A 63,724-nucleotide genomic window follows, 5' to 3' on the forward strand; every position below is an offset into this window, starting at 1 on the left:
CTTACCATCTGTATGGTAGTTGACCTTGATGCTGTGTTCATCTTCATTGAAAGCATTTGACAACATGGCTGAAAACATCATGCTAAAAAGCATGGGAGCAAGCACAGAGCCTTGTTTCACTCCATTGGTGACTGGAAAGGCACAATGGAGTCACGCTGATTAGAGATAAAGACATGATCCTAGAGAGATGGGCTGACCATTTTCATAGTGTTCTCAACAGACCATCATCAATCAATGCTGAGGCCATTGACCGTTTACCTCAGGTTGAAGTCAGTCTCTGCTTAGCTGAACTTCCAGCTGAAGAAGAGGTTTTGAGGGCCATTAGACTCCTTTTATGTGGCAAAGTACCTGGTGCTGATTCTATTCCAACTGAGATTTACAAAGTAAGGGGAGCATTGCTCATACAAAAGCTGACAGAAATTTTCTAGGTTATATGGCAAGAGGAGGTTATCCCCCAGGAGTTTAACAAAAATCACATAATAACAATGCAGAGGGCAATACCATCCCCAAGCCTACCCCCTGCTAGGCTTCCCACAAACCATCTCCCTTAAACAAAATCACAAACAAGCCCTCTCACTCATGCTAGCCAGCTGCCTGCTTGCCTGCATCTTTCCTAACTCTGACTGCTCTCCATACCAAATGTCCTCTCAGCTCTGCTCTAGCTCTGCCTCTTCCTGTTCCACCTTTCCTGTTCCACCCATTCAGCAAACTCCTCCCACCACAGTCTCCATGTGACTCAAATGTCAATGTAACCCAAGCAGGTCACATGGGCCTGTTAATGGATGGGAAAGATCTTCCCATTTAAATTACCATTACACTATGTGATCTTAGACAAGTCACTTAATCCCAATTGCCTCTGGGAAAGAAGAAAAAAGGAAGTAACAATGATGAGAGGAGGCATCAAGTGAAGAAAAATGTTGTTGAAAAGGTCAAGGACTTAAAGAATGAGAGAAAACATTATATTCTCAGGCCCTGAAAACTGGAAACTGGAGGACTCAATGTCAGTGATAAAAAAGTAAGAGGGGGGGCAGAGATTTGGTCCCTTTCCCCAACATTTGCTATAATCACAGAAAATAATAAAGTACTGATATGTTTTTAAAATGCAAAGGCAAATTAACACCCTGTAATCTCTTTGGAAATGTTAAGAAGTTTTCCTTGATTAAACTGGAAAGGGAGCCTGGCCCTTGGCTAGGTAAAGATTATATTGAAGACCCTTAAAAGATCTGAGCTCATCAGCTCTGTAGTTAATTCAGAAAAAAGCCATCAGGCAAACAAGAATTCAATCTCTGAGAAAGCATCACACCACCTTTTAGGAGGTTGGGGGAGAAGAAAAAGAATCCTTTCTTCCCTCCCTATCCTCCACCTCCAGGCACCCATGGTGCTAACTTAAGGAGCTAACTGACCAGTAGAAGATGCTTCATTCAATAATGAGCAGAGGCACACACTAGAAATAGAAAGGCAATCACTTGAGGGACGAAGCAGCTTCAAGGATCAGGATTTCTGACAGCAAAGAAAAGAATCCACTATATATTCAAGAGAAAATGAAACCTAGCAAATTAAGAGATGAGCTGTTAGAAAGAACAAGCCCTGGGAATCTAGCTGAGCATCCCACTCAGCAGAGATAGTGGGACAGAAAAGGTGGAGGGTGGGGAGCAGCATGAAGAGAGGACGTTTAAGTCCTATAATACCAGAGGTATGGGTTTCCCTGCAACATGTGTTCCATGAATGTGTGCCTCATTAACTTTGTTTTGGAAGCATGCACTCAGTCTTGCCATAGACAATGTATGTGTGTGTGTGTGTGTGTGTGTGTATGCATGTATGTATGTATGTGTGTGTATGCAAGAGAATACACCTCAGGTTTCTGAAGGGAATGTTTTGTACCTATTGTTCTTACTGTGTCATCTTAGTAAATATCACTGCTTTGAACTAATTGTGTCTTGTTGCCTTACTGCCAGAGATAAATTAGTGGGCAATCATGAACTATAATTTGGGAGGTGTGGAGCCCAGGCTATCCTTTGAACCTGTGAGAGTCCCAGTTGGGATTCAAGCTACAAACCTGTCTGTGCCACATCTGGGAGATTTCTCAGAGGGGGACAATTTTATCTCTCCATATTCCAACTGGCTGTCATGCCACTTGGGCAGAAGTTCCATCAGCCCAGCCCTTATGTATGATCCTGCTCTATAATAAACAATAATATAGCTACCATTAAAAAAAAGACATAAGTCTCTGCCAGGGACAAAGCATGTTTGGAAAAAGCATCAGCCATAAGAGCCTCAGCCTTTATCCAATCTCAAGTCCATGACCTGTGCTCAAGGATGAGGGGCTGACTCTCAAGTCCAGATTAGCCAAGATTTCACTTAATTACTGGCACTACTACAAAGTATGAGTCCAATATCATCTGGGAACTGGGTTTCACTGTCTCTAGTCTTTTCCCTTACTTTCTCACAGGAACAACTAAGGAAAGTAAACAAACCAAAAAAAGTGACTTTCAAAGAATTCCTGGATTCAAATTGAACTGGTTTACGGGCAGGGGAAGGGTGTTGCCTGGACCTAGAAGAAGCTACAGGTCTATAGCTTTGTGGCATATATATACAGACAGACATATATGTATACACAAACATATGTGTATGTATATGCATACATGTATACAGACATATACCTATACATAAACATATACAGATTTACATCTGTATTCATATATACTCATGCATATACACATACACATATATTTCTTGTCAAATACATGTTTCATTTCATATATATAAAACAAAACTTTCATTTATTCATATGTACATATACATCTATAGAACTGAAACAAATGAAAATTTCACTTCCCATACACATATGAAATGAAATAGAAATGAAATACTTATGTATATAATTATGGGACATGTGTATGTATACATGTTAATAATATATACATATATTATGTGTGTGTATATGTATACATATACATATATATATATATATATATATATATATATACACATGTTATTTTGTCAAGAATAAGGTACTATTTACAGATGGCAAGTCCTATCTCTTCCTAAATGGAAGGCCTCCATTATGCCACAATAGTATGACTTGGGTTCAGTAAAATACATAACAAGTCCAAAGAAGAGGTCAAGTTTTGCCAGTAGGATGGGAGTTTGAGAGCTATTTTAATTTAGTAAATCTACATTAATCACATTTCCTATTCTGGTGAGTTGGCAAGGACACCCAGAAAGAGACTACAAAAAGTTGAATACTTCTGCCCTGAACAATGAAGTGCCATAACAGCTATGAGACTTACTCAGACTCTGATCATTCCTGTTGAATAGGAACAGGTTATAGGGAGCAGCAGCACCTACCAGTTAGCCACCTATTTGCTTAAATATTAGAGGAATGTATGAGTGGAAGACGGGCTGGTTAGGAAGCAAGAATGAAAGTTAATCCCCTTCACAGCTCATTGCACAGACCTCTTGAGAATTTATGGGACACGTAAGATGGGCCAGCACAGACAGCTCTCATCAGTGTATCCTTGGAGAAGGAACACAAACTGATGAGATCAAAGGTCAGTTGAAGTATTTTTTTCATAGCAATGTTAACATCCTTAGGATCACAGATCGTAAATTTAGAGCTGGAAGGGATAATGGTAGAGACTCAAAATCCAACATTCTTTCTTTTCACCAGGCTACAAAGGGATGTCCAGGTTTACCAGTCTAATTCCAGAGGAAAAGTCACAAACCTTCCAAGGTGTCCAGACTGGTTGTTGCTCTATTTTTCAGATATAAATATTGCAGTCAAATATCTTTCACTAGGAGCACAGCACTGATAACTTTCCCCTCAGATGCTTTGGGGAATGAGATTTATGCTGAGATATTTGCTGGCAGTTTTGAAAATTAATCTTTTTTGGAGTAGGGAGAATCCCTTCAAAGTGCATATGGTCATGAACCGAGCAGGCCAATGCAAAGTTCTGCTTTAGCCAGTCATTTCTTTACACTTTAATGTCACCAAGTGGATGTTGTTTTTTTTTTTTATTTTGGAATCCCTTAATGGCTTGTACCTGATTAACCCTCAACTAACCTTTGTGGGATATTTTAAGACTCACACTTGAATACATGCGTTTCTCTTCTCTACTAGATGACTCCAAGTGCCTCTGGGAGAGAGACAGAGACACAAGAAGAGACAGAACGAGAAAAGAGTCGGAGAGAATGAGAACAGAGACAGGCAGAAAAAGACAGAAGGACTGAGAGATAGAGAGAGAAGGGGAGGGAGAGGGGGGAGGAGGGAGAGAGAGAAAGAGAGAGACAGAGAAGGAGAGAGAGGAGAGAGAGGAGGAGAGAGAGAGGGAGGGGGAGAGAGAGACAGAAAGAGAAAGACAGAGAGAGGAGAAAGAGGAGAGAGAGACAGAGAGGGAAGGAGAGAGAGGGAGAGGGAGGGAGAGAGAGAGACAGAGACAGAGAAGGAGAGTGAGGAGAGAGAGAGGGAGGGAGAGGGAGGGAGGGAGGGAGGGAGAGAGAGAGAGAGAGAGAGAGAGAGAGAGAGGAGAGAGAGAGAGAGAGAGAGAGAGAGAGAGAGAGAGAGAGAGAGAGAGAGAGAGAGAGAGAGAGAGAGAGAGAGAGAGAGAGAGAGAGAGAGAGAGAGAGAGAGAGAGAGAGAGTTAGTAGCTCGGTATTTCGTCCCCTTCTCTTCTCCTTTTCCCTCCCCTTCCTCATCATCCTTTCCCCCAGAATTCACCGAGCGAGGAGGGAGGGAGGGGGGAAGGGCCCGACTGCAGCCCGGGGCCTCCTCCCGGATCTGGAAGGCGGAAGCAGGAAGCTCCAGATCAACCAACAGGCCTCGGGGCGGGGGTGGAAGGAAGGGGCGGAGCCAGAAGGGGGAAGAGCTAGAGAAGCGGTGCCGCGGTTACCGTGGTAACACAGGGGCGGGGCGGGGCGGGGCTGCGGTGAAACGTCACCCTTGACCCGTGGGTGGATCCACGTCATCAGCGGCTCCGGCCCCAGCGGCTGCTGGAGGCGGAAGTGAAGGCAGTGCTGCGGCGGCGGCGGCACCGACCGGCTAGTGCGGGCCGAGGGGGGGTTGTGCTTGTATGTGGGGGTGTGTGATGCCGGCGTGGACATGGAGGTAACCCGCTTCCCGGGCTGTAGGGCTGGGGAGAAACGGGGGTGCCTGCGGCGTAGACGTCCCTCCCCTATCCCCCCACCTTCCCGAAGTATTCCTGGCGTCGAAGGCCTCCTCGGCTGACTCTGGACTCCCCTCCGGGCCCGTGGCCTTCCTGCCCCCAGCCCTGAAGCAGGAAGTTGCCGGGGAGTGCCCCCCCTCCCTTTTTAAGCATCCCTCATCCCTGCCTGAAGCGTCTCCTTCCTGTTCCACCTTCTGCTCCCCCGCATGCCCTGCCCATTGTCGGTGAAGGAGGCCGGGTGTCCCCAAAGTCTTAGTGCACCTTGACAGCGTTAAAGCTTCAGACCTTAGGACCGCCTGTATTGTGCTCACCGGGTTCCCGGAGAGAGGGGGGTGCGGGCGTGTGTGTGTGTGTGTGTGTGTGTCTGTGTGTGTCTGTGTGTGTGTGTGTGTGTGTGTGTGTCTGTGTGTCTGTGTGTGTCTGTGTGTGTGTCTGTGTGTGTCTGTGTGTGTGTCTGTGTCTGTGTGTGTACACGTGTGGGTGTGGGTGTGTACGCTCAGTTCTGACGACTCACTCACAGGTTTGAGTCTGCCTCTCTTGCAGGATCCCGGGCAAGATGTGGTGGCCTCACCAGCCACCCCTGGGGCTGGCAAATCCAAGGTATTTACTCTTTAGAGCTGCTGTGTGCAGGAGAACTTAACACATCCTGTGAAGGATTCCTCACCCGTCCTTCTCAGAATCAGTCCATAGCTTCCTTTCCGGCTTAACTCCAGCCCTGTTGGAAGCCTTCCCTTATCTGTGACTGTGACTGGGCCCTCCCTTCCCCAGCTTACTTGGCTCTTATTCCCGTGTGTATTTGTTTTTCTTCTTACCTGCAGTTTTCCCTCCAGTAAATTCCTTGAGAAACTTTTTTTTGTCCTTGTATTTCCTGGAGGTAACACAGTATCAGGAATGTAGTAAATGCTCGTTGGATATCTGAAATTTTAATAGAACCCTAAAACTGAGAACTGAAAAGGAACTTGAGGCCAGTTCCCATTATTTTATGACTTCAGAATATTCAGAGAGCCCTTTAGAGGATTCTTAGGATCACCTTAATTTTCTGATAAATTTAACAGATGCTTTTTATTTCCTAACTGTTATAACTACTGAAAGAACCTGCAGTCCAAAAAGTTAAGTACTTTGTGCGTAGTTCTGTAGTGAAATTTAAAAACTGGTAAGCTAAGTAAGAGTCAAAAGACTTGGGATAGTCAGAGTCGTTCTTCTTGTGGTATGATCCTTAGTTATGACTTGTACTTCAGAGGTCTCAGTTTCTTCTTCTGTAAATTAGGGTGTTGGATCACATGATATTTAAAGTGTATATGTGTATGTATATATGTGTGTGTATATATATCCAATAATTTTTCCACAGAAATCTTTATGAAAACATTGTTGGTAGAATACTCAGCCTAACTTGTCTCTTCTTTTTCTTTTAGCAGCAGTTCTTGAATTTTCATGTGGTCAGACTTCTAGTTTCTTAAGAAGCCCATGAAAATGGCCTTTTAAAAAAATGCTTAAGGTTCTTTTTGTAATTGATTGCTTCAGAAGTAAACATGGAGTTCGATGTAGTTTTTGCTCAACTGAGTTAAAAGTTTTAAGAAAGGCAAAGATTTAAACATCAACATAGGACTGCTTTTAGCAAAACATTGAAGTACTTTCTTTGTGCTACAGTAGAAACATAAGTTATAACTAGTTTAATAACATCTGTACACATTTTAGTTGGAAACATTACCCAAGGAAGATCTCATCAAGTTTGCCAAGAAGCAGATGATGTTGATGCAGAAAGTTAAATCAAGATGCACAGGTAATTGGATTGATAGAGTGTTCACTTTAACTGCCCAAGTCTTCATTTCATTTTTAGAGAAATTATGCAATTGCTAATATTACGCTGACTTGGCTTTGGTCCTTGATAATACCGTGCAAAACATGTAATTCTTCCCGAGCGATCTTATGGAGCCTAACACTGTTTAAGATTCCACCCACTCTAGCTTGTGATGTGTTCATTGTCTCACCACACTGAAGAGTGGTTGTCTTTTTCTAATGGAGCTGAAAGGAATATTAGAAGGACGGAACAAAGCTTGTTTGCGATGAAGCTCCTAATGACATAATTTAAAACTATCCATTTTTAGAACTGTTTTATCAAAGAAATTAGAGAGTAAGGATCAAATGAGATGATAGTGAAGCAGTTAGCACAGTGCCTGGACGTAGTAATCTCTATGTAAATGTTAGTATTATTGTTACTGTTATTCACTGATATTGATTGAATGAATGCCACCTTCAATTTATCTTTTCCTCTTAAAAAGAAGACTCTGTTATCTTTCTTTTATGTATAACCTGTGAATTTCCTGAATTCTTAATGATTTAAAAATATCACCCAGAGACTTACTAGAAAATTACCAGTTTTGGTTTCAGTAATATTTTTATCAAGTAGAAAAGAGGTGATATTTTAGTTAAAAAGATGTCCTGCTCCAGAAGAAGACATATGTCCTTATGTTTAGGTCTATACATAGCCTGTTGTGTGTTGATCTTAGAGCATAAAGTCAGTTTTACCTTGGTACTTAATATGTTGGGGGGAGGGGAGTGTTGCATTGCTACTTTTTAAATCAAAGGTATAACTATTGTGTGTTTTACAAAATGCTTTTATAGAATCTTTCTGAGTTGTTCAAAGTGTAATGAAAATTTTTTTTAAAACTTTTTTTTAGAATTAGAGAAGGAGATTGAAGAATTCAGATCAAAACCTGATGCTGGGGGAACTAATGATGTAATTCAGGTAATAGCATGTTTCTGAATAGTGTTAGTGGGGTTGGTTGTTTTTATACACACTTTCATAGGAAATATGTCATGTCTCCTTGCAGGTTGGCAGCCTAGTGCATTGGAAAAAAACACTACTATAAATCAGGAGACTTGAGTTCTAATCTTGGCTCTTTTATCTCTCTGACCTAGGAAAAGTCACTTAGACTTTTAACACCTTAATTGCCTCATCTGTAAAATGAGGAGAGTGGACTGGACTCTAAGATCAGGAATTCTTAACCTTTTTTGTATCTTGAATCCCTTTGGCAGTCTGGTAAAACCAATGGATCCCTTCTTAGAATAATGTTTTTAAGTGCATAAAATAAAACATATAGAATTATAAAGGAAAGCAAAGGTTAGGAAAAGAAAGATGTAATTTTTTTTTTTATCCAATTTCACAGACTTCCTGAAACCTATTTACAGACCCTAGGTTAAGAACCTCCAGACAAGATGGTCTTTAAGATAATTTGTAGCTCTAAAAATTGCTTTGTGATGCTTTGACTTTCTCTCACCCCTTAATTTTGGTGGTAATCCTGTTCCTCTACTCCTTTCTATCTATATTCCCTTTGAGACCTAAACTGCTTTTATATAGGTATCAGCTTAAAAATCTTATGCTTTTAGCTAATAAGCTCATATAAATTTGGTCTTGCGTCTTCATTTGAATGTTTGTTTTGTCTTCATATTTTTTTTTAATATCACTACCGCTACTCACTGACTCCTCACCTTCTACTGATTCCATGTAAATAAAATCAAGCAAAGCAAATAATCCATGGCCAGTTCTTAAAGCATAGGCCTCTTTCTGCACTTACACCTCTGCCAAGAAGAGGGGGTTATGCTTTGCCTTCAGTCTTTTGAAATCATCATTTATCACTTAATTCGTCAGGGTTCCAAAGTCTTTCAGTATTATTTTCCTTTGCATTATGTTGACCATTTTATAAATTATTGTCTTTCTGTTACCTCAGACTCGTCAAGATGAAATCCAAATATTCTTTCCTCTTTCCCCTCAACTCTGCCTTTTCCCAAATCAGCTTCCTTTTCCAACTACCTTAGCCTTCTCAAAGCTATCACTGTTCTTTTAGCCTTTATGGGAGTAAATCAAATTAAAAGTAATTCTTTTGAAATATTAGGTGTTCCACCATTGGATTATCCTGAATTATATTATACCATTTCTAGATAGCAGGCCAGAGAATTCCTAAAAATAAGTGTCTGGTCTTTGTGATGGGTTTCCCTACCAAAAAGCAGAAAATGTTTCAAAACTATATTAATGTACTGTGGTTGAACTATCACCTGTTTTTTGATTAGTACTTTACAAACACATTGTCTTGTTCAAAAATAGGCTCTCACAGAACGACTGGACACTATTCTTCTGGAGAAAGCAGAGGTTGAGCAACAGTGTTTAGCTCTGAAGAAAGAAAATGTTAAAATGAAGCAAGAAACTGAAGTATGGAAGCATACCTTTTTCTTATACTTGTTTTTTGTATATTCTAAGTTAGTATCTCTAGCTTTATTGTTGCATTGTTTAATCAGTATTGAGAAAAATCATTTTGGAGAGAAAAAAGTATTTTTTTTTCATTTATTATGTTTTACTTATATAATTCTAAAGTAATTCTTTTTCACACATACACATATTCTGATATTTTAAAACTAAGTAAGTATTACTTCATTATGATGCTGTTCTGGAGTAAAGCAAGATGTAGTCTAGGATGATAGCATGGAGGAGAAGGGTAAGGAGTCAGTGAAAATTAAAAATAGATACTGGATTTCCCAGTATGAGTCAAAGTATAGAGATAGGGGAAAAATGGGTTGAGGGTCAAGGAAAGGGACAGAAGAAAGATCAGCTTAGCTGCCTATTTTTCCTTCTAACCTAAACCACCAACCTTTACCAGTCAAAGTAATTTTCCTTGACTAATCTCAATGATTTATGATTTCAAGGCCCAAGAAGGGAGTTCCCTTGCCCCACAAATTCTCTGCCATAATTTACCTGATTAAACTACCTTTCATTTGACATTTATGGACAAAATTTAAACATACAAGTAGCCAAAATAGTTAATACTATTGTAAATAAGCTTTAGCCAAAGTTTTTATTGTGTTGAGGAAAGTTTTAGAAAGCCAGTAACTAACAGGGGAGGAGAATCAGAGGAAGGGAAAGGAAAGAATACCATTAAGGGAAAAAACAAAGCCAGTAACTAACAGGGGAGGAGAATCAGAGGAAGGGAAAGGAAAGAATACCATTAAGGGAAAAAACAAACAGAAGATGGAGGCTAAATCCTCTATGGAAAGTTTTCTTCCCAGGTTAGTCACAGACAGGCAATTTTTATCTTTAACTGTAATCAGATAATAACAGTTGGACAGTGGTAAAATGATTTATAAATGCTGCTTCTCCAAGGTTAATAGGAAGTGTGGGAGTTCAAATGGTTTATTTTTTTTTTTCCTTGGGTTGGCTACAGCATATGAAATGTAGACATCTGTAATATAGCCTAAATACCCAAAGTGAAGATGTAGGTGCAGGATGAGATGAGACTAAGTAATGTTTATTATATAAAGAATTGGCATAACATTACTTAAATTTTATAATTAACTATTTAAATATAGTTAATAGGAGCATAGATTTTTAGCTGGAAGTACTCTCATCAAGTTCATCCCATAATGATAGATCAGTTTTCTTCATGTTTCTTTCTGTACATAAGCAGAACAAACTATAACCTCCCCTCATTTACCATTATAAGTGTTGTAATGCATCTGATGACCGTAAATACCCCTGGTCTTAAAAAGTACAATGCTTATGCTATCTGTCATTTATTTCTGCCATAATTGTGACTATAAAATTCTTTTTTTCTTTTAAACAAAGTCCAATTATATTTTACCATATTTGATTAAGAGAAAGTTTACTTTTTAAAGTTAAAAATAATTTTTAGAAGCTTTTTAAAGGAAAGTAAGATTCAGAGACTTTATTTGCTTTTTGTCCAAACATTGGCTGTAGTATTTTTGGTATCTTTTACAGTAGTGTTCATTAAATGTTAACTGTGGTCATACTGTTTAAAACATCTTTATCTTGCATTTTCATTCAGGCTGATTGAGCCTTATGGGAGAGGTAAAAAGCTTTTTTTTTTGGTCCTTGTTCCCATTGAGATGGGGCAGGAATTAAGCAAAGTTCTTGAGCCTGCCTAGGATAATTATTCTCTATCATCTGTGCTTGGTTCCTCTTCTGTCTGGTTAGACAGCAGCTAAAAGGATGCAAAGAAAACTGAAAGTTAAGGTTAATTATGTAATGATTGATGTATATTTATTTTTTTTCACCAGCATTCCATAACTAAGATGGAAGATCTACAGAAAGAGTTTGAACACTCAAGTAGAAGTTACTTGAAGGAAATTGAAAATTGGAAAACTGAATTGACTCAAGTACAGTCAAAGTACAGTGAAGATAGAGCTGCCTTGGAGAAGGAGTTGGAGGAAGCAGTGAAAAAGCAAATAGAACTTTCAGAACAACTTAAATTTAATAGTGAGTCCCAAGATGATGTCAAAAAGTTGCAAGAAGAGATTCAAAGAATTAAGCCAGCTTATGAAGAACAAATTTTATATCTGAAAAAGCAATTGGAAGCTGTTGCTGAGGAAAAGAACCAAGAAATTAATGATCTCCAAAACATTGTCAAGGCTAATTCTCAGCATTACCAAAGTGAAATTAATAGCTTGCAGGAGGAGCTTCTGCAACTGAAGACTACGCACAAAGAAGAAATGGCAACATTGATGCATCAGCTTGAAGCTTCTGGTAAAGAACATGAAGGAGAAAGAAACAAATTTGTACAACTAATGGAGAGTATTGCAAATGAAGAAAACATTCAAGAAAAGTCCAAACATGAATTTGAAAACCTTAAAGAAGCACTGAATCCAGTTAAAGAAAATCTGGTATATGACAGGGAGATCCAAGAAGATATAGCTACAAAAGAAATAGTGAATGAAAAAGTCAAACACTTGGAAGATTCCTTGAAAGAACTGGAGTCACAGCATAGTATGTTAAAAGACGAAGTAACCTATATGAATAATCTTAAGTTAAAACTCGAAATGGATGCCCAGCATATAAAGGATGAGTTTTTTCATGAACGGGAAGATTTAGAGTTTAAAGTTAATGAACTGCTACTTGTTAAAGAAGATCACTGTTGTATAATTGAAAAATTAAAGTCTGAACTCGAAGTTTCAAGAAATCAGTTTAGTAATACTGTGAAACAACATAACATAGAAGTACAGAGTCTTAAAGAGGAGTACCAAAAAGAAATATCGGAACTAAAGCAAACTTTATTGTCAAGTTCAGAAAAAGAAAAATTAGCCATAATGTTTGAAATGCAAGATCTTAGGGAACAGTATGAAAACTTACAGCAAGAAAAGCAAGAAGCAGTTTTAAATTATGACAGTTTGCGAGAAACAATGGAAATTTTACAGAGAGAATTGGGTGAGTCAGCTGGAAAGATCAGCCAGGAGTTTGAATCCATGAAACAACAGCAAGCTTCTGATGTTCATGAATTGCAGCAAAAACTCAGAGCTGCTTTTAATGAAAAGGATAGTCTAATTGAAACTGTAAATCGTCTCAGAGGAGAAAAGGAAGTATTATTATCTAAGCAAGATGAGGCACAGAAATATGAAAATGTAGTTAGGGGCCTTCAAGAGAAAAATGAAGAAATATTGATTAGTCTTAATCAGAAAGATATCACAATACAAGAGCTACAAGCAAAGATATGTATTCTTAGTGATGAAAAAGATCAGTTCTTAAGTAAAATACAAAATGCTCAGGAGGAGCTAGACAACCTCCACGAAAAATGTAAAAGGAAAGAAGAAGAGATTGTAGAACTTAAGAATAAAGTAGACCAAATTACTCAATACAGTGGTGAACTAGAACAGAAGGTGAAAGAATTAACAGAAGCTTGGGAAGAGACTTTAAAAGAAAAAAAACGTAACCACCAAAATGTGGAAGAACTTGAGGTTCGAGTTAAAGTTCTATCAGAAGAACAGGAAATGTTGTCATCTCAAATGAAGACCCTTCAGGAAGAAAATGAAAGACTAAGTAAGGAAAAGGACCAAATGAGTAAAGATTTGAACACTTTCATATCTGAAAAAAAAGAAGACTTTAGCTTTAAAGAACAAGCTGCAGAACTGGAAAATAAACTTCAGTTGGCAGTTGAAGAAAAAGATAATTTAGATAAGTTATTTGTAAAGGAGCAAACACAAAATTCAATTATTAGGTCTCAGCTGTATAATTTTCTGAAAGAAATGGGATCTAGAGTTTCAGAAATAAATGAGAAAGAAGAAGATATCATGATTATCCTACAAGCTGTAAGTGACTCTTTAGAAAGAATCAAGGAAGAAAAACAGAATTTGGTTTTTCAGAATAATGAAACAGTGTTGCAATTGCAGAAAGAAAATGAACATATTAAAGAAGAGAATTTGGCTCATTGTGAAGAACTTAGATCTTTACTTGAAGACTATGAAAAAGAGAGGCTTCTTCTAAAGGAAGAATTGGAAGGGTGTTTGTCAGAAAAAGCAGCATTGCAACTCGACCTGCAAGAGATGAACAATGTAAATGAAAAGACTAGGCTTGAAAACCAAAATCTCTTAGCTCAGATAAGAGAACTTTCTGAGAACCTTTTATGTAGCAAAGATGAAATTCAGGATCAAGGAGAATCATCTGTAGAAAAGCAAGAAAATTTAAGACAGTTGCTAGAACAAAAAGAAGCTGAACTACATGATGTGAAAGCAGAATTGACATCTTTAAAGGTTGAAAATTATTTTATTAATATAATTAATCCTTGATTATAGAGCATGTGCATTCAAAACACTGATTTTTAGTCAAAAAACCCTGGGGAGAATAAACTTAGGTGTATTCAAAAGAAAATTCAGCATTTTTTAGTTCTGTTTCTAAATGGTAAGCTTTCTCTAAAGTGTTGAAGATGTAGCACTAAACAAATATTTTTTAGATTTTAATTATCTTGATCTTGCTTATGAAAAGGAATAGTGGGATTAAATGACTTGTTCACTTTTATATAGCAGGTCACTGAGGTCCAGCAAATCTTGCCTACAAACTTGTTCCTAAGTAAGGAGCAGTTTTAAAACAAAAATAGGACTGTATAGCTACTTCCCTTTAATTAAAATGTGGGATTCTGCCACCAGAAAATTATTTAATAGTAGTGTGGTAAGCTGGAAGAACTATTTGATTATATCTGTATTTAATTATGAGGACTCCCATGTTTCAGATTTTGTACCTTCTTCATACATGCTACACTTTTCTACATTAAACTTTGTATTATTGATTTATCTTCACAGAAATTTTGATAATACTACTATGAGTTCAATATTAGTTACATTGTTGGTCAGGGAAAAGCTACTCCAAAAAATGCTTTTATGTAAATCATTTGTGAATTTAGCTTTCTTTTTTTCTTTTTTACAAAAAAAAAAAAACCAAAAACTGGTCTAATTACATTGCTTTGCTTTTTTTGCCTTTGTTTAAAATGTAGGTTTCCTTAGAGAACTCACAGTCTATAAAAAGTGATCAGCATTCAGTAATGGAACTAGAAGATAAAATTGGTAACTATTTTTGTTTAACCTATCTTTTTAAAGACAATTGTTTTCATGTCACTTTATTGTGGTAGAATAAGAATTCATGCAGCTATTGGATTTTTATAGCAAATATTTCCGCAATACCCCTATATTCAGTTATGTCTTCTTTTTTCCAAGTATTTGTCTTTAGGAAAGACATTTGTCTGAAAGAGTTTAGATTCAGAAGGAGATTCAACCCTTGATTTCTACAAACTTAATGTTTTCTGGTATTTTCTGTATTGCATTATTAATTTGACTAGTCCTATAGTTGTTTTTTAAGTATCATGACATTATTTAGGTAATTATGTATTTTACAGTGCATGACTTCACTAGCAAATCATCTCCCAAAACATTTTTAGATTACCAACTAATAATTATCATGTAATATTAAAATTGCCACAAGGTTATTATTTCTCAATTACTTACTAGTCACCTAAGTTGCTGCTAATCTTTAATTGAAAAACATGAATAATGCTATAGAAATTGGAGTTGATTGTAATAAAAATAAAATCATCCTTAAGACATCTTTAGCATGTATCTTTCTAAATTAAAACATACCACATTCAGTAAAAAATGGGCACCTAAATATACAGTATTCAATCCTGAAGGAGTCAATATAGGGGATATAAGATCTATAGAAATAATATGGAAATAAACATAAAATAGTTACAAAGTCATGAAAATTCTCAAGAGGAAGAAATTGCTTTCTAACTAGGAAGGACAGGGAAACTTCAAGAAGATGTTGCATTTCAGCTAAGTCTTAAAGAATGATTAGGATTTCAGCAGGTATAAATGAGGAGAGAAATAGAAATTCCAGGCATAGAAAAATGGAATAAGGCAAGAAACTGTGATGTCTGTTTATGACACAGTGAATAGTCCAGTTTGACTTGAGTGCCCATTATGTGAACATGAATATTACATTGAGAAGTCTGCAAAAGGTTAATTGGTGCTGGACTATAAAGGATCTTGAATGCTAGTTTGGGCCTTTATTTGTAAATAGTAAGGAGACATAAAAGTTTTTGAGTGGTAAAGTTTCATAGTTGGACCTTAAATTAAAAAGATTTCTTTGAAAGTATTGTGAGGATTTATTGGGAGGAAAGCTGTCAGCAGGGAGATTGCTTAGGAAGCCACTGCTATAATCTAAACAATCATAAAGACTTGGGCCAGGGTGATGGCAATGGGAGTGTAAAGGAGCAGACATTGTAGTGAACAGAATTAGTAGAGGTATACTAGGGACACAGTCAACAGGATTAGCCAACTGGTTTGGATGTTGGAAGTAAAGAAATATGGAATAGTAACAGATGACTTCAAAGTTTTGAACGTCGGTGACTAAGCAAATAACAAGGCAATATAGAGTTTGTTAAAGATTAAAATCTTAATCTAATGGCAGAGGTATTTTGACAAGTTGTTTTGTTTTTAAAAGAGTGCATTTTTTCAGACATGACATTTTTAAGTTGGTACAATATGAAAGATGGATTACTTTAAGGAGAAAACAGTGAAAGATTTAGAGTTTAAAGTTAGTGAATCACTGCTTGTTAATCACTGTTACGTAAGTGAAAAATTAAAATCCAAACTATAAGTTTCAAGAAGTCAATTTGGCAATACTGTGAAGTAGCATAGCATGGAAGTACAGAATCCTAAAAAGGATCATGTGTTAGAGTTGAAAGAGTATTAGGTTTAGAGTCAGAGAACTTGATTTTAAATCTTCACTCAGCCACTTGACAAAATAGTCATCATTTCTGGGCCTCAGTTTGTTCATTTGTAAAATGAGGGGATTATATTAGATAACCTCTAAGGTCCTTTCTACCTCTAAATCTGTGATCCTATGAACTCTTAGTAGGAGTCTTTATAGCTATGCAAATAGCCACCCATGCAGCCTGCTCTGATTATAGTGGTTTCCTGATTGTAGGAAAGGTTAGTAATCAGGGCAGATAAGTTTCTATATTATTTTGCATAATGAGTTGTCATGAAAACTAAGCAGTGTTATGTCCAGTCACCAAGTTTGTATGTCCAGATGAGATGAAACTCCAAAGGATCAGATTGGTAACCATGTAGCAGTAAGTTCCAAAATAGTGATAACTTAAAGGTACCTTAGATTTCCACTTAGGAACCTAACTGGTACTTAACTAGTAATTGCTTTTCACCACTCATTTAGCCAGTCTTTTAGTACTTCCTAAAAGAAAAAGCCCATCTTTATTTTATCTTCTGCCACCTTTACATGCTCATTTGGCAGTTTCCCTGGTCTCTAAATGTAGTCAACCTTACTGAAGCATTAGCACCATCTACTAGTGAAAAAAATCTAGCTGTAACCTATATAAACCAGTGTTTCTGTGGATAAATGTACTAATCACTTTTTCTTTCACTTCATTTCAAAAAATTGATTAAGTACTTGTTCTATATGAGGCTTTGTGTTGGGCTCCTAGGATATACACTGATTTTGAGATACCAAAAAAGCAGAAACTGTGTATGTAATTGTTTGTGGTCAGTCATTTTCAGTTATGTCCTACTCTTTGTGACCTCAGTTGGGGTTTTCTTGGCAAAGATGCCTGAGTGGTTTGCCATTGCTTTTTCAGGCTCATTTTACAGATGAGGCAGCTGTGCAAATAGTTAAGTAACTTGCCCAGAGTCATGCAGCTAGTAAGGGTCTGAGGCCGGATTTGAAATCAAGAAGAGGGGTGTTTGAGATTCCAGACGTGGCACTCTATCCCCTGTGCCATCTAGCTTCCTAAGTACTGTGATTGAATGAGATCTGGGGAGAAACCCTAAGAGAATTGTAAGGGAAGGAGGATCTAGAAACTTCATGCGGTATTTGATTTTGAACAATATGTATTTTATCCTTGGTGATTTGAAGTAGTCAACTCTCTCTGAACATTATCTTTCTGAATAGAAAGTTAAAGCCATCTGGAAAGAAAATCTGGTTAAACAAATTTAAATAAGATGGTTTTAAAGTATGCCAAGATCAAAATTATTTACTGACTTTTATGGCTACATATAAATAATTTAGAAGAAACTTATTTTTACATTAATTGCTCCTTATCTCAATTTTTTTAAATGATCAGGACAAATCCATATTGTAAGATTAGTGTCTTGAAAAAATTTGTAGAAAATAATTGTCATATAACAAAATAATGTAGCACTTAAAAAGAGTGATGTGGTAAGTTTTATTTAGCATTTTGTTATTATTTGATCTTCCAGTAACTACTCAGCTAAAGTAAGGTTTGGTTTTTTTCCCAGTGCTAGTTTTGTCTATTTTCCTTTTTGTGTACCTCCTCTTTGATGAGCTCTGATAACATGTAAAAAAAATCCCTTCAATGAGAATGTGCTTATATTTAACAGTGGCCTATCCAGTTAATTAATAAAAAGAAGCAATTTCTTTAATTAAAAATATCTTCTGTAATAGAAAACATTTGGAAATTTCTCATTTGAAAAAACACAGAAATCCCCTCTTAATATTATGTTTACCAAACTTGAAGCAAAAAAATAAAATCCGCTCTTCAGTCCTGCTATTTAAATTTTAGAGATTTCCAATCAGAGCATCAATCCAGTTGACATTTTAATTTATAAATGCAAGATTCATGATCAAGAAATGTCTCAAATAATAGGTCAGTGTTCTCATAGTAGTCTTTTCCCTATTTATCACCATTATTTTTCTTCTCATCACCATCCTCATCAATATTTTCTCTAAAATATTCTGCCCAGAACCAAAACACTTATTAAACTTCAGCATACTAAGTTTGTATTATAATAATACCAGTTTAGTTCATTTTTTTGTCCTACTTCTGTCATGCCGTATTCCTCCTAGATTCAGATCTTCCATGGGTCTAATCAACATGCCCTCTCTGACTTCATTCAAGTCATTGATAAAAATATTGAATAAGACTGTGAACAGATCCCAAGAGCATTTTATTAAAGAGCTCCTTGTAGGTTCAATTTACTTCAGTAAACAATTCTTTTCATCCTTGTTTTCAGTAAATTTAGAAAAAGAATCCAAAGAAAAAGAAGAGAAATTAAGTAAGATAAAAGTTGTTGCCTTGAAAGCAAGGAAAGAACTTGATTTCAGCAGAAAAGAGGTAAGATACCTTCTAAACAGACTCTGGAGTTTTATAGTTTAAGCAAATCTTCATTTTTCTGTACTAAATAATATTGATATGTATGTAAAATAGGCACAGTCTCTGAGAGAGGAACTTGAATTGGTACGATCTGAAAGAGATAATTTGTCTACTTCAATGAAAGACCTCATTCAAGGAGCAGAAGGATATAAGGTAAAAATAGTTATTGTCTTTATAATCTTTTTTAAAATTTTACTTACAGCTTCAAAGTGAACGCAGCTATTTCTTGAAATACATTTTTGCCTATGGTAGGATAATACTCTAAATTTCAAACTGATTTTTTTTTTACCGTATACATACTTATATACATATATATTCTGTCCTCAATTCAGCAATCATTTATTAAGCACCTACTATATATAAGGCATTGTGCTAGGTGATAGGGCTATAAAGATGAAAAAAAGATTTCCTTCAAGAAACTTAATTTCTATTGAATATAACAGATTGAACACGTATAAATAAATACAAATTGTTTACAGAATAATTTGAGGAAGAGGGAGGAGAGTTGTAATATAAGACCTCATGAAGGAAGTAGCATCTGAGCAGTCTCAAAGACATTTAGGAATTCTAAGAAGCAAAGTTGAGGAAGGAGAGCATTCCACTCATGAGAGACATCTTATGCAAAAGCCTAGAAGTGAGAGATAATATGTGTGAGGGATATCAAGTATGGTACAGTTTAGCTGATCTGGTTAAGAAGTTTTGAGTAGTGGCATCTAATAGAAAAAGTAGGAGATTAATAGAGGGTTTAGGCCATTTCTTTTGCATATTAGATACCAGTTTTTAAAATTTATATTTAAATCTGCTGAGAAATATCTGCAAAATTTTCATTGAATTTCTCTCAATCCAACAGAAACTTAAGTACCATAATTTTTGAAGACACTTTCATAGGCAATGCAAGTTATATACACAGGCAAATAAATTTTATTTTTACTTTACAAGAGTTTGTATAATTCCTAAAACAAGGCATATGGTTTTAATTTGTCCTAGTTTTTTACTTGCAATACCAGTTTATTAATGTGTATTTTCTGTTATTGTAAGTTTTTAGAGATGGATCAATTAGAAACCAGAATCTCACAATATGCTGTTTACAAGAGACACACCTGTAACAGAAAGATGTACACAAAATTAAATTAAGGGGCTGAAGCAGAATCTATTATGCTTCAGCTGAAATTTAAAAAAAAAAGGCAGGGGTAGCATTTATAAACTCAAGGCAAAAGCAAAAATCTAACTAAAAGAGATAATCAGAGAAATTACATTTTGGTAAAAAGACAATGAAATAATATCAATACTGAACATAAATGTACCAACTGTTATAGCATCCAAATTCTTGAAGGAAAAGGTAAGTGAGTTACAAAAGGAAAAGGACAATTATAGTAATGAATGACCTCAGTATCCCTCTCAGACTTAGATAATCAAGAAATAAGCATTAGCAATAAGAAGATGAATAGCATTTTAGAGAAGTTAGCTATGCTAGGTCTCTGGAGAATATTGAATGGGAATAGGAAGAAGTATGTATTTTTTCTCAACTATAAATGGCACCTTCACGGAAAATGACTATGTATTTGGACATAAAAACCTCCCAAACAAATGCAGAGATGTTAAATGCACCCCTTTGGACTAGAAGGCAATAAAAATTATTTTTAATAAAAGGTCTTTAAATTATAGGTTAAAAATCAATTGGAAATTAAATAACCTATTCCTGAAGAAAGGGTGGGTCAAAGGACAAATCATAGAAACAATGAATAGTTTCATTAAAGATAATGACAACATGAGATAACATACTGTAATTTGTGGGATGTAGCCAAAACAGTGCTTAGAAGGGACAATTTCTATTTCTAAAAGCTTATATCAGTAAAAGAGAAAAAGAGCAGATGAATGAATTGGGCATGCAACTAAAAAAAAAATTTAAAAGAACAAATTAAAAATCCTCAGTTAAACACCAAAATAGGAGTCCTGAAAATCACAGGAGAGATAATTAAAATTTAAAGTTAAAAAACAATTAATAAAGCTTCAGGCTAGTTTTATGGTCAAATAAAGTAGATAAACCGTTGGTTGGTTTGATTTTTAAAAAGAGGAGAAGAAAAACAAAATGCAGGTTTAAAAATGAAAAGAGTAAATGAATAAACAATGAAAATGAACTTAAAGAAATTAAGAACAATTTTGCTCAGTTATATGGCACAATTGATGATCTAAATGAAATGGATGAATGTTTACAAAATTAAAAGTGCCCAAATTAATAAAAGAAGAAATGGAGTACTTCAGTAGCTTCATCTTAGAAAAAGAAATTGAATGTTATAAATGAATTCCCTAAGGAAAAAAAAAAGGCCAGATGGATTTACAAACGAAAATGTGTTACTATGAATGTATTGGTATATGTATGTATATCTGTCTTGTATCTCTATAACATTTCTGTTTTTTACTTTCTTGGTCTATTTGCCTAAAAGTGGGACTATCATGGTCAAAGTGTTTTAACAGTTTAGTCACTTCTCCCTGCGCCGTAACTCCAAATTATTTTCAGTTTTGTAGATCAATTTTACTGCTCCACCAGTAATGTATTTAGTTTCTGACATATTTTTATGCATAAAAAGGTCATAAATATTGGCAGTGAAATATTAATATATTAGAACAGTCAAGTGCAAGCCATGTCATCATTTCTCTGATGGCATGGTCTTCTTCAGCAATGAAGAATGAACACAGCGACAACAACGAAACATTTAAAAACCAATTAATTCCCTTCCTATGTCCTACCAAATTTCTCCTATGACACAAATATGGTTTTGATACCTAAACCAGAGAGAGAGCAAAAACAAAGAACTATAGAACAATTTCCTTAATGAATATTGATGCAAAAATTTTAAATAAAATACTAGCAAGGAGATTACAGTAACATACCACAAAGAGCACTATGACCAGGTTAGATTTTTACTGGAAATGTACATCTGGTTCAATATTAAGAAAACTATAGGCATTTTAAAAATTATGTTTATGTCAGCAGATGCAGAAAAGGCTTTTAACAAAATATGACATCCATTCCCATTAAAAACACTGCAAAGCATAAAAATCAATGGAGCTTATATTAAAATGATAAGTAATGTATACATCTAAACCAAGGCCAGCATTATCTGTAATGGGGATAAACTAGAAGCCTTCCCAGTACAATTAGGGGTGCAGCAAGGATATCTGTTATCGTTGTTATTATTTAACTAGAAATGCTAGCTATGACAGTAAGACGAAAAAAAATTTAAGGGATAAAGAATAGGGTATAAGGGGCACTTTTTGCAGATGATGTGGTGGTAAACTTAGAGAATCAACTAAACACCAGTCAAAACCATTAACAACTTTGGCAAAATTCTAAGATTTAAAGTAAACTCACATAAATCATCTGCATTTCTACATATTACCAACAAAACCTGGCAGGAAGAATTAGAGAAATTCTATTTAAAAACAGCAAACAGTATAAAATATTTGGGAATTTACCTGCGAAGCCACACTCAGGAACTATATGAACGCAATTACAAAATACTTGGTTAAATAGATCTAAATAATTGGAGAAATATTAATTGCTCATGAGTAGACCAAGCCAGCATAATAAAAATGACAATATTGCCTAAATTAATTTACTCATTAAATGTCACAACAGTTAAAGAATTATAAAGCTAAAAAAAAATTCATCTGAGGAAAAAGGGTTAAAAATGGCAAGGGAATCTGGAAAAAAAAGTGAAGGAAGGCAGCATAGCTGTATCAGATCTCAGACTGTATTACAAAGAGGTAATCAAAGCAATCAGATACTGGCTGATTGGTCAGTGGAATAGATTAGGTAAACAATACACAAAAACAAATGACCATAGTGGCCTTGTATTTGATGAGCTCAAAGTTTACCCTTAATTATTATTAGTAGTAATAATAAGATTAAAATGGGTACATGATTTAGATGTAAAGGTTGATATGATATAAACAGATTAGAGGACCACGGAAAAAATTATCTTTTGAATCTATGGATAAGGGAAATTTTGTGATTAAACCAGAAATAGAGATGATCACAGGAAATATAATGCATAATTTTTGATTACATGAAATTAGAAAGGAGTTGCACAAACAAAATCAATGCAGCCACAGTTAGACTGGGAAACTGAGAAAAGAATTTACAGCAAGTTTCTCTGATAAAGGTCTCACTTCTCAAATATATAGGGAATTGAGCCAAATTTATAAAGATTCGAGCCATTTTCCAATTGATAAATAGCCAAAGGGTATGAACAAAAAGTTTTCAGAATGAGAAATCAAAGCTATCAATAGTTATATGAAAAAATGTGTGTGTAAGAATAATGACCATCAGGTCTCCTGACTTTTCAGGCAGGAGTGGACTTAAAGTTAATGCACAGGATCAAGAACATGATAGTAACCTGAAAAAAAAAATAATTATCCCCATGGACCACTTAGGGTCCAATTAAGACCTGGTTGTGACTTATTAAATGAATATTTATGTTTATAGGCTCTAGGTTGCCAATCCCTACCTTGAAATTAGTGTGAGAATTTATATTGTAAGTCCAAGTAGGGTTTGTAGTAGTGATACCTTTAGTCTGTTATGCTTAAAAGTATTTGGAATGACATACATAACAAATCTTTTCATCACTTTTTAGAAAATTTTTAAAACTAAAAAATTTATCTTCCTTCAATCATTTTAGCTATCTTCCATATTAATGGCAAAAATTATTTAACTGTAGCAAAGGTGTTTTTCATAGCCTAGTTTTTATGCACACTAAGTATTCCAATAAAATAATATATTCTGATAAAAAGAATTAGCATCCAGTGGTTATTTATAAATACTAAATAGAATAATATTACCATAATGATTCAGCATGTGATATTCTGATGTGTTTTACTTATGGTATTGTTTTGTCTCTTCTTAAAGAATCTTTTTTTAGAATATGATAAACAAGCAGAGCAATTGGACATGGAAAAGGAGCGTGCAAATAATTTTGAGCATCAGATAGAAGACCTTACAAGACAATTAAAGAATTCAGGTTCTCAGGTAATTGAAATTGATTACTTGTGGATGTGCTAGTTAACACATGCTCATTGATCTTAATAAAGAAGATATATATTACCAAAAATATTAATGTATAACTTTTTTAAAATTCTGAATTTTTTCCTAAGAAGGAGAAAGTTTAAAACACAGCAATAATTATTAATGGGATTATCAGTTAAATTTTCCAAATGTCAGCAACTCTTATTCACAGGATAGATTTATAGATTTCTTTGCAATTGTCTGGGTCTTTTTTTTTTTTTTTTTAACATACCATACTTAGAAACAGTTGTTCATGGAGTAAAATTCATTTTTTATTTTTCCTTTTCTTCCAACAGAAATCAGCTATATAAGGAAAAGCACTATGCTTTCAGTTTGATTGACAAGTAACCAAAAGCAATGAATGTATTATCATGGGTTTTGCATGTCTTTAGTTTTTATCTCTTCTGTTTGTTACATCTTAAAGATGAGATAATTTTTCTTTAATAATTTCTTTTTCTAATTGAGGGCAGTGGGTAGGAAACATAGCAACAGTTAGTACATATTTTTAAACAAAGCCTTCCAGATGTGAACAGCTGCATAGGTGAGAGATAAGTTCACTTTAGAGAATTGAATAAATAGTTTTATAGTTGACTGAATAAGATTTCTTCTATAAAAGCTATAATTATTGTCCACTGACTTAGCCACCAGTTAGGTTGGATTTCATTTAATATATATACTATTACAGTTATAGGTTACTTGTCATTTCACCATGTTGAATGCTGAGTTACCAGTACTTAATCCTGCAAAATATATTCAGTTCTTTCTTTAAGAAAATGTCTTCCATCAGATACAGATCAGATTAAATGCCAGTAGAATATAAAAATTTCAGTTACTAATCAGTAAAGTTTTTTTTATTTCCTGCTGTGTGCAAGCACTATGCTAACAAGAAAACGAATCTAGTAGGTGGAATACAAAGAAGTGTAAGACAGAATCCATGCCTTTAAGGAGTTTATAATCTAGTTGAAAATAATACTTGGACATGTAACTATGACTTCATCATTACTAAATTAGAATAGAGATGAGAAGAAGATAGGGAATATAATTAAGGTAACTCTGTTCTGACCTATTTTTTAAATTGATGATGCTGAAAAATAGGAAATGCATTAGAGAATAGACACAGCCTATGATAGTTTTGTAAGTTTCACATTATAACTCAGTAGCCACAAAGGGGAAACACAAAGACCATAGAAATCATCTCAGTCAACAAGCACTTTGTCTCTGTTCCAAAGCAAGGAGTGATGCCAGCCAAGGGCAACAATGGTTTGGAAAAATATAAATTTATTTGTAAAATCTCATAGAAGAAGATGATAAAAGATTCTTAGCAAAATAATTAAACAAGTTGAGTCATCCCAAAGACATTTCTGGAGAGATGGCAAACAAACAACAGAAAAGGTCTGTAAAGAGTTTTGTAACAATCTTCAGAGTGACAATACAGCTACTGTATTTAGATTCTACATGATAAAGTATAAATGACACTAAAGATGAGACTAGCAGCTATACTAAACCAAATATGAAGAGTTGGTCCATGTTGGGAGGCAATGCAGTTTTTGAGATTAATTCTCAGTATGAGAGAGAGAAGAGATAGCAAGTAGTTGGGGGAAAAAATCAGACCCTAAAGGTGACCAAGAAAAAAAATATTAGCTATTAATTTAGATGCCATTTTTCCATCACTTCAAAATCTTTATGGAAATTAAGACTTTACATATGCATCAAAAATATCCTTGATTTAGGTTTGACAAGGGAACAGATAGGTTTTCACAAACAGTATTCTACATTTTTATAGTCAAATTAGATAAAAGGTGGAGAAAACACAAAGTCCCACTGTGTTTCTTTGTTGACTACAAAAGCATTGAATTAGAGCACAGTTCCTCTTTAGATACTGTCAACAAAATCTCTCCTATGCATGTGTCAGAATCATACAAGTTTCCTTAAAATGAATAATAGAAAATTTTTCTGATCCTCTAATTGTTTATATCAAACAAGGCATAAAATAGGAAGACTTAGGCTTACCCAAAGATTTTCATATCTAGCACAGAAACTAAAAGATGTCTTCCACTTGACAATATTTGTAAATAATACTATGCTGGTTGTATGTAGTCCAAAACCTTCTAACATAGATACATGCTCAAGAGTTATTAACCTCTGGTTAGGTGCATCAAACTTTGTTGTCTTCTTGAGTAGGTAACCTATAGACAGAAGTGGTCCACCACTACAGATGTCTAAGAAAGACACATCAGATATACCATGACTTGGCCCCATAATTGAACAAGAGAAAGACTGTGCTGAATTTGTTTGGAAAATTATAACATGCTTTTAGTGACCTCAAAACTTCTCACTGAAACAAAGGCCCAGCTTTTTTTCATGGATATTCTTCCAGTGACATTGCGTGACTACAAGTCAGAACGTTGTAGTCTCTGAAGGATTAAAGGTGTTGATCATCTTGAGGGCATGTAAGTGCATGGTGGGCATAAGTAGGTGACAACACTTAACTAACGTAGGTGCTACAAGAAAAACTGCCTAAAGAATGTCATCAAAGAGATGTAAGACTGTAAATGGAAAAAGGCTGATCATGCACCAGGATCAAGCTGTTGGGCAGCCTATTGGCTCTACTGGAATGAGATCAGAAGTTTCCAGGATGTTGGGTGGACATCCCCTTGGATTATTTATGGTAGGACAGGGACAGAGGTCACATAGGAAAAGAAGGTAAGAGTTGGTTTGTCTGCTGAAAAGAGGGCCCAAATGCTTAAGGTCACAGGTGCATCAGAATATCAAAGTTGGTGACATGGAAAGAGCCTAGGATTTAGAATACAGACACCTGGGCTCAAAGTCAGCAGTAGATGCCTGCCAGCTGTGTGTGATCCTAGACAAGGCATTTAACTTGCCAGAACTTCAGGGTTTCTTTGTGTGTTTAAAAAAGAGGAGAGGGAAATGTTACTAAACTACTCAACTACAAGGGATTGTTGTGAAGAAAGTTCTTTACAAACTTTAAAGCACTATGCAAGTGAGTCATTTTCTGAATTAATAATTACAGTTTACAAAGTACTTCTACATGTTTTCCTCATGACAACCCTGTGAGGTATAGGGTAAGTACATATTACGGATGAAGAAAAAGGCTCAGAAGTAAACAGCATGAACAAGGCAGTAAATTGCAAGGCTTGGGTTCAGTTAAAAATGAGGGGTTTTTTTCCTTTTTTTATTGCCAGAAGACTGATAGAACTAAAACAGTTCTATATGAACCATTATTTTTACTCTAAATTTCTTAATTCCTTTCTTTATACCTTTTAGGAGGCACCAAACTGGCACAGTTAGATATTACTCTGGGCCTAGATTCAGAAAGACCTGAGTTCAGATATGATCTGAAATACTTAGTGGCTGTGGGACCCTGGGCAAGTCACTTACCTTCTGCCGGCTTCAGTTTCCTCTGCTGTAAAATGGGGATAATTATAGCACCTCCCTCTCAGGGGTGCTGTGAGGATCAAATGAGGTAATATTTGTAGAGCACTTAGCACAATGCCTGGCACATAGTAGGTTATAATGATAATGTTGATTTCCTTCTTTTATCTTGTTGTTATTTCTTGTTTTTTCATAGAATCATAGATTAAGACTGGAAGGAAATGTGAAAAATCATCTAATTCTCCCCCTCATTTTGCAGATGAGGAAACTGAGGCCCAGAGAGATTAAATAACTTACTTTCCCAAGGTCAGGCAGGTAGTGACAGAAGTCAGATTTGATCCTAGTTCTTCCTCTAACTCCAGATCCAGTTTTCGTTGTACCATGCTAATTCTTCTGGCATATTTGGTCACTTGTAGGATTTATGGTAACCCCCATTCTCTGTTCGTGATATATGGTTAAAAAAAATTTATGTCAGTAACAGCAGTGACATTTTTATGATTATGCTTTATTATATTTTATACTTGAGAATTGGTTATGAAATTTTGGCCTTAAAGTGGAGTGATTTTACTTTTCAAGCTTCTAATCATTTCTCTCCCCTTCCTGTTTCCAGTGTCACTTTTTTGGGGGGAAGGAAAGTAGGGACTAGGTCTTCCAAGCTTGTTCAAACTTGAAGTGCAACAGTCATTCACAAGCCTGGTCCTGCTGCTGTTCAGCAAAGAAGCTTTGACCTGCTCCATGTACAGCTTGGGCCACTTTGTCTTTCCTTAGGCAACATCATATTTTAAAGAAATACTTCTTTATTCAGAGTACCAAATAATTTGTCATTTTAGTGTGACAAGCTGAGCTCTGATAACGAAGATCTCCTAGCTCGTATTGAAACTCTACAGTCTAATGCCAAGTTGTTAGAAACCCAGATTCTGGAAATCCAAAAAGCCAAGGTCATGGTGGACAAAGAATTGGAAACTGAAAAACTTCAGAAAGAGCAAAAGATGAAGGTAATTGTCCATTTATATTTTGTTATTCTCATTTTACATTGGTAAATTAAGGGAATTCCATAGACACAGTAGCCTTGGATTTCAGTAAGATATTTGACAGTCTCTTAGGTCCCTTTCAATTCAATAAACACTTAGCAATTATGATGTTCAGTTAATCAACAAGCATTTATTAATCACCTACTGTATGCCAAGTACTGAGGATACAAAGACAATAATTAAATGGATCTTATTCTCACAGAGCTTATATAAGTGCTAAAGATCTTATTTTTACTGAGGAAGATATATGTGTGTGAATAAGGATATACAAGAATAGATTTAAGGTGACTTAGGACCATGGAAGGCATTAGCAGCTGGGTAGAATCAGGAAAGTCCTCATGTAGAAGGTGATACTTGATCTGAGCTTTGAAGGAAACTAAGAATTATAAGTGATGGTGAGGAGAGAGTGAATTTCAGACCTTGGGAACAGCCTGTGCAAAGGCACAGAGATGGGAAATGGAATAGCTTGTATGAGGAAGAGCAATAAGGCTAGTCCATTAGATGATAAAGTTCATGAAGAAGAGTAATGTATAATAAGCCTAAAAAGGTGAAGTAATGTTTTGTATCCTTGTGGACAAGATGAAGAAATACGGGATTTACTGTGAATTGGATCAGTAAGTGGTTAAACAAGTTTGCTTACATAATAATGATTTTGGATCACTACATATTATCCTGGAGACCTCTAGTGGCATGCTGCAGGGTCCTCTTCGTCACCTTTTTTGTTCAGTTTTTTTGCAGTGATTTTAAATGATGGCATTAATTGGTATATATCTTCAAAAAATGTTCCAAAGACACAGAAGTGTGGAAGGAAAGCTGTTTTACATGACAGAACTGGAATACAACAAATGTCTTGACAAGTTGGAACGACTGACCAAACCAAATAATAAAAATTATTAGTAATAAATGTAAAGTCCACCCAGGTTCAAAAACTTAGCTGCACTAGTGCAAGATTGGGGGAGATTTGGAAAGATAACAATTCATGAGCAAAAAAATGTGCAAGACAAATTTGAGTCAGTAGTATAATATGTCAACCATAAAAATCTAATATAACCTCTGAAATTATATAGTGCAGGTAAAGGGAGCTTAGACCTGATAGTTGTCTTTTTAAATATTTGAAGATCCATCACGTCTCCAAGAGACAGTCTATATTCTTTAAAGCTCTAGAGTGAGAGAATTAGATAGAACTTTGCAGTAATTAGAGGTATCCAAAAATGGAACAGACTTCTTAAAATATTACAGTCCCTATTATTAGAGCCATTCAAATTTGTCAATGACATTGTTGAAGAGAATAATGTATAAATTAAGCTTTGGACTAGATGACCTCTGAACTTGTTCTCTTCTGGTTTTAAGATTCTCTGACTCTTGTGTTGTGAGCTAAAGGTTTATTCATGATATTACTTAAATAAAAGAAAGACTGAGAAAATGATCAGCAGGTATAAAATGACTTTCATTACATCTTGAATATTTGCCAACTTGATTTTCACATAAGGGATCATCTGATTTTTTTATAGCTGACAGTAAGAAATTAAGGAGCTGGCTATGATATTCACCAAATTTAGATTAAACATAAATCAGGAGATTTGTATAAAGTGTCATAAGGTAGAGCCAGCGTATGGTACAGTGGATAGAACTGGCTTTGGAGCCAGGACATATTAGCTATGTGTTACAGAAAAAGTGCCAGCCTGTGTTAGTAGAGGGAGTTTCTCCATCTGGAAGTAAATCACCAGTCCTGTTTACCATGAGGTAACTTCATTTGGGTATCCTTGTTGCACATGATTTTTTAATGGTTTTGTTCTGATTTTTAGGAGCATACTAATACTTTAAAGGAGCTTGAAGAGCTTCAGGTGCAACTTCAGAAAGAGAAGAAACATCTTCAGAAAACCATGCAAGAGTTAGAGATGGTTAGGAAGGTAAATTGCCCATTTAGTTAAATTTTGTAAGCCAAATGTTCACAGTACCAAAGAAATATTCTAGAAGCTCTGTTAAGTTTTTAAATTATTGTGTTGTGTAAAGTTAGTCATTTTTAAAATAGTACCCTCATAAAAATGATAGAATTCATACATACTCTGAAAGTGTAGAACCTTCCTATAAGAATCCTGCCCCTTTTATAATTTTACCTATTTTGAAATCTTATATAACTTCACACATTTGTTAGACTGCATAGAAATCTTGTTAATTTTTTCTTTTTGTGAACAATTATAATGAAGGGGAAAAACTTTATTATCAATTTTCAAATTGTAAACATTTAACTTATCTATATTTGCAAAAATATAAATAAGAATGGAAAACCCAATAAGAGTGACAGAATTTACTAATAAAGAGAAATATTTAGGGGAAAATTATTTTGTGCATGTAAAAAAGCAAAACTAGAATAAATCTAAGAAAAGCATTGGATAAAATTAGATAAGCCTTTGGTTCAGGCATCGATATATAAAATAATTCCTCTTTTATTGAAGGGGTTTTATGTTCTCTACTGATAATTTTTTTTAAAAATTAAAACAATTTTGAACTGATTTGGAATTTTGTGTGGATCTTCTATATACAAAATATGCAGGATGCTCAGCAAACTACATTGATGGACATGGAAATAGCTGATTATGAACGTTTAGTGAAAGAACTGAATCAAAAAATTACTGATAAAAACAGCAGAATTGAAGATTTAGAACAAGAAATTAAAATTTATAAGCAAAAACAAGAAACCCTACAGGAGGAAATGAGTGAGTAAAATGTAAACTCACTTTTCTCTTTACTTATAACTTGAAAGTGATGTTGGAAAGACATGTTAAACCTGAAGAAGACCTAAGAGGAACTTGACAGCTCTCTTCAGATATTTGAAAGCTGTCAAGTGGGAGAAGTATTAAACTGTTGATCCAAGTTCTGTCCTGTCAGCCAGTGGGTGGAAATGAAAACAGTTTTATCTCTTTGTAGGCAAAGCTTCCTAATACTTAGAGTTCCCTGGAATGCGTTGGTCTGCCTTGGGATCCTCCATCACTAGAATCAGATGGAGGCTAGATAACTGCTTGTCAGGATTTTATAAATTAGATTCATTCTTAGGTTAATAGTTGAAATAAATTACTGGAATCCCTCTTTAACTCTATAATTCTATGATTTTATTTATTGATTCAGTTTTCAGAATGTCACCTTGCTTGAGGAATGGGAGATTAAAGATTACTCACACATGGATGTTTGCCTACTATGTGTGTAACATATACTATGAAAGATAGAAGAAATGATACATGTGAATTAAGGAACTTGAAGTACAGCTAGAGACACAAGACCTGCATTAGTGAAAAAGTAAATTACAACGCAGAGCAGAATATGATCAAAGCTAAACTGAGTAATGCTGAAAGTATGTGATGTAGGGGCCCAAAGAATTGGAGAGATAAGAATGTATTGGGATGTTTGAGACCTTCACACACAGAAGGTGGGTCTTGAACTGGAAAGTAAAGAGAGTACGGTATAGTTAAAGGTTTAGAGGAAGAAGTGAACACTGTGTTTGAAAGACATTGTGGAGAGGACTGATTTGGCTGGAATGTACAGAGTTCATACTAAGAAGTAGTAACGGGAAATGAGTTGAGATAAGTATGAGAAATGAGTGGGAAAGTATGCTTGGTTAGGTCAGACTATAGAGGGTCTTGAATGCCAGTATGAGGAATTTGGTTTTTGTTTTATAGGTAATTGGGAGTTTTAAACCTTTAAAGGTTTTTGAGCAGAAAAAAAAATTATATGATTAGTAGTAGAGTTTGAGAGAACTGAGACCTTAGAAATCATCTAGTCCAGAAATGAAATCACTTTTAGGAATAGTTATATGATGGTAGATAATAAGCAGAGAGAGATAGTGAAAACAGAAAAGATGTTTGAAAAAACTATTACACTAAATCAAACATGAGATGAAGTGTCCTGTACTTAAAGTGGTCGAAGTGGGAAGAGGAAGGAGATGAAAGGTCTCCTACAATCTCCTACGGTCCTACAATTGGAAAGCAGCAGTACATCTTAAGTTACATTTGCATAACATAGAATCTGAATTGTAAAGGACGAATGACTATACCCTTCATGTTTGTTAGATAGAGTGCCACTATATACGTTCCATATATTTGGGGAGCCTAAGTCATTCTAAACATGTGAACATGGCTTCATAAAGTTAATTACATCCAAAGATATAGTCACTGAGCAATTATAGCGATAAAATAGAAAAGCTGCAGAAGGGAAGCATCCAATAAGTGTGGTGGCCTCTGCCTGACTCATTAGTAACAGTTTAATTTCTGTGCTTCTTAGGAGCGTTTCAGAACTTAAGAAATATTTTGTCTTTCAAAGTTGTAATTGGTTTCATAGCGAATCATCCCTTTAATTTTAAACTAAAGTTCAATTTAAGTAACTCACAAAATGCTCTTTATTTTTGATTTCTAAAACTTTTTTTTTTAATACTAGGTTCACTTCAGTCTTCAGTACAACAAGCTGAGGATAAAAATACCAGGATTAAGCAACTTCTAGTAAAAACCAAAAAAGAACTAGCAGATTCAAAACAAGCAGTATGTCAATTTCTTGACTTTGTACTTTAATAGTCTTCTTAACCCATATGTTAACTCTTCACTAATTTACCAAAACTTTCACTCTTCAGGAAACCAACCAACTAATACTTCAGTCATCTTTAAAAGGTGAACTCGAAGCAAGCCAGCAGCAAGTTGAAGTCTATAAAGTAAGGTTCATTTAAATAATAAATTTTTTTATTGGAAAGTAAGGTGACTTGTGCATGTTCCTAAATAGTCACATTTATTAAGCAAGATTCTTCAATGTGTAGATTGTTTTAAATGTCTTGCAGTTGTATCAGTGAATAGTTGCTTACAGTTAGGTTGTAAATATACTGCTTACAAAGAATTGAGATATCCCCATTAAAGAAAGCTTTTGAGAAGCTACATAGTTTTCAGTACCAGAACAGGAGTGAAAGAAAATTAAATCCTTTATTACAGTTTAAGCTTCAAGGTGAAGAAACTACAACTCAGAGAGGATGCAGGTGATAGCAGTAACAAACCACAAGAGGTCCTCTGCCTTGCTGCTGTAGTCTTGGAGACTGAGGCCCCACAGGCTAAAATTTAATTTAATCATAAGTTTTAAAAACAAACTGACAGTTTTTTGATGTTTGAGGTGAATATTAAAATGTAACATCCATACCTAGGCAGCCAGTTTTTATCTATTTAACTAGTACTTATTCTCCTGGAAAGTTTATTTCTTCTTGGCTGAGATTCCTTATTAGTAATGAATAGCTAATTTTTAATTTACATTTTATATACTTTTTAAATGAAGTATTTAAATGTCATGTAGTTTAAGATTCATCTTTTTTATAACTATAGCTTGTTTTTTAAAAAAGTTTTCTGAATGCCTTGATGATTGAATCAGTCATTTTAATCAATGAGAAATTGATTTAATACCAGTGTTTTGAAAAAGGAATATTTTTTTCAGATTCAGTTAGCTGAAGTAACATCAGAGAAACACAAAATCCAGGAACATCTGAGGAGTTCTGTAGAGCAACACCAGCGCAGTCTGAGTTCTTGCCAACAGAAAATCACAGTTCTACAAGAAGAATGCAACACAGCTAAGGTACTTTATACAAAATAGAATTGACTTGCTACACAGTATTTGTTCTCTGTTGTTTCATAATTGCTCAGATGAATTTCCTTACCTTTTGGTGTGGCACCAAGTGGCCTAAAGAAACCTTAAAATAACCCTAAATGGAATCTAATAAACACATCAATTTTTGTTCTTCAAAACTTATTTTCCATTATTATTAATGATCATAGTTATTCTAACGGCACACCCGTTAAGGTTCTATAGCAAAAATGTATGAAAGGAAAATCCTTCATTGTGTCCTTGAAGTGGACTCACTCTTTCACACTTCAGTCCCTTAAAAAGTAAAGGATCATAGTGCCCTAGTTGACCAAAGTGTCCATTATTGTAAATTTAAAAAGGAAAGTCAGAAGACATAAAGAACAACAGTAGTTTTGCATTTAACCTTAGCTGTGATGCGAAATTGTTGAATCCCAAAGATTGTTCAAAAAATGATAGAAACATTTAAGTAAGATAAATGAATTTGTTTTGATCTTTTTTAATGGTATTTTATTTTTTCCCAATTATACGTAAAGACAAATTTTAACATTCACTTTTTTTTCATTTTGAATTCCAAATTCTTTCCCTCCCTCTCTTCCCCCCTTCCCTGAGATGGTAAGCAATTGGATATAGATTATGAAACATATTTCAATATTAATCATTCAACAAGTATTTATTAAATGTCTGTCGTGTTCTTGGCACTGTGCTAAGTGCTGGAGATATGGAGAAAGTAAAAAGCATGCAATCTAATGGGAGAATCAACCATGAACATGTATATATTAAGGCAAAAGGGAGGTACATTTCAAACTCTCTTCAGGTACTAGGGTCAACCCTGTTGAGGAAGAGGAAAATGCAGTTCTCCTGCTTACCACCAGCGTTCTCAGGTCCCCACTGCTACACTTCCATTGACACAAACTCAGCTATTCACACTACCACCATTAGATCTTAAACATAACTGAATAATTAGATAAAAGTGATAATAATCATAATATTACAGGCACTCAATATAAAGCTATAACCCTCCCCACAAACGAACTGTCAAGACTGAGTAATACTTAGCAATTACTTTTTTCAGAAGCAGACTTATGCCTTTGAAAAATGAACCATCAAGGGTTACTCCTTTAAAGTATCTTTCCCTTTCTTGAACATCATATAGTGAGACAATGGAAGGGCTCACTATATCAGATTGTAGGGAAAAAAAGGGTGAAAATTTAGAATTCAGAATCTTATGGAAATGAATATTGAAAACTAAACATGAATTAATATTTTTTCTTTGTTTTTTATTAATTTTATTTATTTTCAGTGTTCTATTATCACTACTACATAACTTAGACTTTTCCCCCCTCCCTCCTCCCTACCTTACCCCTCTCTCCCTGAGACAGCATACAATTTTATATAGGTTCTACACATATGTCCCTATTAAGTACATTTTCACCATAGTCATGCTATGTAGAAGAATTAAAATGAATGGAAGAAATCATATAACAAACCAAAACATAATACAAAAGAAAACGATCTGTTACATTCTGTGATTGAATTCCATAGTTCTTTCTCTGGATGTGTAAGGCATTTTGCCTTAAAAGACCACTGGGGATTGTTTTAAGTTCTTGCATTGCAATGAAGTACCAAGTCTGCCAGAAAAAGCTCTTGCACACTGTGGTCATTGCTGTGCACAGAGCTCTTCTGGTTCTGCTCCTTTCACTCAGCATCAGATCATATAAATCTTTTCAGGCCTTTCTGAAGTCTTTCTGTTTATCATTTCTTATAGCTTAATAGTGTTCCATTACATTCATACACCATAATTTATTCAGCCATTCCCCAGTTGATGAATATCCCCTTGATTTCCAGTTTTGGGCCACCACAAAGAGTGCTGCTATAAATATTTTTGTACATGTGGGACCAAATTAATATTTTTTTTAAAAAATAAAATACCTTCTGAGATACAAGGAATAAAAATAAATAAATAAAAGGGCTCAAGGTTAGGTTGTGAGCCAACTGCAATACATAATCAATGAGGAACCTCAAAAAGGAGCAGGAGTAATGTTTGATCTTTTCAAATGAAGGATCATCACATCTCCCACATAGTAAATAAATACTAAATAAATGCTTAATGGTTAGTTAATTTCTTCTCATTCTTAGATCCCTGCTGATTGCCAAATATTTATCTGAGAAGCAGTTAAAGTGCTATGAAACTGTCTAAAATACTTAACTTTCATGTTTCATACAACTGTAATAAAGACTGTAACTTTGAGATCTATATTAGGGAGCTTCTACACTTTTGTTCTTTAGTCCAGGGAGTTCTCCATCCTGGATAGGTCACAAGTCTGGTCAAAAAAAAGTCTTGTTAGTGCCAGCAATTTGAAAGAAATGTATTTCCTTTAGAGTGATTTCTAACAAGCATAAAATAAAACCAAGTCATTTTCTGTTACATTTGTTGTTTTTCATCTCTTTCCTTCCTTTATAATAATCTTTTACAGGAGCAAAAAAGCTTATAATCTCTTTTTGTTGAAAAAAATAGGTAAACCAATTTACATTTCATGACAACAGTTTATTTAGAAGTCTTTTCAAAACACAGAAGGCCTAATGTGAATGCATTTTTATAGGTGAAAACTAGTGAATAAGTTTTTCTCATCGTCTTTGGGCTATTTTAGAAAAATACCAAATGACTCAAATGCAGCCCAAATATGAACTGATACTTAGATAATAGGTCCATGCAAGTGACTGTGAAGAATCAAATTATTTAAATAGAAACATATAACACCTCTGTGCCATTTTCTACTTGAGCCTTCTTTTGCTGTTGCCATTTGTAATAGTTTTACCACTTTTAAAAACTGTTCAGTGATTCTGATTGTTAAATATTTGCAAAATAGGAGTTGGAATTGGGGTATTTAGAGTTCATTACTTGTTAGGGTGAAAGTAGCACATGTTAATCTTTTAGTTCAAAAAAACTGATTCTATAATATTCAGATATAGATACAGCTACTGCTCAAATAGTACCCAAAGGAGTGAGCTATCATTAATTCCATACAAAGGTTATATCTGTGGACTAAAAATTTGCAATGTTTCCCTTGGGATCCACTACATATTTTTGTTATATAATCACAATTGGGCCCTCACTGGCAAGAAAATCCTTTTAAACCTTCCAAATTTATTTACTGTCCTCTTTAACACCTCAACTTTTCCAGACCTTTTCATCTCTCCTCACATCTTCTGTTGCTCACCCTCCTCCCTGCCCAATCTTTTAACTGAGAACCTTGCCTCGTATTTCATTGAAAAATGGAAGCCATTTCCTGAGAGATCCCTTTTTATCCCCTCCTCATCTCCCTTCATTCAAATGTCTTCCCTCACTAATCTCCTTCACTACTGTCTCACAGGAAAAAACAAGTTTGTCTTACTAAGACAAACCCATTGTATATCCATTCCATTTTCTCTAGCATATCACCACCTCAGTTATCCCCCTCTCACTTATTTTTATTCTCCTCTTAACTAATGGCTGGTTCCCTGATGCAAACACAGTTATATCTCCCTCATCTTCAAAAAAGCCTCATATAATCTATCCATCTCCAGGAGCTATTATCCTATATATCACCTCCTTTTTGTGACTAAACTTCTTAAGAAGACCTACAGTCCATCTCTACACTTCCTTTCCTCTCTCTTTCTAACCACAGTCTGTTTCTGACTTCATCATTTAACTGAAATTGTTTTCTTCAAGCTTACCAGTGCTCTCTTAATTGACAAATTAACAAATTGACAGGCAGCATTTTCTCATCCCTTGACCTATCTGTGCCATTGACTCTGCTAATTATCCTCTTTTCTCTTATTCTTTATTATTTATTTTTACTTTATTCTCTCTACATTATCATGATCCTGCTCACTCTTCATTCTCTTTCCATCTATCTGATTACTTCTTCATATTTCTTGCTAGATCTTCATCTGAACAACACCCACTAACTGAATGTCCTCCAAGCCTCTATTCTGGACCCTCTTCCTTTCTCTTTTTGTAGGATTTTGCTTGGTAATATCATCAGCTCTCATGTGTTCAATTTATCTTCTCTATGCAGATGATTCTCAGACTATTTTTTCCAGCCCTACCCTCTCTCCTGATCTCTAGCCTCACATCTTCAACTGCCTGTTGGTATCTTGAACTGGATATCTCCTAGACTAGACATCTTAAACTCAGCATACCCAAAACTGAACTAGATATCTTTCCTCCAAAACTCTCCCCTTTACTTAATTTCCCTATTACTGTCAGAGGTGCCACCATCCTCCCAATCACTGGAGATTTCAACCAGGATTCTCCTTGATTCCTCACTCTCCCCATTTCCCCACCAGTATCTGTTGCCAAGTCCTGTCTGTTCTACCTTCATAAAATCTTTCATTTACCTTCATACCTTCTCTCTTCTGACACTGCTGCCACCCTGCTGCTGCAGGCCTTCCTCACCTCAGACTGGCACTATTGCAGTAGCCTCATGACTGATTTCCCTGCCTCAAGTCTCTACCCTTTCATTCCATTCTTCCACCTATTATCAGAATCATCTTCCTACAACACAGATGTGTCTGTCACCTCTCCCTAACATTCAGTAAACTCCAGTAGCTGCCTCTGATTTTCAGCATCAAATACAAGATCTTCTGTTTGATTTCATTACTAGGCCCTTTGCTGTCTTTTCAGTTTCTTACCGTTTACTTCCTTCCACATACTCTGTAATCCAGTGATGTTGGCCTCCATACTCTCCCTTACACAGAATGCTTGATCTCTTAATTTCTGCAAGAAGCCTTTCTCTGTCATCTTTAACATTAGTACATTCTTTCTGAGATTTTCTCCAATTTGCATTTATATATCTTATTTGTACATGGTCCTTTGTTGTCTCTTTCATTAAGTTGTGAGTTCCTTAAGGAAATTTTTCCCTTCTTTTTATGTCCAGTATACTTAACACCAGTGTATGGGACATGCAAGTCACTTAATCCTTCTTGACTTGACTTAAGCTAGTGTGTTCTGGGAATTAAATTATTATTGTAATTATTTCTCATCCATTATCCCTCTCTGTATTCTATAACAAATTGCTTAATTTCCCAGTATTCTAATTTATTTCTCTGGAAAAGAAGTATAGTAATAACATTGAATTGTTTGGATTGAACCTGTGATTTCATTGGTAGGAATTCCTAGTGAGGAAACTCCCTCTACTAATGCAAATCAGTACCTGGTCTGTAATTCATAATCTTAGAAAGCTTCCTAACTTAGAGATTGTTAAGTTTGACAGACAGAACATCATCAGTAAAGCTTGAACCTAGGACTTCTTATGCCAAAGCTGGCTCTCTGTCTGCTACACTACTCTGCTTCCCATATAAGCATTGTGGCAACATTGAATAATCTCAGTAAAATCCTGAAGACTGAAAAATAATGTATTAAGCTTATACAAATATAGGCTTAATAAATAAATATACAATATTTACATTATATAATATGATAATGTAAACATATAACATAAGATGTTATAAATGTAAATTAAGCCTATATAAATATTAAATTAAGTTTCTTGTGTGAAACATAGAATGTTAGCACTGGAAGGAACCTTAGAAATCATCTCCATCAACCCGTGTATTTTATAGATGGTGCAACTTAAGCCCAAAGAGGTTAAAAGAGTCAAAGGCATCGTAAGAAGACACAAACCCCTCTTTCAGAGAACGTGTGTCTTTTATAAGCTTAAGAAAATGAAAGCCCAACATAAATCTTGCATTAGAACTTCATAAAAATTGATTCAGAGGATAAGAGCATTTCTTTTCCTGCCTGCACCCTACCTCATATAAGTTTTTTCTCTTTGTACATAAATCCCTTCAATACAAAAGAAGCTGATATGTTGTATTTGAGACTAAAATGTGTTTCTTTTTAAATGTTATAGGCTGAGCAAGCTGCCATTACCTCTGAATTTGAGAGCTACAAAGTCCGAGTTCATAATGTTTTAAAACAACAAAAAAATAAATCTTTGTCTCACAGTGAAACAGAAGGAACAAAACAAGAAAGGTAATTTTTTTTTCATTTTTGCTATGAAAGTAATTGCTATCAACAAAGAGAAACAAAATAAGAAATGAAATGTTACATAAAAGCCTTCCAATTTAAGAAAGTATGACCAAATGAATTAACATTTAACAAAATATCCATTTCCTCTTTCCAAGTATGTAAGTCAAATTCTAAAATAGAAGGGATAAACAAGGTTCTTTTGAACAATATGTTTCTTTTTATTTTGAAGTTTTATATAGTACATTTTAGATTAATCGAGGGCATCCTCAATGAGTATTCATAAGCAACAAGGTAGCTTTCATAAGTGGTCCTCACCATGGACCACATTTTTACCATCTCACAATTAAATGAAAAATAGAGACAATATAAGAATCTTTTGTGTTCATTGTTTTGTGATAATGGAAAAAAAATTGAGTCATTGGTAGAACATAACATACCTTTACAATAAGGTGTCCTCCTGTCCATATATCGAGATCAATCATAAATTAATGGAAAACAAACAAAAATTACCCTCTTATCATTAACGTCAGGCAAGATGTAAAACAAGGCAATATATGCTCATCATAGGTATTCACCACTGCAATGGAAGTCCAGGTTGAAGGATTCCCTCTGGATGGTGAGGGTTTTTTTTAATATTTCTTATTAGAGATGACGGACATTGTACTAATTTTCTTCAAAACCCAAAACATTGTATAGTCTACTGAAATTACGGAGAATATTTACTGACTCCAAGCTTCCCATGAAAGCAGTGAGGCCTGTCTTTTCAATACTAACATTTTACTAATATTGCTACACGTCAGAGAAACATGAAATACCACTACCTCCAAAGATGAGTTTCACACAGAGGGCAATAGAGAGGCACATGATGGGTGTAAGCAGGCTACTGCATAGAACCAGTAAGAGCTTTGAAGAAGGAGAATAGGACTAGAGAATATCAGCAGGGGATTGTTTGACAGGATAAAAGAAAAGATGGTCTAGTGAAGTAGCAAGAGTTGACAGATTGACATCCATGATGACCCACTAGTTTATTAACAATGTCAGGAGAAAGCAAGAAAACTTATAGCCAGCCCACCCACTCACCTCCTAGGCCTGGCCTGTGGCAACTATTAGGAAAACATGGAGAAGAGCAAGGTAGGAATGGATAGTTTTCTGTCTCCATCTTTGGAGGGAACTCCCAAACAAAGAGATCACAGGTATATTTGGATATTTGAGAGTGGTATTATAAGATAGCTATCTGAAAGGGAGACAGACAGACACATACCTACTACAGCAAAACCTTGAAGTTCACACCAGACTTAATAATGATCAAAAAATCCGTTAAGAAATTAGTTTCTTTATAAAATAATTTATAAAATAATTGTTTTTATTTTCAAATTATAAATATTTTAAAATTCATCTGTCCGTCCTATTTATCCCCTTCCCCTTTTACTACCCCCATTAAGTAAACTTTAAAAAAGAAACAAAACCTAAAAAACACATCCCTCTCAACATATCTACATAGTCTGGTAAAAACAAATTCCACATGAGCCATGTTCAAAAATACTCTTTATCCATGTCAAGAGGTGAATGGCATGATCTGGATTCATTCTTCCAGAATGCGTTGATCAGAATTCTAAAGTCTTTCATAGTTTGTTTTTTCCTATGATGTTACCAGTATATATTTTTTTCCACTTTGCATCTGTTCATAAAGGTCTTCCCATTTTTTTTTTCTGAAATTATCTACTTCATTATTTCCTCTGGCACAGTATTTTTGTTTAGCCATTCCTCAATGAGAGAAAATCCCTTTTGTTTCCAATTTGTGACAACCAGGAAAAGAGTTGTTATATTTGCATATTTAGAGATACTTTGCCCGTTTCTTTGGGGTGTTGACGTACTAGTTGTGATATAGCTGGGTCAGAAGTTTAGTAACTTTTTGCTATCCTCATCCAGAGTCTGCATGCAGATTGAAGCGTACTATCGGCTCTCTCTCTTGTTTTGCTTCTATTTTCTCATAGTTCATTCCATTGCTTCTAATTCTTCTTTGCAACATGAGTAGTGTGAAAATATGTTTAATGTGAATGTGTATAGACAACCTGTATATGATTGCATGTCATGTTGGGGAGGGGGAGAAAATTTGGAACTCAAAAGCTTGTGGAATTGAATGTTGTAAACTAAAAATTAATTTGTTTAGGAAGTTTAGTAGCTTTGTTGGCAGAGTTCCAAATTCCTTTCCAAAATGATTGAACCAGTTTATTAGCTCCACTATAACAGAGCACTAATGTACCCCCAGCATTTGTAAATTTCCTCTTTTCATCTTTCTATTCTGATAGGTAGGTAGAAGGTAGAAACTCAAAGTTATCCAGATTTTTATTTTTCTAACTTTTAATGATGTGTAGAGCATTTTTTCATAATGATTACTAATAACCTGGATGTCTTCCTCTGAAAGCTTTCTGCTTATGTCCTTTTACCATTTATCTATTGGGGAAAGGCCGTCTTATAAATTTAAATCAGTTCTTTGTATACTCTGACTATGAGATCTTTATCAAAGAAACTTGTTGCAGTTTTTTTCTTGGTTACTTGTTTCTCTTCTAATTTTTAGTACATTAGACATATTTGTGCAAAATATTTTAAATTTTATATCATCAGAATTGTCCCTTCTATTACTTGTTTTGGTCAGGAATTCTTCCCCTTTTCATATGTCTGAAAGGTAACTTTTTCTTTGCTCCTTCTTTGTGATGTGACCTTTTATGTCTAGTTCATGATCACTTGGAGCTTAACTATGTGTATGGGTCTTTTCTCAGTTTTTAATTGGAAGGGTGTTGGCAGTTAATGCTAGCTTTTTAAAATATATACATATATGTATATTTTAAAACAAGCGATACAAAATGGGGATTTGTACTTTCATAGAGTATTTTCTCTTTTTGTTCCTTTTTTTAGTGTTTAAGTTCATAATAAAAATACTTTTCTTTTTAAAATTCTAACACATATTGGTGAAAAATGTAAGGACATCTCCAAATACAGGCTGTACCCCTAAAATGAAATTTCTTTGAAGGAATACTAAGCTTATGTATGTTCTGGGTCATACTCAAATTTCACATAATCTAACTTTGGGGGAAAGTGGAGTCCACAGTCAGACCATTGAGAAATTGTAGCTTTGGTTTCATTGCCTACTAAGGACAAAAGGAGAAACTTGATCAGTTAAGGTGCTATATCGAATTTCAGGCAGGGAATAAAGGGAAAAAGCTAGCTGCGTGAACAGTTAGGTGTCTCTGGTGAATACATGACGTACTCTATTACTTTGTTAAATGGCTGTGTCAGGCCTACAGCACTCGCAGCCTGCAGGCAGCTTATAGCACATTCTGCTTGCAGCATGCCCAAGTATTTCAGGGAGCCCTCAAAAACCATGGAGAACATCCTTGTATGTCGAGGAAATCCTTTGCCCTGCTGCAGGCAGCTGCAAGTTGTGCAGGCCTGCACTTTATGTTAAGCTTGTTGCATCTGTTTTTATTAAAAATACAAACATTGGCATTTTTCTGAGACTGATCTTTCAAATTGTGAATGTTTAAAAACATCATTTTTATGCATATTGAGAAATGATTGAGTTGATTTCCATAAATATTTAAAATCATTTAAAATTGAAAACTGAATTTTGGTCAAGAAATACATTTTCGTGTATAACTATTAGTCTTTATGTACATCTCAATTACCATATTGAAATAATGTGTGGTTTAAGCACTTCCAGATCACTTTTTTGGACTACCCAAAAAAAATGGAGCAAAAGATGATTCAGGAATTCTTTTGATGCATGTTTTTGTTTTTATAACTAAAGATTCAGCATTCAAAAAAATTTTCCCATCAGAACCTCACTGTTCTAAGTCAGATCAAATATCCTGGAATGTTTGTGTATTTATAACTTGGGAACTTCTTATTTTGAAACCTGTTGACAGAGAATGCAGACTAATGAATGATGGCCACTAACTTATCACTTGTAAAAGTCATGAAATATGACTGTTAAAGAATTTAACTAACTGAGTTTTCATCTGACTCTAAGAATACTTGGTTTGGGTTTTTTTGTTTCATTCCAAAATATCTCTGAATTCTAAGGTCAGAAAGCCATAGTTGTGTTGAATTTTTTCTTGCTTAACCATTTTCTTATTTATTGATTTATATGCACACAGCCTTTTCTGAAGGTAGAATTTAACAAAGCAGAAACTATTTATGCTTATTCTTTTACTTTTAGCTTTTCTTAACATACCATTCTTTCTTCTACTGGACAGTACTCCAGCTTGTCCTCCACAAACTTTAGAGCCATGTCATATTTCACTCGTGGCACAATTGTGTTACTTCAAATAAATTCTTTGGTGCTATTCAATTGTTGAATTCCATTCTGATGTAAAATATGTTTACTCAGGGATATCTTGTACGCCCCAAATTGCCTGGTGTGGACACCAAAATGTCAATAAAGTTCTCCATTGTGACATCTGTCTCTGACTGTATACTATCTCCTGATGATATAACTGAACAGCTTACCTATTTGTTGAATTGTGGAAATTAAAATATATTTCAAAGTCAGATTTCCTCCTGTTTTTCCCTCCAGACAACATCTAGAAATGATGATAGACCAACTTAAGATGAAATTGCAAGATACCCAGAATAATTTTCAGACCAGTGCATCTGAACTTCAAGTGTTACAGTCTGAACACGACACTTTATTGGAAAGGCACAACAAGATGCTTCAGGAGACGGTCGCGAAGGAGGCAGAACTCAGAGAGAAGTATGTTTGGGGGGTACTAATATGTTCTTTTGACTTAATGTGTCATGCAGTCATTTTCAGTCGTTTCCAACTCTTCGTTGACCCCATTTGGGATGTTCTTGGCAAAGATACCAAAGTGGTTTGCCATTTCTAAGAAAATGATGTGAAATAAGAACTATAACAAGTTGGTGGTTTGTCAGTATAATTTACTGTTAGAAATTATGCTACTATAAATCAAGCTCATTAATATTTTATTTATATATTTGAAGGTTATCCATTCAATTAAGATTACAGGTCTAGAACTGGAAGGAGCTTTAGAGCTCACCTAAATGATGATAAGATGATAACACTGAAACGCACAATGAGATTCCAGAGTTCACACAGGCAGTAAGTCAAAATTTGGCAGAGTCAGAATTTGAATTTAAGTCCTGGGGCTTTCCATTAAATCACTTATTCAGCAGACCTTAATAAGAAGTTGTGGTTTTTTTATAGAGCTGGACTAGGCATTTGAGATCAAAGTTTGGAAAAGGTACAGGCTTTCCCCTCCTAGAACTTGAAGTCTATCATCTTTAAAATGTTTAATTTCAGTTGACATCACCATGATGAAGTGAAATTTCAGTGTGTCCATCTGTGGCTGATCAGACTAATACAAACTCGGAATGCTCTACCACAGGTTGGGCACAGATAGTCCATGTGACTATTTGGGGTGGTTATCCCAAATTTGCGCATCCTGCATTTACTTTGTGCTGTCTCAATTCTGCTTTGCTCAAAGAGCACAGCACCCTTTCTGATGTGGGCACACCAAGCTGAGCAGTCCTGTGCCAGTGTCTCCTATGTTGCACAATCAAATCCAAAGTTCTTGAGAGTATCCTTGTATCGCTTCCTATGGCCACCATGTGATCGCCTGCCCCATGTGAGTTCTCCATAAAACAGTCTTTTTGGCAAACGTATATTCTGCATTTGAACAACGTGGACAGCCCATTGGAGTTGTGTTCTCTGAAGCATAGTTTGAATACTTGGCAGTTCAACTCGAGCAAGGACTTCAGTGTCAGCTAAGTCAGCTAATCCCATAATAGATACATACACCGAAGTAAGCAGTGTACAGGTATCACACAGAATTTCAGAGTCACAAGGACTGTGTTGTCCTACACCTAGCTTAGGAAGAATTCACTACATGTAATACTTGTATTCATATAGCCTTTGCTTAATGACTTCCAGTGAGGGAAACCTATTGTCTCTCATCCTACTTTGGCGTAGCTTTAAAATTGTTAGCAAGTTTTTACTGACATCAAGCTTATATTTGCTTCTTGGTAACATCCATCCTATACTCTTCTCCTTTTCAGGCTAAATGGCCCGAATTCATAGGATCATGTAGATTTAGAGCTAAAAGGTACCTTATGTAATGTGTTCAGTTCCCTCTCCTTTTACACATGAGGAAAAATGAGGCCCAAAGAGGTGCAATTATTTTTCTGGGGTCACATATCTAGTAAGTGTTAAAGAAAAACTGGAACCCAATATTTCCTAAGTCCAGCTCTCTGTCGGCTGACTTACGAAATGGCATCATCTTGAGGCTTTTCAGCATTGTTTTTGCTTTACCATTGTCCTTTATAAATGTGTTCAGAAGTGAATAGTGTTCCAGATGTGGCCTGACTGGGGCAAAGTGGAATTACTGTTGCTTTGATCACTAGTTTGGGAAGATTATGCCTCTTAACGTAGCCAAAAACTGCATTAGCTTTCTTGACTACCATTTTACACTGTTGACTCATAAAGTTCCACAAATCAGGCGATATTTTGAAGTCAAATGTAGTAAGACTTTATGGTATCCCTACTAGATTTCATCTTATTCTTTTCAGTCCAGCATTGGAAGGCCTTCTTGCATCCTGATTCAGTAATCCAGTATTAGCTCTCCTTTGCAGCGTTGTATCATCTGCATTTTGATAAACCCATCATATATCTATCTATTCAACAGCATTGAACCATCATCGGTGAAGACTGTTTTGGTCTGGTCATTCAAGCAGTTCCAAATTACCTAATTTTAGTACCAAGTCCAGAGATTCTTAACTGGGGTTCCATGAACAAGTTTTAAATATTGTGATAACTGTATTTCAGTCTAATTGATTTCCTTTATCTCATATTTTATTGCATGCATTTAGAAATATTATTTTGAGATTGAGTCATAGACTTAACCAGAATAGTTAAACCTCTGATCTAGTCCCTTTATATCTCTTCTTTGCACAAGAAGACTTTTTCAATTGCTTTACTAAACTGTATTTATTGCATTTCACTTTTCTGTCAGTATACTGATCCTGTCCAAAAAAAGAAGAAAAGAAATTTTAAGTCTGGCAAATGTATTTTTCTTTCAAGAAAAAGAGATTCAAATATCTTCTAAATATGAAAAAGAAAACCAGTTCATTTTTATAACCTCAGTTTGTCACATTAATACATTTTTTTAATCAGACCAATGATTTCTTGATACAGAGCTTTCTCAATAAGGAAACTACCTCAATCAATGCAGAATCCCCACCTGTTCTGTAACTTTATTGTAATATTATTTTAATTTTATTATAACCATAATATCTCATGTAAAAGATTTTGTGAGAATAGGTAGAACTGTTTAAATAATTTTGAGATGTTATAAGGAAGCCAACAGTAGCTTATATTTATAAAATACTTTATGATTTATGAAGTATTTTATATACATTCTTTGAGCTTTGCAACAACCTTTGAAAAAATTATATCGTATTTTTACCAGTGACAAATTAAAGTCAAGAAATATGAAGTTACCCGAAGTTACTTAGCTACTAAGTAGTAGATCTGGAACTAAAACCTGGTCATTAGGCTCCTAGTACAGACTCTCCACTGTCCTACTGCAGTGATAGTATAGTACATCAAGTTAAGAGAAGGATGAACTATTCTTCATTAAGCAGCTTTTATTAATAAGCATGTGAGCACACTTTAATTTGATTCCAGTAATATGAATATTTAGAGAAATTCCATCAGTTTTAATCTTCTAAATTAGTCAGTTTTTATCAAGGTTCACCATATGATTAACTTAATTCTAGGAAGACCTATTTGATCAGCTTTTAGTAAATGTTATAACTATAATAACAGCTACCATTTGTATATCAAAAAGCTTTACATATGTCATTTCATTTGATCTTCACTGCAGCCCTATGAGAGAGGTACTATTTTTATCCCCATTTCAGAGATGAGTTAGGCAGAGGTTAAGTGATTCACCTAAAGTCACATAGCTGAAAGTGTCTTACTCAGGATTTGAACTTGGGTTTTCCTGACTCCAAGTCCAGTGCTAAATGTATTATATCACCTGCAGTTCCCTTTAAAAATGTTCATGCAAAATACATGAATAATGAGGGGAAAATATCATTCATACTCTTATATAATTATTGATGTGATTCTAAAAGAAAATGAGAAAGCTTGCCCTCAGTAATTTTGAATTATACTTTGGGAATTGGATTGTGTTTTAAGTGAGATTGGAAAGTGATTGATATTAATATAGCCATGCCCTACAAAGAAGAAATAAAATGGTATTAAAATATCTTGTATATTTTTTAACATTTTAAGACTTACTCAGAGAAGCAGATGTCTAGCATTCCAAATTGAGAGCAGCAGCATGCGGCAATGACAGTTTTCAAAGAAATGTAAAATTGAGATTTTTAGAAAGGCGTTTTTGTCATACTGAGTGTATACCCTAATTTCCACAGAGGAACAGGTTTTTTTTTGTTCTCCCACCAATCCCTAAAGAAGCAGCAAGTAAAGTTAAATAGTTTTAGGAAATAAACTTTATTCATCCTTCAGGCTCTGTTCAGTGCAGTCAGAGAACATGATGATGAAGTCAGAGCATGCACAGACTGTGAATCAGCTAACATCCCAGAATGAAACACTCCGAAATAACTTCCGGGATCAAGTGAGGCATTTACAGGAAGAGCACAGGAAGACCATGGAGACACTGCAGCAGCAACTTTCCAAAGTGGAAGCTCAGTATTTCCAACTTAAGAGTGACCCTACTACCAGAAGTATGTATGAATTCATGAAAGTAGTAACTTTTTGATGGTCTCTTTTTTTTTTTTTTGACTTTCACCATTTTCCATATTACCATAAGAAATGCCATGCTGAAATCTTCCTATTCATAAATGTTTGCAGTGATTGCTCTTCATTAAATCAACTTAGAAGTTTTTCATTAAGTCACTCAGAAGTTTTAAGAATAGATCATAAATATCTTTAACTTAGCCTAAATTATCCACTGACATCTGAATCTTTAGTCATATTTTCATCCAACGCAACCTTTTAGAGTCATATTTCCTTTTGAGATAGAGAACGTTATGAAGTGCAAAATGGATTATTTTGATTACGTTAAATAGAAAAGTTTGCACAAACAACCCCAATGCAACCAAGATTAGGAGGGAGGCAGAAAACTGGGAAAGGATTTTTGCAACTAGTGTCCATGATAAAGGCCTCATTTCTAAAATGTATAGAGAACTGAGTCAAATTTACAAGAATACAAGTCATTGCCCAATTGATAAATAGTCAAAGGATACGAACAGGCAGTTTTCAGTGGAAGAAATTAAAGCTCTCTATAGTCATAAGAAAAAATGCTTTAAATCACTAGTGATTAGAGAGATGCAAATTAAAACAACTCTGAAGTACCACATCCCACCTATCAGATTGACTACCATGACAAAACAGGATATGATGATAAATGTTGGAGAAGATGTGACAGAGTTGGAACACTAATTCATTGTTGGTGGAGCTGTGAGCTGATCCAACCACTCTGGAGAGCAATTTGGAACTATGCCCAAAGGGCTACAAAAATGTGCATACCCTTTGACCCAGCAATATCACTTCTAGGACTATATCCCAGAGAGATCATAAAAATGGAAAAGAGTCCTACATGTACAAAAATGTTTATAGCAGCTCTCTTTGTAGTGGCCAAAAACTGGAAATCAAGGGGATGCCTATCAATTGGGGAATGACTGAACAAGTTGTGGTATATCAATATAATGGAATGCTATTGCACTATAAGGAATGATGAATAGGAAGACATCAGAGAAGTCTGGAAGGACTTATATGAACTGATACTGAGTGAAAGGAGCAGTGCACAGCAGCAACCACAGTGTGCAAGGAATTTTTCTGGTAGACTTAGCTCTTCATAGCATTGTGAGGATCTAAAAAATTCCTAGTAGACTCTTGAGGCAAAATGCCTTCCACATCCAGAGATAGAACTGTGGAATTGGATCGCAGAATGAAGCAGACCATTTTCTGTTGTGTCATGTTTTAGTTTTTTTTTTATGGTTTCTCCCATTCATTTTAATTCTTCTGTGCAGCATGACTAAGGTGAAAATGTATTTAATAAGAATGTATGTGTAGAACCTATATAAGATTGCACACCATCTCAGGGAGAGAGGAGGGAGAGGGAGTGGGGAGAAATCTAAGCTATATGGAAGTGATTGTAGAAAACTGAAAACAAATTAGTTAAAATGAATAAATCAAATATTAAAAAAAATAAACTTGCTCATAGAATGATACTTGGTCCTAGTATTTTGGGGGACTGTACAACATTCTTTATTGCTGTTCATTAAGCAAACTGATTTAAATATTTTATGATCAGAAGAATGACAAAACACCTCATTTCACAAAGCATTAGCTTCATAGATAATTTCCTTTGATTACAAAAAAGTTAAAGCCTAAGCTTTAGAAGTGACATCTTCAGGATAGGTTTTTAAAATGTTTTCAGGTTTGCTTTTTAATACTACTGCTAGCTTCAGCATAGCCCTATAAGCTAGAAAAGGTTGTTATGACTTCAGCTTCACCAAGATGACTAGTTAGATTTAGATTCTGCTGCCCAAAAGGGATGACTAGACTCAAACACAGCCTTTGAATCGAGTAAAAACTGTTGCAGCATCTTGGAAGCAGGCAAGCAGCACACTTTGGGGCTAGGTTTATCTAGCGCAAAGCAGTGCTCTTAACAATGTTTTATTTTCCTTCAACATCAATCATATGAAATTTAGTTAATCACCTTGTTCTTCTCCCATCCCCTCACACATAACACTCTTCTCCACTGCCTTATTAATGAGAGCAGGAGTTGATGAGTAGAGAAATTAAGACTCATGAATGTGTTTAGTAGTGTAATAACCCTCTACCTTGAGTTACCAAAAAATTTGTGTGTTAAGAATTTTGTGAAGATCATTTTACCTCATCCAGCTGTTTAGAAAGCATTAACTTTCAGTCCCTGTAGAAATGGATTAAATGATAAAAGATTCTATGTCATTAGGAATTATATTCATCTCTGGTTTTTAAGAGTAGGCTAGGAATTTCTTCTTTGTACCACTTGACACTTCAAATAATTTTCCCACCTTTGAATTTATCCCAATTATCAGTTCATTTTCATTGCTGGTTTTTCATTTAGGCATGTACAAACTTATTTGGAATTGCTTTCATCAGATCATGAAGAGTATTTTGATCTTTTTTTTTCCATTTATGGATTCAAAGACATACCATTCTTCTTGTTTTATTTTATCTAATTAGATTCAGCTTCCTCACATCAACCATTGAAAAATCTTCGTGAAAGGAGAAACACAGACCTGCCCCTCCTTGAAATGCACACTGTAACCAGGGAGGAGGGAGAGGGCATGGAAACAACTGACACTGAGTCTGTGTCTTCTGCCAGTATCCATACACCATCTCTGGAACAGCTTCTTAATTCTCCTGAAGCTAAGCTTGGTACGTTCTTTTTTTTAAAACATAATTTTCCTTACTTAGAGTTCCTACCACCACTCTAAATGATGAGGCCCCTCTGTGGAGTCATGATGTACTTTTTGGAATGCTGTTGCACTCCTTCCTGATTGCAAATAGTAAGCCTCACGTAGAGGGTGGCTTGAGATTTGGTCCTCTCCTAAATCTGAGCCAGGTGGATGCATCCAAATTCATTGGCAGTACTAAAGGGGCACTATCACATGAAGAAGTGATACGTAAATAAAAAGGTGAGTAAATATGATAATAGATGAAATGTGTTAAATTATAGAAATAAAATAAACAGCATAGATAAAAGTAAAACATTTCAAAAGGAATATTAAAAAGGGCAGCAGGGCCTGCTGGGTAGAGAGCTGACCATGAACTCGCTGGGCGACCTTATCAAGAAACACTCTCTTAAGAGCCCTGAGTAAGGTCTTCTCTGCATTGATGAAGGCAATTTCCTCACTTAAAAGTAATTAATTTTTCATTGTCTAAGTCCTGTGATCTAGGTTCTGCCACAGAGAGGATCTATGACTTCACCTTTCTAGGCCTCAGTTTCCTTCTCCATAATAAGAGTGTTGGATTAGAAAATTTATTTCACTTTTCAGCGGATAATGTCATCTAATCCTATTTTTTTAATTTTGGTGTACCACCCTCTTTGGTGCTTTGTGCACAGCTGGTCTTCACAAATGTTAATTGCCTGGGATTTGTCTGGAGTGGGTACTAAGACTTCTAGAGTCTTTTGCTGTCAACCAAGGCAGGTTGAATCTCTCTTCCCTAAACTTTAGATGCTAACCAAGAGCCCATAAATAGTAATCAGTGCAGACGTGACCACATCGGTCCCGTTTCCTAAACTCCTGTGTTCCCCTGTCATCCAAAAGATCATAGATAAAATCTTGTTTGGCCTTCTAAGCCCTTCACAACCTGGCCCTCACCTACCTTTCCAGTGTTCTTAACACCTTTCCTTCCTTGTCCCCACCACCACCATCCATTTTCTGTGATCCAGTTATACTGGCCTCCTTGCTGTTCCTCAAATAAGATGCTCCATTTCCTGATTCAGGGTATTTTCATTTGGAAATTAATCTTCAAAAAATAAAATTTCAGAGCCTCCATTGTGGCATGAAGAACTCAGCAAAGAAGAATTGGTTCAGAAGCTCAATTCTACCACAAAGAGTGCTGCCCACTTGAACAGCCTCCTTAGGGAGACTGAAGCAACCAATGCAATTCTTATGGAGCAAATAAAGGTGAGTCGAACCAAACCCAGTCACCAGGGAAACTGTAAACAGTTGTAAGTAAGCATTCCTTCTATAGGACATGTTCATTAAGCATATCTTCAACAGAAAGTTATGCTGTATGTTTTATGGATAAAAGAACTATTATGAAGGATGAAGTTCTTGAAATTCAAGAAACGTTCATCTATCAGAGTATTAATTGGGCCTTTGCTGTGTGCCCGTTGTTCTGGACCCTTAGGAGACAATATTGCTCTTCCCCTTGTGCCTACCCTCTAAAAGGGGGACCAAAAAAGCATAGATAAATAACTGTAATGACATTGGATGATATGTTCATTGGAGAACTGCAAAACCAACCACCTTTGTGTACAATCCAAGGTGGGATATTTTTATCCACCCACAGATCAAAGAACACTTAAGGATAAGATGGCACTGGGGTCAAGTTTTAAAGCATGTGTAAGAATTCTCACACAGGAGAGAAGTGGAAGGTTGTCTTAGGCATGCAATGAATACAGTAGTAATGAACCTGGTTTTAGCTGCGTAATCAGTTAAGACTGAAAGAGAACATGCTCTCAAATTGTGGAAAGCACTGAATGCCAGGTAGGAGCATTTGAACTTTGCTCAGTAGAAAGGCATGGAAAGATTTTGAGCAGAATGCCATGACTTGAGCAGGTTTAAGTCTAAAAGAAAATATTTAGATTGTAGCACTCTTAAAAAATTGTGGACTTCATATAGCAGCTTTAGTGCCAAACGTGGGGTGGGGGTGGGGCGGTGAGGAGCAGCACAGGACAGTGCTCCTGCACATCTTGAAACCTTTAAGAACAGCTGTGCATGAGGTGCATTTACATACTGTGCAGATACAGGACTCAAATCCCACAATGGGAGCGGGGAGGAATTTGGCTGAAATTTATAGAATTACACAAATGACCATTTGAGACCTCTGGGAAAAAAAGAGCAGATTAGTGCCTTTATGTGTGTTTTCAAATCATTTTCTTTATAGCTTCTCAAGAGTGAAATAAGAAGATTGGAAAGGAACCAGGAGCGGGAGAAGTCAGTAGCTAACCTAGAATACTTGAAGAATGTTCTGCTACAGTTTATATTTCTAAAAGCAGGGAGTGAAAGAGAGAGACTTCTTCCTGTCATAGACACAATGTTGCAGCTCAGTCCTGAAGAAAAAGGAAAGCTTGTTGCAATCGCTCAAGGTTGGTGAGATTAAATTTTTCCTTAATTGTCGGTCTTAGTGATTTGTCTTTTGTACAAGTGTGTATGTGGACATGTGTATGTATGTGTGTGTGCATGTATATATGTGTGTATATTTACATATATAAATACACTGTATATCACATATTTTGTATATATCTTCATAATTTTTTTCAAAGTTTAACTCAAGTTATTTTTCTTTTCAATTTTTTTAGTAAATTGTAGGTATGAAATAAATTTGATGGTATTTCATAACAAACTTTTCTAAGTTTTTAGGACACCAGAAATACATAACTACCATGTTTTCATATATTTCACAATAAAACACGTAATTTGACCTTTCAGCTCCTTGAAAACTAATTGTATTGGTGATCCTTAATCCTAAATTACACCAAAAATGTGGTTTCATTGAATAATCTACACTTTTTTTAAAAAAAGTTAAGCATATACTCATAAAAATTAGGAAGACAGTTCCTAGCAGTTTCATGGGCACTTACTGTACCACTTAGAGCACGAATATTACTTCCCAATGCAGAATAATTGAAGAGTTGTGTTTTTCAGTTAAAGGATAGAATTATCCTTTCTAAAATTTTGTTCTTGAAGAAAGATTAGTGTGTTTCTGTTTTGAAATATTTTTTTAAAACTTTTGCAGAACACTGTGGAATTATGTCCAAACTGTGCCCAAAAGTATGCATACCCTTATCCAGCACAATCACTGCTAGGTCTATATCACAAAAGAACCTATTTGTACAAAAATATTTACAGCAACTCTTTTTGTGGGAGCTAAGAAATCAAAGGGATGCCCATCAATTGGGGAATGGTTAGGGTATATGATTGTAATGGAATATTATTGTGCTAAAAATAATAAGCAGGATGGTTTCAGAAAAACCTAGAAGGACTTGCATGAACTGAGGCATAGTGAAGCAGACAGAACCAGGAGAACATTGTCCACAGCAACAGCAATATTGTTCAGTGAAGACCTATGGATGAATTAGCCATTCTCAGCAATAGAATAATCCACGACAATTCCAAAAGACTAATGAGGAAGCATTCTGTCAGCCTCCAGAGGAAGAATGGATATTCACTTGAGCGTGCTGTTCACTTTTTCTTTCATTTTTTTTTTTTTGAGTTTTCTTATACAAAATTACTAATATGAAAATGTTTTATTTAATTGCATATACATAACCTATATTGATTGCTTATTGTTTCAGGGAATGGGGAGAAGAAGAGAGGCAGGATAGGATTTGGATCTCTAAACTTTAAATAACGATGTTTTTTAAAAATCTTTTCAATTTAGACATATAAATGTACTGAGCACTTCATGCATTTTTTTTTGTATCTTCACCTTGGACAATATCAATAAATATCAATTATGAAGAAATAGAAGTGTGTAAGAGAATTGCTCTTCTGAATAATAGTTCTTTTAGTCATGTACTATTTACCATGTATTTTTAAAGAAGGTGAAGTTCTTAATTTTTTTTTTTTGAGGTTAGTTTTAACACTAACACAAGTCAGTGTTAAGTGACTTGCCCAGGGTCACACAGCATAGTAGATAGCTGTTGTTGGATTTGAACTCAGGTCTTCCTGATTCCAGAGTCTGTGCTCTAACCATTGTGCCACCTAGATGCCCTCAGTTCTTAATTTCTACAACAATTATCCCTTTTAAATTTTCATGTGTATTTTTACTCCACAAAATTGTTTGGAAACTGAGAACTCTCATGAGTTAATCAACTTGGTAACCACTGCTGCTCTCCCATAAGGGAATAAGTATAGTGTTATACCCAAAAACAAAAAGACAGTTTTAACACGTGACTAACTAATGGACATGGGATAGAATATAAACTACAGAAACCTTTTGGGAGTAAGCAGTTACAGTAAATTTTTGGTTGCTTGATTTTTATTTCATATGTGTATATCTTTAATACTGAAGAATTTAAATAGTTGTTTTTCCTCTACAAAGGTGAAGAAGAAAGCACATCTCGACCCTCTGGATGGGCATCCTACCTGCACAGTTGGTCAGGCCTCCGATAGCATGGTGATAAGAGAGTGGTTTTCGAGCCTGTAACCAAATAGAATATTTGTGACAAAAAATACCCAGACACATGGAATCCTTCTGTTTCTTTTGTGAATTTGTGTGTGTGGGCGTGGGGGTGTATGTGCAAACAGGATTTATGTGTAGGCAAAAAATACATCAACAGAAGCTTAAAGGGTTGATGTCAGATGTCAGTCCTTCAGAGATCAGATGCTGCCAAAACCATTTTTTTTGTGGTCTTTTCATTGTTGGGATGGGAAGGGGGGGGGTGGTACCAGTCCTCCCACTCTTCAGTGCCTCTAGATCCTGTTCTTGCTTAAGAGTACTGTAAGTCCTGAGCCCAAATTTTGGTCCTATAACAGAACTGGAATTTAGAGCATTTAGTGTTAATTATACTTTGCCAAGATAGGATTTACACGAAGTGTTGTTGGTAGAAATTAATTGGCAGCAAAATTGATAGGACTTAAATTTAAAGATGTGAAGAAAAATGTACAATTGGACTTGACAATTGGCAAGGTGGCCATGAACTTAAGTGAGTGGGTAAAAATACTGAAAATGAATTATGAGGTGAGGTTACCGAGTTCCACACAAATGTTTTAAAATGTTTTCAGAATATTCTTTCAGAATTTCAGAAATTCTTTCAGTCTTCTTGTTTGGCTACAGGAATAAGAATACTATTAGATGATAGAACGCTGAATCAAAACAAACTTTTTATTGCATGATAACATTTCCATTCTGTAAAGCTATTTGTAAGCCTTCATTGTGTGTTGAAAGTTTGGCTAAATTATTACAAACTTGTTCTGTGTAGCTCTTTTCCATTCCCATTACCTCTCCTACCTACACCCCCACACCACCCCACCCCAGGTCAGCGAGAATGTGGATCCTCTGAGCCATAGAATTCAGCATTATATGTAAATGAAACAGTGTGTTCATGTAGAGTGTATAGCCCCAGAGGCTTTTCAGTAACAAAGAATGAAAAAAGTACTGGCTCCTTAAGGGTGGCATATTGAAGGATTATTAGATAATCCATAGTCTCTGTAACCAACCTGAGTTGTGTGCCGAGGGGTTGCTTTCTTCTGACTCTTTCGAGTATATTCAGTTGGCTAGTAAAGTTGTGTTATTAAATCTTAAAATTTGAGAGCAATCTGATTAAAAATTGTTTACTATTTTAATGGTGTCAATGTACAACCAGTTTGATGAAGTTCTTTAGACCTGTTGATTTGTATTTTTAACTTTAAAAACCTTGGCTGGAGAACTGACTTTGCACTTTGTTTACTAGAACATTAACTTCCAAACAAGTTTAAGTGAAAATGTGCTGCTGACTTGTTGAGTTTGTTCTTTTAAGAAATTTCTTCTCCTCGGTGACTTTTGTCATGTTGAAGAACAGACCAGAACTAGTGAATGTGTCACATGATATGCATTTGTCTCAGAACTGAAGTTAAATTAAACGTTTGTTTTTCTTACTTTGAAAACTGTGAATATAAATATGCCAATAGCATACAATGTAAAGCTTTCATAGTATTTAAAGAAATTTTAATTTCTCACTGACCCTCAGATTTGTGAATCATATACATAATTGTATTGAAATATTGAGTCTGTATTCATGAATGTAATAAAAATACTTTTGCATGATATAAAATGGTTACTTTAATTATAGAGGGAAATATTCTTTGAGACTTTCTGTAATAAAACATAATTTATGATTATTTTAATAGTCACTTATTAAACATGTTTCACTGTGTAATACATTTTTACGCCTTAGTCTTTTATTAACATCATCTCTTTGGGAGTTTTGAATCAACTCGAGTTACAGCTACTACTTCCCTTATTTAATAAGAGCTGGAATTTTAGGTATATTGGAATTCCAAAATTAGAATATTGGGAAAGAGCCATGGTTGTTCCTTTGATAGCATTGAATTAGACAAGATGATGTCTTTAGTTTTAGAATAAATAAATATATACAGTGTAGGAGCGACTGACCCAAACGGGTAGCCACCGGAGCTCCGCTAACTTCCTAGGTGGAGTTTCCTATATTAATAGTAAGCTAGATGGCCCTGTGGGTAGAGCACAGGACTTGAAGTTAGAAGTGAATTCAAATCCTGCCTCAGACACTTAACCTCTCTGTGTCTCAATTTCTACATCTGTAAAACGGAGATAACAATGAGGATCAAGTGAATTAACATAAATAAAGTACTTTGCAACCCTTTAAGTATTATATCAGTGTTAGCTATACATATCAAGTTTACGTATTACACATAATTATAATGACCATTCCAGAGAGGCTGAATACCTTAGTGAATGGTATTCAGCTTGGAGTCAGGAAAACAATGCCACCTCTGACACGCGTAGAAAAGTCAAAACTTCTCTGAGCAATCAGTGAACATTTATTAAGTGCCTACTATATGCTGGGCACTGTGCTCCAAGACTCAGTTTCTTTATCTGTAAAATAAAAATAATGGCACCTATCTAATGGAATTGTTGAGAACTGAGATAATGTATTAGGTTTTGCAAACCTAAAAAGAGAAATATTAGCATTTGTATTATCCTTGGTGGTTTGTAAATTATATTATTTAAATCTTCATAGCAACCCTGTGTAGCAGATGGTACAAGGATGAGCTCATTTTACAATGAGGAAATTGAGGCCAGGAGAAGTTACGATTTACCCAAAAATTTGCCATTATGCATGATAAACCTGCATCTTTCTATAAATAGGCTAAGTGAAATAAAAATAGAAAGTAGGCCAGCAGAGGGGAGAGTATCCCTACTCTTTTTTTACCAGCAGTAAAAATAACAATAAAGAACCTTTATGTTAAAAAAGGAAAAATCTCAAAAATGTTGCCTTTTTCAAGGACAGGCAAGAATTTATAAGATTATTCTTTTATGTGACTTTACAGGAACTTTGTACCTAATGGGACCTCACAAATAATTATAATACAGAGAGAACATCAACATGGGTGTCCCCAAATAGAACAGTTTAATTCAGTAAATATCACGTGTACATTCTGTTCAAGGCAAAGATGCTAGGGATATTAAAATGAAGAAATATATGACATTCCTCTGCCCTCAAGGAATTTCCTTCAATGTGGTTCTGGTACTTTGTTCTTTGGTAGGCAGGAGGAGAAAAGAAATCCTGGTCTAAGGAATTATTGGTGAAAGAAAAGAAGCAAGCTACAACCTTTAGAAAACGAATGGAGTGACCTACTAACCTATCTTAAACGAAGTAACATCTCTGGAGATTTACACTGGACAGCCAACCCCACCCTATCCCACTGCCTATTTATTCCCCCTTTCTCTGCCAGCACTCCTACTCCACCCTGTCAACTCCTCTACTAATGACAGACTGGTCCATATTCTCACTCATCAGCTGTTGAAGGGTGTTGGGGGAAAAAGTTTCTGATGATGTCTCAGAAACACAATACATTTTGGTTAGATTCTATAGTAATATTCATAAAATACTTTGTAGTTTAAATATGCTTTTGTGTAATAGCATGGGAGTCTATGGTTCCATGACCTCTATTTCCATCCAAACCATCAATGCTGAAAACCTATTCCCGAATTTGGAACACGATGTTTTCTACCAAAGAGTGCTCATGAGACTGCTGACCAAGACGGCTAGTTGACTGGTTTTGCTTTCTGCTTTGTTTCATTTTTGGCAACAAGGTGGCACAGTGGGTAGACCACTAGGCCTGGGGTCAGGAAGAACCGAGTTAAAATCCTGTTTGATTTTGGACAAGTCACTTCATTTTGGCCTCAGCTTCCTCATCTGTAAAATGGAAACAATAATGGCACTTACCTCCTAGGGTTGTGAGGATCAAATAAGATAACACTTAGCACAGTGCCAAGCACATAGTAAGTGCTATATAAATGCTAGCTTTTTTTTTTTCAAGCCAAGTTACTTTTTTATCAAAAATAATTTTGAACCTGACCAATGCTTCCTTCTGCTCCTCTGGATAAACTGGGATGGAGTGGGTGAATTCAATTTAATAAACATGAAGTAGTTCCTGTGTAAAGAGCAATTGGGAGAGATGCAAGCTTTAAATGGGATATTGTCCCTGCTGTGGATCTTAACAGTCTCAAATGGGAAAAAAACACACAGATACCTACAGTACACCATAATTACATAAAAAATGCATAAAAAGGTGCAAAGTATTACAAGATTAGGGAAGGCTTCATGAAGAAAGCTTCCCTGAGTTCAGCTTTAAAGGACAAACAGATATGCTCTTCTCTCCAGTTAGTCATTTATCATTATCATTAGTTTCATTAAAATACACCTCATTATTTTTCAAAGATTTTGTCACATTGTGTAATGGATTCATTTAAGATCCAACAGCATTCAGATCAGAAGTAACCTACCTTACCAGATTTTTTTTAAGTTATAAGACAAAAAAAAAACCAGTTCAATAGAACGTATTTTCAAAAGATGTTACAGGGAAAGTCCATCATTCTATCTCCCTTGACATTTTGGTGATCACATCTAATGACATGTATTTAGTATGGAGTAAGTACAGGCAATTAAATAGGTAGCAATAGTTCATTTCTACAGTATTTACCATATGCTTGGCTTTTCTCCTAAAGAATTTCTGAGAGCTGTGAGTTTTTCCACCCAACTTGCATTTGCCTCCCCCTTGCCTCTAGGTGCCATACCACCTCCAATCTCTCAAGGGCTTAAAATTGCCATTTCAGAGTTCACCCAGGAAGATGATATTGCTGCCCTCATTGTGACAGTTGCTCTAGAATGTGCAAAGATGACTTTACAGGAGGCAGTACCCCTCTGGTTGTCTTCCCTTCCACTGTTGGTGACCCCAGACATCAGGGCATGATGATAGGTATGGGTCACAAAGACAGCTCTATGGGGAATGAGGCCCAGAGCAAGAGACCCTGAAGTATCCCACTGAACATGGAATTGTCACTCCATGGTTCTTTCTCTGGATGTGAATGGCGTTTCCCATCATGAGTCTTTGGAATTATCTTGGAGCATTGTATTGCTGAGAACATGTAATAAAGTTGGTCATGCAAAATGTTGCCTTTATTGTGTAAAAAAAAAATAAAGGACAAGCAGAAATTCAACAGGGGATGAGATATGTCTCAATGGAACAAGGTTAAATCTTTGGGAGCACAACACATTTGTGGTAGGTCAATAAAATGTGGTTTTAGATGGAGAATGCATTTATTCTTAAATGGCTTAGGCTTTTTCTATCCCCTTCTTTAGAAATGAAATTAACATGAGCTGATTTTGTTAATGAATACAGTAGAAATAAAACCTTTACGCAGGCTTTTAGGATTTTTTTCCTCCTACTTTCAACCAATCTTACTATTAATATTTTACTAAAAAGGAACAGTAAGTTCCATTTTCTGTACTAGTGGTCCTTAAAGGCTGTTATGCAGTTTATTCTTACTCTACAGCAGAGCTGCATAACTTGGCAGTAGGTAGGGGCCAAAATTAAAATAGGCTAAACTTCAGACCAAAGATAGGTTTTTAGCTACTCATTTTCCAAGTAAAGGTATAACTAATGATTAAACTATTTTGCAAATAAACATTTTTTTAAAAAGGGAAATTTCAATTGATATCAATTAATTACACTTATTACTTAAGATTTTTATTTATTATGAAATTGCTTCTCTCAGACTAGAGACAGACTGATGGTTGGTTGCCTTGGATCACGTGACAATCAGGAGCAAGTGCACAGTGGCAATCCACGCATTGTCATGTTAGTGAGTGGAAGGTGGGTTAAGCAGGACACAGACAAAGCATTTGTTACATGTTTATTTTCTTTTCACATCCTGTGTTTTTTCTCAGGCTGCCAAAAATCTTGGTAGCCCGCAAACGACCAATGGATCTTCTGTTGTGCAGGTCTGTTCTACTGGAAGGAATATAAAATGCCAAGTTTGACTAGAAAAGGGGGAATCTCTTTGATATCACCTGTTGACCCATAAAGAATTGGAGACTGCTTCTTGGGTTTTTCCTCCGGAAGTTAGAAATGAGACTTTGATATTCTGAAGGATTAGTGTACATTATCAAGGATTCCAAAAACAAGATTCCACCAAGGTTCCTTCACTCCAACTGTATATGGAGATGTATCCAATTAGGACAGGTGGTTGGGGAGCTAAAGCATTACCAGCAAACCAACCCTCTGTGTATAAACATCTGACCAAGACCACCATGAAAAGACAAACTTAAAACTTCAAATAATTTAACAAGCAGGTCTAAATAACACTGGAGCCAAAATAGATTAGAGATGTTTTCAGCACTTGAGTGTTGAGGAAGCTGTAACCCACAAAACAGGCAGAACCTAGTAGTTTGGAGAAGCAGGCTTTCCAATATTGATTGAAAATGTTTATTCCAACACAATTGGCTAAGAAGTCACACAATACAGTATCTGCCAAACATTTCATTTGGTTGCTTGACTGATCAGTCTTATAAATTCAAAGACTGTAAATTTTTCTCAGGAGTGAGATGAGAAATAAGTGTATGGCTTATGGTTTTAAGGGTCCCCTTTCACGCTCAAACTTCAAACTGATGAAGATCATATTAAGTGAGGCTCTCAATATACAAAGGGGAGAGTGCCTCTTTTTCCTCTTCTCTACCTTCAAAAACATGCCTACTTTGCTGCTAGGGCAGAGTACTATAGCAATAGAAAAGAGAGTAGAGAAGAAAATCAAGTAAAATTTGCATTCCACTTGGATATCATTACAGGAAATTATTTAAAATTATAACTGTAGCTTTAGCCATAATCCTGGTTACTTTTGCTTCACTTTTTCCCTTCTCTCTAGCTGGGTTGCTAAAAAGTTGTCTGTTTAATTTTTTTTAAGCTTATGAATTATACATGAGAAGAAAAGAGGCCCCAAATTCCCATTTTTCTTACTATCTTTGCTCAGTCTTGAAAGCATATATAAATATGGGATTTTAAACAAAACCAAGAAAATCCAAAGTCTTAATCTAAACATGTCTTTCGCGTGCCTAGGTGGAAGGAGGGAGACTGGGGCTGCTTTATTATTCAAACAGGATTTTTCTACTGATCCAAATACTTGGATTAGGATAAAGATGACTTTTTTTTAGTATGGCCTTGCCAGCAAAAGCAACAGAGAAAATGGAGGTTTTTTTTAATCTTGCAGTCTCTTACTAACAAGAGAAACTAAGCAAATGTACTAATTGTTGGATTTTAAAAGTATCTTTTTAAAAAATATACATGGCTTAACTTTCGAGATCCAAACACATTTCTTTAAAATAAAAACTCAGCAGGGCACAAATACTGTGATGACATAGCATTTCTATATTATATTCAATGCTGTAAGCTTGGTCCAAGGCTATTCCAGTACAAATCAGCAACTGAAAATCAGCTGCAGCATCAATTTTTAATTCACACCAAGGAAGCGGAACTTAATTCTACCGGGCTAATGTCTTTCAGCTGAGCTTTCTCCACAGGGATTAGTAAAATGGAGCTGCTGTAACTGTATTACGAAACAAGTCAAAATATTTGTGTACTGTACATACGCGTAAAACACACCAGGAGAGAAAAGTTTCTGGCCTGAAAGTCTCATAAGTAAGTGCCTTCAAAGAATACCCATTTTTCTTTTTAATTTTCATAATTATCATTAAATTAAACATCAACAAATAAAAACATTTCAATATACAGAGAACAAAAAAGGATTTCATTTGAAACTGAATTCTGTTAAGGTGTTTGTTTTTAAGTGTATATTAAATGTAATGCTGTAGTAACAAAATTATCACCTGTGTTTCCTGAACATCTTTAAAATTTTTTCTTCTATAGTATTTTAATGCTCTATTGATGTTTTTTCTTCCTTTCTCTCATTTTCCTTTCTTTCTCCTTTCTCCTTCCTCCCTTTTCCTTTTTTTCTTTTCTTTTACTCTTCCTCTTTCCTTCCTTTCTTCCTTCTCTTCCTCCCTCCCTTCCTCCTTTAGCTTCTTGTTACTTGTTTTTCAATGGAAAGATTGTAGGAACCAGCAAATAAAGTTTAGTCCTGAATTACAAGCATGGTAATTCTAGTTTAGACAAATGGTAAAGGCATCTTACATTTCTTCCTCTTTAGGATGCTT

General features: G+C 35.3%; 1 protein-coding gene across 2 annotated transcripts; it reads left to right on the top strand.

Annotated features, from left to right (window-relative positions):
- Positions 1 to 4,912: 4,912 nt before the first annotated feature.
- GCC2 (GRIP and coiled-coil domain containing 2) lies at positions 4,913 to 57,416 on the top strand. 2 transcript variants are annotated; one of them, XM_072621807.1, is made up of 23 exons: positions 4,913 to 5,104; positions 5,706 to 5,762; positions 6,858 to 6,942; positions 7,841 to 7,908; positions 9,265 to 9,369; positions 11,229 to 13,691; positions 14,429 to 14,498; positions 18,480 to 18,580; positions 18,674 to 18,772; positions 23,529 to 23,648; positions 27,908 to 28,072; positions 29,914 to 30,018; positions 30,663 to 30,825; positions 32,537 to 32,637; positions 32,727 to 32,804; positions 33,566 to 33,703; positions 39,607 to 39,728; positions 44,302 to 44,478; positions 48,274 to 48,491; positions 51,001 to 51,195; positions 52,312 to 52,451; positions 53,437 to 53,638; positions 55,597 to 57,416. In XM_072621807.1, the coding sequence occupies exons 1-23, from the start codon at positions 5,099 to 5,101 to the stop codon at positions 55,665 to 55,667; spliced, it is 5,049 nt and encodes a 1,682-aa protein (XP_072477908.1). In that variant the 5' UTR covers positions 4,913 to 5,098; the 3' UTR covers positions 55,668 to 57,416. The 2 variants fall into 2 exon arrangements, with proteins under 2 accessions (XP_072477908.1, XP_072477910.1); XM_072621809.1 differs by lacking the exon at positions 5,706 to 5,762 and having other exon boundaries at positions 4,964 to 5,104.
- The last annotated feature ends 6,308 nt before the right edge of the window (positions 57,417 to 63,724 follow it).

Source organism: Notamacropus eugenii, chromosome 6 (genome assembly GCF_028372415.1).
Source record: "Notamacropus eugenii isolate mMacEug1 chromosome 6, mMacEug1.pri_v2, whole genome shotgun sequence".
In the NCBI taxonomy this organism is placed as follows: domain Eukaryota; kingdom Metazoa; phylum Chordata; class Mammalia; order Diprotodontia; family Macropodidae; genus Notamacropus; species Notamacropus eugenii.

What these genes read in the sequence shown, in the direction of transcription:
- GCC2 (XM_072621807.1), top strand. An exon ending in AAGGAGCAGAAGGATATAAG is followed by an intron (nt 18,773 to 23,528) that starts GTAAAAATAGTT and finishes CTCTTCTTAAAG; the next exon opens with AATCTTTTTTTAGAATATGA. An exon ending in TTCTTATGGAGCAAATAAAG is followed by an intron (nt 52,452 to 53,436) that starts GTGAGTCGAACC and finishes TTTTCTTTATAG; the next exon opens with CTTCTCAAGAGTGAAATAAG.